Here is a 69646-nt window from a genome sequence, read left to right as displayed (position 1 = left end):
CTCCCGGACCCCCCACCCCACCCTCCTTCCTGGACGCCCCTCTCCTGGCCCGCGTGGACGGGGCGGGCCTCTCTGTCACATCAGAGCTGCCTCCCGCCCCTGCGCAGGGAACCCGCTTCCTAAAAGGCGGATGTGGTGTTTGTTCCACCTGCCCACGCCTTTCCGCAGAGAACGCCTTCGAGGCACCGTCCAGCCCCGGGCACGGAGGGGTCCAATGAGCTCAAATGCCTGCGCACGTCACCGCGCTGGGCTGGGCACGCAGTCCTGATGAGGGGGGTCCACCCAGCCCGCCCCCCGCTCGCTCTGCCCTCCCAGGGCCATTCTTGATCATTTCTCCGCCTCCCAGGATGCATTAAATCGCCTTTCTCCCCGGAGTTCTGACACCGGAGGGCACAGGGCGGGCGCGAGGGTTGGCCCTTCCTTGCGGCAGGTGGGCAACGGATCCGACTCGCTGCCCTTCTCTGCTGGGCTCACCCCAGTGGCGTGGCTCTCGCCGCCTCCTGCCTCCCCGTCTCTGTGTCTTCCCGTCTAACGTGGAGAGTGCCCCGAGGTGTTTTCCCTGCCCTTGTCAGCCCCACATGCGTGTGCGGGGTGCGTATGTTAGAGACAAAAGCGTCGCTGCAGATTACATGTAACGCACATGTGAACATGAACATGTAACGCACGTGTGAACATGCTCCTGCGCGGCAGCTTCTCAGGAGGCCCCTTGCTTCCTCCCTGTTTATTTTCACGGCATCTGGCTCTCCCTGGCGGGGCGTCTTCTTGGGGGCGTCTGCTCCCGCCCGTGGCTGTCTGCGTCGGGGCCTTTCATCCCTGGGTGCTGGCCCCGGCCCTTGAGCGCCCGCACCTGCTGCCCCCCGTTCTCATCTGCAGAGGGGCCCAGACCTTCCCGGGCCTGGACACGGGGGCCACATGGACGGGACGGGGCGGGCGGGCACCGTCCCCAAGCTCTCCAGGCGCCTTTCTCCGATTCCAGCCTGTTTCGTGCAGCAGGATCGGCAGCAGGAAGGGAATCTGGGGGGGCTGGCGGAGTGGGCCCACAGATCTCTCTGGTTTGGGAGGAAACTTCCACGGACCCCCTCCTGGAGATGGCGCTGGCCTCCCGCGCCGAGGGCGCTGGGACCGCGGCCTACCCAGTGGCCCTCCCCGTGGCTGCAGGAGTCCGGCCTGTGCAGCCGCAGGGGGCCGGTGGCCCCGCCCAGCAGCGCCCTCTCCAGGGTGTGCCTTGAGCACGCGTGAGCCACTGCGCGGGGGGTGAGATCAAAGTCGTGCTTTGAGAGAAGGAAGAAAAGAAGGCTCGCAGGGCCACTACGTTAGGCCCCAGTCCTCGCACCGTCCCCTGAGACCCGGCGTCCTGGAGGCGTCGAGGTTTCTCATCAGTCACTTTAGGGCTGAGCTTGCAGATCTTCCCTGGCCAAGCCCTTTGGGGAAACGCAGAAGTGCCCTCGCCTCTGAACTGCACGACCCCCTGGACCTGTTCCTTCTGGGCAGTTTCTTTCTGGACCCCGGGGGCAGTGAGCCTCCCCGCCCCACAGGGAGCGCGGGCCCCGCCCAGAGCCTTGCCAGGTGTTGGCCGGCACTGGCAGTGGCTGAGCACCACGTTGCGTGAGGAGGCTGACGGCCGAGCAGGACCGGCGCACCCGCTGCACCGAGGCTTGCTCTGCAGACGGGGTGGCCTCTACCCGCGTCCTCGCGCAGGGAGGAGGGTGCACTCGCGGGGGAGGACGCGTCCGTGTTAAATGGCGTCGAGTACTTGGGTCAAGCGCCACGTTAGCTGGCTGCGCGCATCCCAATGCGGCCAGCACGGTGGCCCAGCCCCTCCCTGCCCAGTGGCCCTGGACGCATTTCGTGCGTGAGAGGAAGCAGGAAGGGCTGTGCAGGCCGCATCCGTGGTGATGCTGAACTGGAGACTCAGCCACCTGCCGAACAGGCGCCGTCGGGGGAGGGCAGACGGGGAGACGGGACCTCCTAAAGCAGGCCTGGCTCTGTGCAGACCACGGCTGGCCGCATGGGGCGTGTTTCCCGACGACCAGGACCGCACCCGTCGGGCTCACGTGAAGAAACTTCTACCCCTGCTGCTTGAAAAGTCCATCCGCCCACCGGAGAAGCACCTGTCCTCGGCCGCATCTCCTGCAGGGCCTGGAGTAGGTCACGCCGCCTCGTTGTTCATTTTTGCTCGTTCATTTCTCACCAGCAGAATTCTGAGAATGCCAGGGGCAGACGCCCACGTGCCCTTCTGTGCCCATCCCCAGAGTAAGGTCTTTAAAGACCGGGACCCTGGGGATTCCTTTTCTACATTAAAAGCAACAACGTCACCCTGGCCCGAGGAGCCTGCGGGGAGACTTTCGCGTGCCCCGTTTCACACTCACAAGCCAACTTCCTCGAGGTCACCCCAAGGCCTGAAAGGTTGGGGGATGCCTGAGTTTGTCTCCTTCCAGCTTCAGAGGTGTCTGGGAGCGGGTGGCCCCCAGGCCCCGGTGCAGGCCCGACCTGCAGACGGACCCGACCCTCAGGGCATTCAGAGGCAGACTCTCCCCTCTGCTGCCCCCACCCCAAGGGGCCCCTGTCTCTCTCTCTCTCTCTCTCTGGGGGTGAAGAAGCGAAGCCCTTTGCGCGCGGAGAAGACCTCGGCACAGAGAACACAGCAGGTCTGGGAACAGGGCCCCCAGGGCTGCGGGGTGCGCGCGGCTGGGTCCCCCCAGTGCAGTTGAGCCAGGAGCCGGTCTCCTGCCACCCCAGCTCGGGCGCCCGGATCTCTGGGCGCACAGTCCACGGGCAGATGGCGCCGCGGCCGGGCGGAGCGTGGGAAGCGAGCGGGCGGGAAGCCGCCGCGGTGCGCGCAGGGTCACCCCGAATCCGCACCCATCGCGGGGCCTCTCCGGCTCTGTCTGCGTGCGGTTGGGAAATTCGGTCGTCCCAGAGATGGTTCCGTGCGCTGAAAGGGCGGCATGAAAGAAACGCTCTGTGCGCCCCTCGGCGCTGGAGGGGCTCGGCCATCTGCCCTCCCCGGCGACAACCTGCTGTTTATTCAAATGAAGCTCCTGAGCACAAAGGTGGCTTCAGTGGCCGGTGCAGTTGTCTCCCCAGCAGGAGACCCCACTTTCTTTCAGCCTCCAAACCCTCCGTGGGGGCCCGGGAGTGGATGTTCAGCGCACAAAGGGACTCTGTGGCCTAATGTATGCGCCTTTCCTGGGGCACCCTAACGCGGCCGAAGGGGAATTTACACAAACCTTATAGGAATTAAAAAGAGACATTTATTTCATTCAGGGACGGCAGTGACTTCCAGTCCCTGGGCCGCTCCGAGGCTGGGCTTTGAAAGGGCCTTTCATTGTGCAGGAAGAAAGCGCGGGTCCGGGCCGGGGGCCCCGGGGGACGGCCCGCGCCTGGCAACGAGTGGCCACGCTGCCTCCTGCCGCGCGGTGCCCCGGCCGCCCTGGGCGAGGGGCTCGGCACACCGCACCCTCCGGCCGGCGGCTGCCCCGTAATGAGGCTTTGTGGGCACCCTCTGCTCTGTGTTCCCCTCGGCGCCTGGTCCAGCTCGGTTCAAAGTGGGAGCAAGTGACGGGGCACCGCCACCTCGTTACAGCCGCGCCAGGCCACCTGCACCGCCCCGGGGGGGCTGCCTCCGGGCTGGCCCCCGCGGTCCTGGCCTGCCCCTGCCGAAGGGCCTCGTGTCCAGGGAACAGCCCTTTTCCCCTGGAAGGGGCATTTCCAAGGGGACAGGAGGGGGGATTTTTAAAACAATGAAAATAAAAGCCGCCCCATCAGTCCCCAAGATCGGCTTCTAAAGAGCGGTGGAGAGATGCAGACAAAGGGGTGACCGAGAAGGGACGCGGGCAGCTCTCTGCTCTAAGGATGGCCCCGTGCCAGGCCTGCTGCAGGCCCAGCCTCCTGCTGGCCCCAGCCCAGGCGGACGTCCCCACCCCACATGCTCCTCTGGGGGGCTACGGGGCCCGGTGTCTTCAATGATGCTTGTCAGATGCAAGGAAACGAGGACACCAGCCGGACTTTCCCCTCGGTTCCTTGGGGCCATGCCGTCCTGTGCGCTCGTTACTGTCCCCACAGGGACGGGTGACCACGCCCCGGCTCCCACAGCCCTGCAGCTTCTGTGGAGCAGTGCACACTGGTTGGCCCCCAGGGGTGCAGGCTTCTACCTTCCCCAAGTTGTTGGCTTTAGGCGAACCGGGGCGTGGGGGCAGGGTGGGGGGCAGAGGACAGGAGGGTTCCTGTGAAGCTGGGCGGCCTCAGGCGGGCTTCTGGGGGCACACAGGACAGGGCCGACCTGGCCCCCACCCTGCACAGAAGGGCCACCGGCTGCCCAGGGCGAGCAAGGCGGACAGCAGCCGCCACCCATCTCCTGCCCCAGCCCGCCTGTGCGCAGGGCTGGGCGGGCCGGTGACCGCCTTCCTGGCCCCCAGGGCCTCCTCACACAGTGCCATCCGGCCTGCCCACTGGGCCCCTCTCCTCTCGCGGGGTGCATGGCCTCCATAAGCAGAGGCATTGTGCTTTCCCAGCAGCCTGCTGGACAGGGGGGACACGCCTTCGGCAGGACAGGGTTTCCAGCTGTCTGGCCCCACCTGCTAGCAAGCCCTGCAGACCCCACCCTGGGGTCATGGCACCCCCTGCCTTTCTCCAGATCCCAAGTCCCTCCTGGGCGATATGAGAGCGGAATCGTGGCCCCATCCCTGGTGGTGACCGGCAGGGTCATCGGAGGCCTTGGCTGGGTGGAGAGTAAGGCCCTCCCTTGGCATGCTTGCTGGAGAGGACACCCAGGAGAGAAGCGGGGGGCGAGTGATCGATGGCACCGGTAAGCGCCCCTCGCAGTCAGCGCCTGCCCCTGGGTACGAGCCGGCATGTGCGTGTCTGTGTGTGCATGTGCGCACATGTGTGCATGTGTGCGTACACTACGTGTATGTGCACCAACTGTGCATATGTATGTGTGTGCCTGTGTGCACAGAGTGTGTGTGCATGTGTGCACTGTGGGCATGCATGTGTGCGCACAGTGTGCATGTGCGCACTGAGTGTGTGGTGTGTGCGCATGTATGTGCGTGTGTGCGCCGAGTGTGTGCGCAAGTGTGTGTGTGTGTGTGCGGTGAGTGTGTGCGTGTGTGCGCAAGTGCGTGCGTGTGTGCACTGATGAGCCTACAGCACTGTGGGCGGCTCACTTCATCCTCCCCGAGCCCCGAGCGGGAGCCTCTCCCTGCTGGAGGGACTAGAGACTTCAGGGTTTTTTTCAGTTCCCTAATTTTGTGAAATAAATCTTTGGAGGGAAAATAGTCAAAGGGAAAAATAACACTGGAAATGGAAGTTTTGATCACCTTTCCGAAGGACGCCCCAGAGGCCCCCGCGCCGCCGCGGGACGATGGACGCGTGACCCTTCGTTAACGCGAGGAGCCCAGCGCAACGACTCAGTGTCTGCCGTTCATCTCCTGAACATCCACTCCCAAGGCGGTGTCCAAAACGTTGACTGTGTCACGAACACCCCCCACGACTGGGGCGCCCCAGCACCTTGCGCAGCACCCCGCCTTCCTGCGGGGGCGGGGGCGCCCCTCTCTCCTGGTCTGGAGCCGGCCCTGCACCAGGCCCCCGGGGGCGGGCGGCACGCAGCCAGCCCCTCCCTGTGCTCCCGCCAGCTCAGTTCCCAGGACAGGGTGGACCTGGTTTGCTCTCGGCGCGGGAGCGAGCACCTGCCGGCGCCCGTCACTCGGCGAGGCCACGCCGCGCTCCTGTGTCTCGGCAGCCCCGAGGCCTGTGCCCGGCACCTCCCTCCCCCTGCGCCCCGCGGGGTCACCTGGCCCAGGAGCAGGCCGAGGGCCTGGCCACTGCACGGGAATTTGGAGCCTCACCTCCATCCCGAGCGCCAGAACCCCGCGGGCCCCTCTTTAAATGTCATCGCGAGGATCATCTTCGAAGTCAGCCCTTGAGGATTTGCAAAGGGAAGCAGAGCCCTTCATTTCAATTCACGCTTTAAGTCAGACCTTATGTTCTGCTCAATTATATCTTAAGGACTTATTTGCCGAAAGTATTTCGAGCCCAAGGGCTTTCTCCTCTTGGATAGAGAGGATTTGATGTCTGTAGTCCTTAATAAAGTGGGTAGCAATTATTAATATAGTAATACTTTATTAGTTTAACTGAAACCAGAGATATAAATGTTTCAAGATTTAGACTTATAACATTAAAGCCAAATTAAAATAAGTCCAAGAAAAAGTCTGTGAACTTAATTTAGTTGAATTCTACAACGTAAAGGCGGCCTCGTGGTTATTGTTACTCCCGGTGGTTACAAATAAAAGAGCAGCGCTAAAATTTGGATTTCTGGAATTATTACTCTTTCATTAGGCTTTCAAAATGCCAAAGCCAGCAAAAATGGTTTTGAGGACAAAATAGAGCCTTGTGCCAGGATTATGTGCTCCTCCGGCGCGGCCGCCAAGCCGCGCTCCCCAGTGGATGACCAGGAACCATAATTGAAGGATTTCAAATTACAGTGAAAGGAAATTGCAGCCCCCGCCTCCGGCCGGCAATTAGCAGGCCCTATAAATTCTACTTGGAAGCGAAGGGCCGAGTCTTTGGGAAGCGCGAGGGCTCTCGGCCACGTGGTCACGGAGTCCAGCAGCCGTGAGCCCCGCGGCTCCGCTGCCCGGCGACTGTCCCGCGGGAGAGCTGTGTCCACCCGCGGACGGCCCGCTCCCCGGCGGGCCCACATGGACGGCAGACCGCGGGAATCCCTGCAAAAGGAACACAGGCGGGAATCAGCCCCGAAGGAAATGTGCCCTCCAGCCCCTCCAGGAGGGGAGCTGCGGCCACTGCAGGCTGGTCACTCACTGCGGGCGTCTGGAGGTGAAGAAAGTGCCTGGATCTCCCTCCGGGTGGCCACTGGTGCTGCTCCGGGTGGCTCGGGAGGTCTGCAGAGCCCACTGGGGGCACCTTCACGTGGGCCTTTCTGGGCCTCAGGTGAGAGGGAGGGCACTGCCGGGCGGGTCCCGACTACAGCGCAGCGTCCCCCCGGGCTCACCCGCGGCCCACGCGTGAACGCCCGTGGGTGTCAGGCCAGGCACCGAGGGCGGCGGTGTGGCTACAGCCTGCAGGAGTCTTAGTGCAGACCGAGCTCGCTTGCCAGGCGTGTGGCTTGTGGGTGGATTTGACTTGTCAGCGTGGCTGCTTACGTTAAAAGGTATCCTCAGTGTGGGTGTGCGTGTGCGAGTGCACTGTGTGTGTTGAGTGCATGTGTGTGCAGTGTGTGTGTTGTGTGCGTGTGCGCGCACTGTCTGTGAGTGCACACGTGTGAGAGTGTGCACTGCATGTGAGTGTGTGCATGTTGCATGTGGGTGCAATGTGAGTGCTTGTGTGTGGTTGTGCACGGAGTGTGTGTGTGTGCTTGCACGGGGTGTGTGCGTCAGTGCGTGCCCAGGGACCCCACGCTCTGGCTTAGCACAGTGAGGAGTGTTCACGTGTCGGCGGGGCCTCGGTGTCCCTGGCCTGACAAGGGGGTTGGGTGGGAGGGGACTCAGGGCCTGTAGCCACCTCATCCGCCCGTCCCCCCTTGAGGGGACCTCTCCTCCCGGGCACCCACACAGCACCTGGTGCCACCACCCTGCCCAGGGGGGCCCGGGCGTGCTCCGGGGTGTTGAGGGCGGCCGGTGGGGTGGGCACAGACCCTCAGATGCTGGTTGGTCCAGGATGTTCCCAAACCAGCTGCAGGATGGCGGAGTGGACAGCAGGGCTGGCGTTTGGACCCCTTGCTCATGCGTGGGTGTCTCCGTCGTGGGGCGAATCGCCCCTTCTCTCCCGGCTGCTGTCTGTGGGGACCTTCGAGAAAGCTTCTCCCTGCGCCGGTGCGCACCGGGGGCACTTGGCCCTGTCTTTCCAGCAAACACGCTGCCTGGAAGTTAGGGCGAAGCCGTCTCAAAACAGACAGACTCGCCCCCTGAGAACTCTGGACGCCCTGGGCGCCCTCGCCAGAGCCCACCCTGTGCGGCGGCCGCTGGCTCCGCTGACAGTGGCCACTTCTGCCTCAGGACCGAGAGCCTTGGCCCAGAAAGGTTTACGGTGGACTTCCCAGCGGGTGGACGGGCGCCCTGGCACCCCCTCTTCCAGACACACCCGCAAAGCGGAGGTGCCTTCAGAACAAGCGTTGGTGGAAAACCACCCGCCGGGAGCACCGCGTGCTGCTCGGGGAAGACGAAGAGGCGAAGAGCTGTGGCGGCCTCGTGTCCGGCTGAATGAAAGGGACAGCGGGGCAGCCTGCAACACGGGGCCCCGGAGGAGAGAGCAGCCGGGCAGCGGGCAGCGGGCAGGCTGAGCTGGCTGCAGCCCATGGTCCTGCCTCGCCAGCGGCCTGGAAACAGCGGCCTGGGCGCCGCAGAGCCAACCCCGCGCTCCCGCCCGCCGACCGCACGGGCAACATTTTGCGCCTTGTCAGGACGGCAGACGCGGCCGTTAGCCTCACGGTGCGGCCGGCGAGGGACACGCTGGCCGTCAGGGTTCAGGCAGACGAGGCCGTCAGGGAAGTGCTGCGGTCGTTGTCCCGAATTTTGAAGTAGTTTCGTTTCCCTTAAGTTAAGGGGAGGAATTTCACCCCGGAATCGGTGGCCCTGAGGGGGGCTGCGCGTGTCAGGTAACTGGACACTCGCTGACGCCACAATGGGGGCCTCTGCTCTGCCCTCTCTCAGGTGCCCACGCGGGGCGAGGGCTGGGGAGCGGGAGCCCGCTGTGGGAGCGGGGGGGGGGCGGAGTGCCCCCAACATTTCTTTTGTTAGAGCTGCCCCTGCTGGGGAGGTCCCTGCTGGATCTTCAACAGCCCCGTCAGCACCCCTGGTCCCCAGAGCTCCTCACGCCCCGCCCCCCGCCGCTCCCCGCATGGAAGCGGTCAGCCCAGGGTCAGCCCAAGGTCAGCCCAAGCCCTTGGGGTCTCCTCTCTGCAGCCCAGGCTGGAGGGTGGCGCAGGGAGGAGGCCGGGGCTCCCTGCCGGGGCTGTGCATGCGGCAGGACAGCCGCCTGGGGGACTCTGCACCCACCGGCCTGGCGGTAGGGCCGCAACGTGGACTCGGCGTCTCCACACCCCGGGGAGAGGAGACTGGCCGCCCCGAGTGTGGACAGTGGGGTTCACTTCTAATGGATGCAATGCCCAGAGGTGGTGGGGCATCTCTGCTGGGCTTGAGAGGTCAAAGACCCTGCCCCCCTCTCCTCCCGCACCCTCCCCTGGGGAGGCCCCGCTGTCATGGTGTAACAGGTGACTGTCTCCTAACACTACACCCCGAGATCTGCGCCACCATAGACATGGTGGAATAAAAATTAAAAGGGGGGATTGTAACAGGGGGGTCCCCAGGAAAGGGGGAGGTTCCAGGTTCCCTGCCCCCCCCAAGGGAGGGTGGAGCTGAGCAGGGGGAGAAGAAGCTGCAGAGGAGACTGAGGAAGGAAGAAGCAGGGTGGAGCCAGAAGGAGCCCTGGAGGAGGCACGTGGAGCTGAGAGACACGTGAAGAAGCTGCGCTTGCCTTGTGGGCGTGGACGGGTGACACAGATGCGGGTGAGAGACCCGTGGGGAGGGGACCATGGCGGCTTTTGTCTTGATTTTGATTTTGCTCTTTCCCCCCCAGACTCGTCTGGTGGTTTCTGACCCTTTTCTGTGGGTCCCCACTGGAAGGTGCTTTGGACTGTGGCAGCTCTGGGGCCTTGCTCTGGGCCGATCCCATTTGGATGGACTTTTACCCACGAGGGGACGGGGAACTTTGGGTGCTGGATTTAGAAACTATATCCTTTGCCTTTCCTGTGTTGTTTCCTAGTTGTATTAAAGTTTCTTCCCATTAAAGTCTCGTATGTTTTGTGTGGATGCGGCGGATGGCAGAACCCATTTAGAATAGGCAGGTTTGCGGGGCTTGGGCTGCCCCTCTCCCTGCCCTGTAACAATAGCAGCATCCAGGGGTTCGAGTGCCCCTGAGCCAGTGGACCTGAGGCCTGGGCCGGGTCCCGGGGACCTGCAGAAAGGCCCCCCCTTGGCAGGCGTCCGAGAGCATCATGGAAACCTGGGCAGGACCTCGGTCGGTTCACGTAGCTGAGTGTCCCCCAGTTGCTGGGGAGTCGCCCTTGCTCGGACGCAGGTTTCGGGGGGTTGTTCTGCAGCACAGCTGGCCGAAAGGACAACATGGACAAGCCGTGTCCTGTCCACACTGCGCTCTGCGGACAGCCCCACCCAGTGTTCCGGGCCGTGATCCTGCTGAGACCCGGAGCTCCCAGCCTCGCCCATCAACACGGTGGGGTCACAACTCCTGACCTGAAAAGGACACCGTGTCGCCTCCTCCCCTGAGCAGACGCCCGTCCTCCCGGACTCGGAGTCCGAGCCCAGCCTCGCCGTGTGGGACAGGAGCCCCCGCCCCAGGCCTGGCCAGCCCCGCGCCTGTGGCACCCCAGGAAGCACCGCACAGACTGCTCTCGCTCTCGTGGACACAGACGAAGGGCAGCTGGGAAGGGCCACATCAAAGCCTGTGCCCAGGGGTCAGCAGACCGCCCTGCACCCCCAGGCCAGTCAGGAGGAGCCTGGACGCTCGCTGCAGGCCTGTGACTGCGCCCCTCACGCAGCGCCCAGAGGCCTGTTTGTCTCAGCTGGTTCAAAGGCCGCGCAAGACGCTCCCTCTCCAGCTCCTCTTTCCTCCCAGGGAAGAAAAAGGCCTGGGAGTTAAATGGATTAATCACCTCAGCACGCGGAGCAGGAGAGGAGGCAGCCAGTCTTTGCCTCCTGAGCTGCTGAGAGGAAGCTTTTCAGATGCACATTTCGCTTTAATGACTTAATCACCTAATTAGCGGCTTGCTCAGGCGCCTGCAGAAGGAGCTGGGCTGGGCGCCCCTACCTTGAAGTGATTAAGGGGGGATTCCAGGGAGAGGAGCCCCTGGACCTTCAGATTCTGGAGATAAAACGCTGGAAAGAAAACCCAAAATAAACCCATTCAGCAGGAATGTGAGGTGACTTTTATTTTAAATCCTCTCTTTGAAACCTGAGGCTGAGGGGCAGGGGCGGGAGCAGCCCAGGCCCCAGGCCCCTCCAGGGCTGGCCTGGCGCTTCCCAGGGCTGGCTTTATTTTCAGGGCCGCAGAATGGCTCGCCCTCTGCCCCTGCTGCCCTGCAGCCTCTCCCCTGGGAGGGCCGTGGGAGGGACATTGTGGAGACAAGCCTGCTGGAGACGGTTACGACTGGAGACCTAAGAGTCAGGGCCGCCGACCACCCCGCGCCAGCTGTCCAGCCCTGACCTGCAGAGGGCGGCCCCGGGAGCTGGGCGCAGAGCCCGGAGGTGGCCGAGGGCCGCCTGGGGGCCGGGAACGGGGAGGGGGCGGGCGTGGCTGCGCCCGTGGAAGTGGACGTGAGCGAGGCTGGGTGTGGACTGACGACCGGACATCTGTCCCTGCCCACGTCACCACCCACGCAGCTCGTGTCCACCACGGAAGCCACCGTCTCGTTTAATATTGTAAACCAATGTTGCTTCAATAGAAAAAATTGTAACAAAACGTAATCACCTTTACCACAAATGATGAGCTCCCCGTAAACACGGCAGGAGGAGGTCACAGCAGGTGGGTGCAGGGCACCTGAGAGCCCACCCCAGAAGGGCAGGCACGTGCCTCCACGCCCTGTCCGGCCGTGCTCCCTGGGCCTGTCCGAGCAGGGCAGGTGGCTTCTGAGTCCCGCCCTCCCGGGCGCCTGGGGAGCCGGGCCTGAGAGGGAGTGGGGCGCCCACGGGGACTAGGGCACTCTGTGCGACAGCCTTTCCCCTCGGGGCTGCGTGGACGGGGGTCCAGCAAAGAGCCAGCAGGGCAGGCAGACACACTGGCATCTCACGGGGCCTGCTGCAGGGGGGAGGCCATCACCTCCAAGTCCCAGCTCATCCGAGAGGCCCGGAGCAGCACGGAGGGGTCCCTGGGGCCGGTGCCCCCGCCCATACCCCTCCGCAGCCCTGAGGAGTGGGCCCCTGCGTGTCCCAGCTCAGAACCACCCTGCGCTGCAGACATCAGAGAGGCACTGGACAGGCCTCCATCTGGGAGAGGCTGGCGGGTCCCCGGAGAAGGACATTAGCAGAGGAGACACACCCGCCAGGGCCCGAGGCCACTGCCTCTGCACTGTGGGGGCGCTCGATGCGGAACGGACAGTCCTCGCGCCGGCCCGGGCTGGTCCACCTGCCGGGCATGCGTCCCCCGGGCCCCAGGGACTGCTGATCCACACTGCTCCCGCCACTTGCAGAAGTCACCAAAGGAAAAAGGCAGAAACCATCAAGTCCCCCAATTTTTCCGATCAGACCAGTCTCACCAGCAAAAGACGACAAGAGCACAAGATCTTTCCCGTTTCCACGAGACCAGTTCTCGCCGCTGCTGCCGCCATGGGGCCGCGGTGAGTGGCCCTGAGGACAGGGGCCTAGGGCAGGCCTGACCTGACTGCCCTCCAGACTGCCCAGTGCCCTGTCCGCCCAGTGCCCTGTCCACGCCTCTCCCTGGCAGGGTCCAGCAGACCACCAGGCATGATCCACGTGTTATAGAACAACCCCAGTGTCTTTGGCTTTGACCTGGGGTGGGGGTGGAGTCCACAAAGCCTATATGGAATTTGCTTTGGGACATCCTTTTCCCCCTAACACACGCACCCCAGTTCTGCCACCAGACGACCTCCCGCTCACGTGGGGGGGTCCCCTTCAAAGTGGAGACCTACTGTGCGCGCTCCCCGAAGCCTCTCCTGCCTCCAGACCCCGCCCGCCCTCCCAGGACCAGCTCTGTGCACACCCGCCCTCCCCACAAGCACAGTGTGCATCTTTGAAGCAAGAAGTGTTTTGAAACACGCGGTTCCTCTGCACACCACGCAGGGCCTGCGAGAGGCCTGGTCTATCCAGAGGCCCCTTCGGTCAGCACTGATGGCCTGGTCCGGGGCCGCCATCCCTTATCTAGAGCCGGAGAAATGGCCTCCCCGGGAGCCACGGAGACCCGGGAAGGTCTCCCTGGGGTCCGGGAAGAACCCGGGAGCGGACTCAACAGCGAGTGGACAGCCGGATGAGCTTCGAGATGAAGCTGCCTCCGAGGGGATTAGGGTGACATCTGGCAGTTCTTTTTTGGGGGGTGTCTCCGCTTTAAACAAAATCTGTGTTTGCAGCTAAGAGGCGACACCGTGACCCGCCCCACCCCCGCCGTGGCGGGAGCGGCCCAGATGAAGTTTTCCTTCTGCGCGGCCGAGTGACGCGGCGGCCTCTGGCTCTTGTCCCGCTGAGGCCGGAGCGGGACTGACGCGTGTCCGTGTGAAACACGGGCCTATTGTGCCGGCGCCCAGCCTGCCGGAGCCACACGGTGCGCGCCGTGATTCCATTTTCCCGGCCCGCAGGACGGAAGTCAGGTAATGAAATGTGAGAAGTCGGAGGCGGCAGGAGCCCTTTCCGCTCGGCCAGGCTTCCCAGGGCAGCCGCCCAGCTGTGGCCGCCAGGCACCCGGGGCGCGGGGGCACAAAGACCCCAGGCCCGTTGTCAGGGGCCAGCAAGCCAGCCATGTCCTGCCCAGTGGCCCGCTTCCCAGCGGCTTGAAAGGCCGGGGCGGGTGGGGCTTCATGCTTCAGGGCTCCATTGTCCGGGGGTAGAGGTGGTGGCCCCGGGGCGTGGCCGGCCCAGAGTGGATGAGGAAGAGGCAGGAGCAAGTGGGAGGCCGGAGGGAGCAGAACCAGGAGCCTTTTCAGGCCCGGAGCGGACTTTCCGCTTCCCGGGGTAGGCGGGGAGCCCCGAGGCCTGGCGTTTCTGGCCAGTGTCCTGAAGGTGGACCCGTGGAAACTTCGCTGAGAGGGCTGAGAACAGCAGCCCCGGGGCCACACTCCATTACCGCTGCAGAAAAATAAATCACACTCGGACTTCAAAACGGGGGCCTGGACCAGCCCAGAGAGGCCGCATGACATTGACGAGGACCGGAATTTTCCAGAAGAGCCCAGAGGCTCCTGGTCTCAACAGATGGTTCCTGAAGGGCCATCACCTGTGTGGTGGGGCTTTAATATAAATAACTATGTTTGACATTTCAATTTAGCTCGTAGTGCTTTTAATACATTCTCTGCTGTTCTCTTCTGCAGATAATTTACTTCCCAGGGTTCTGTTATAACACAGAGTAGAAAGGCAAAAAATGTTCTCATTTATGTGTAAATTCTGCTAACAGTGTCATTTGCATAATCATGCTCTCCAGGGCTGTTGTTTTTAAGTCGGTATTTTCAGATTTTAAAGGACCAACTGCCTTTCTCCAAGTAACCCGAGCAGGTGAGCGGCTGCGCTGGGCGGGGCCATCAGCGGAAGGCAGAGCGGCTGAGCCCACATGGGCCCTTCTGCGCCCAAAACTCTAGGGCGCGGCTCTGCCTGGCCAAGTGCACCCCAGGGACTGGCGGCCGAGGCGCCCACCCACGCGCCCCGCCAGGAAGGCCTGCCCCTGTGGAGGGGGCTTGGCCCAGGGCACCCCATGGTCCTGGGTGTGGGCCGCAGGGCCGGCCGCACGCCCGGCTGCAGAGCTGCGTCTCCTCCCGCCTCCGCCCTGGGTGTGCGCGGACACCTCACCTGTAAGTCCTGCCTGGGCCACCCGGCCAGGCGAGTCCCCGCCACCATCTGGGCCTCCCAGCGGCGCCCTCATCCCTGGACGCACCGGCCCTGCTCCCCTTCCACACCCAGCTGGTGCCCCAGCACCCGGCTCCTCGGGCCTGGGTCTGGGCCAGAGGAGTGCCTGCTTCTCAACTCCCACCTGAGGGGTGGGCCCCCCTCAACCTGCACACAGCCAGGAGGCCACAGAGTGGAGAGCAGGTGGCTTGGCCGCGTGGGAAAGCAGACACCTCCTGCTTACTGGGGTGTTGGGGGGCATAGGGGCCGTGGCAGCCCGGTGAGGGGAGGTCACCCCGCGTGGTGACGTGGATCCACTCTGCCTTCTCTGGCCTGGCCGTCTTTTGGGGGCGGAAGTCCAGGTCGGTGAGGCCCCGGAGTCCAGCGGGCCCACGGTCCTGCCCCTCCTCCCCCAGGGCCAGAGCCCTGGGCCCCGGCGCGGGTGCCCTGCGGTGCCGTCCTGCAGGCCCAGGGGGAGCGTGGCCCCATGCTGCCGTCTGACCGGGGCTGCCGGTTTGGAGCCGACCCCGTGGAGAGAACCAAATCCGCGGCGCTGCTGGTGAGAGAGGGGCGGCCGTGTGCGGCGTGGGCCTGAGACGCGCCGGCCTTGTGGAAGCTGTTGGGCCTCGGGCCGAGCCCACCGGCAGCGGGCAGAGAGCGGTGTCCCCGTGGGCGCTGGACAGTGGCGGCTCCCGCCTGGCCCCGTGGGCAGGACAGCCCGTGGTCCTACGCTCGCCCCACCCGCGCGGCTGGGCTACAGGCCGTTGCCACAGAAACGGGGCTTCTGAGGACCCGAGAGCTGCTCCGGTTCCTGCGAGGAGCCGGCCCGTGAGGGCGGCCGGTGAGCCGGGAGTGGCCGCGGCGACCCAGGACGCTGCTTCTCCTTGGCGAGGCGGGGCGAGTTCAGTCGTTCTCGATAAGAGACAATACGGTCGCTGCCGCGCTGGCCGGCCAGGGGCTCCCGCCCGGGGCTGCTCGAGCTGCGTCCGTTAGACGGGTTTCCTGTCCACTCGCTTTCCCGGAGGAGACCGAGGAGGAGAACCTGATGAAACCCGCTGCTGCGCCGGGAGCGGCGGGGCCGGCTGGGCACAGATCGGCCCAGAGACGCCCGCCCGGGGGAGGGGGGCAGGGGGTGCCGGCCGGCAGGGGGTTCCTGCCCAGGGGTACCCAGCGCACCCAGGGTGCTGGCCGGCAGGGGCTGGGCCCCTTGGCCTCCACAGGGCCCTGGCCCAGCTCCCGCGGCTGAGGCGAGCGCCCATAGCTGGGCTTGCTGTCGAGAGGCGCTGCCCCCTGCAGACGCCCCTGGCCGTGGCGTGCCCGCCCCCTCTCCTTGGCCGCAGGGGCAGTGCCCACCCACGCTCGGCCTGCCATGGCAGCTGCTGCCCGGTGGATAGCCTCACGTGGTGTCGGGGCAGGGGGCGAGCACCCCAGGGCAGGCAGACGCTGGCCCGGGGAGGTTTGGGGCGCCCCTCCCCTGGGGGCCCTCGGCAGGTGGGGGTGACTGCCACTCCTCTGGGGTCAGCACCCACGGCTGCCCTCACTGCCTGGCTCCAACCAGGGCGTCCCATTCCTGGGTGAGGGAAGTTAGCTCCCGGGAGCCCCTGGCTGGTGCCTGTGCCCCCATCTCTGTCACTGAGTATCCACACGTGGGGAGTCCCCTCCCCTCACGATCTCAGGGGGCCGTCCCAGTGCTCGCCCCTCGATGACGGCGGCGTTCAGGAGGGGCCGCCACAGCCCTGGGCACCCGCCTGAGGCACGGGGACCCTGGGGTCAGCGTGGGCTTGGCTAGAGGTTGGGCACAGCCAAGTGACCACAGGCCGTATTGAGCCGGGTTCTCGCCTGGACTCTGCGGGAGGACCAGGGTGCTGGGGCCAGGACCCCAGGGAGGAGCCAGGCCCGGCGCTGGGGGGTCCTCACGTGGCGGCCACGGGAGGAGGCGGAGCAGTGGGGTGTCTCCTCGTGGCTGCCCACGCTGGGGCCCACGCAGGGGCGGCCGACAGGCTGGGGGGGCGGCTCACACACATCTACGCGGTCGCCGGGCCGCCTTCACCTGCCGCTCCTCCGCGCGCCCGCGGACAGGTGCCCGGGCAGCCTCGCGCTGCCGAGCCCCTCCACGCCGGCGCGGCCTTCAGCGTCCCTCCCTCCGGAAAGGTCCAGGCGGCACCGATACGCTGGGGCCCTTTGATCCGCTGCGACATGCCGACGATTCTACTTTGAAATTATGCACGAACGGCTCTAGAATTGCGGCGCCAGGGGCCGGGGCAGCGAGAGGCCCAGGCTCGGGGCGGGTTGCTGTGCTCGTCTCTCGTGCAGGTGTGACCTCGAGGAGCGGGGCCGCCCGCCAGCCCCAGAGGCACGTTGGCAAGTTGAGCCTAAGGAGGAGTCCGGGAACACCCCCTGCCGGAGTGCGGGGAGCGGCTGGGGGTGGCCGCACTGCCCACCACCCGGCGGGGGCGGCCGAGGCCAGTCCCTCTGCTTTCTCTCCCGTTTCGCGGCGGCGGCTCCTCTTCCTCTCCTGTCTTCTGACCCTCTGAACTCGTCACGGAAATCCCTGGGAAAAACATCTTAAAACGTTCATTCGAGATCATGTTCACTGGCTGCAAGACTGAGGAATAAAACTACACTGAGGCTCTCCTTGAGGTGGGCCTGCTGTTCCTGGAACGAACGTCACTCTTGAGCAGTGGCCAAGGCCCTGTCCCTGGGGCCCACGGGCAGCCTGAGTCTGCCACGGACAGGGCCGTTTGTCTGAAGACAGAGGCCAAAGCCTGGGCGATTTTATCCACAGACGCACACTCATGAGAAACGCCGCGTCCGGGCCCTTGTGCGGCGACCTTTCAAAGAGAGTAAGAAATGCCCCCAGGCTCAGAATGTGACTGTCCAGGAGGGACAGTGATCCCAACAAGGGCCACGTTGATTTTCAAACCAGATTAGCTGACGGGTCGAGATGTGACCTGGGGCGGAGACTTGGTCTCAAGGGTGCCGGCCTGGTGGGAGCAGGACACGCTGGGCCTCCAGGGCAGGGTGCCTGCCAAGGGCCAGCTGCGTGTCCACGGAGCACCTGTGCCCTCAGCAGCGTCCCTGTAGTGGCCATCGGCTGGTCCTGGTCCCTGGAGGCGCAGGGGGAAGCGGGACACCCTTTGGCTCGCCTGACCTGCCGCACCCACTGCGGAGCAAGGTGGCCAGGCCACACCGGAAGCCGGGTGCCCGCCCATCCTCACAGTCTCGTCCCCACCTCCGCCAGAGCCTGCATATCACCCTGGGAGGCCCAGAACAGGCCTCAGCGAGCTCGGAATGACCGCCTGTGCCTGCGACGGGGCAGTGACCTCCATTGAAGAGGCCAGGAGGAAGCGGGATGTGGGAAACCTTAGCTCCAAGGACCAGACCGAAGCTGACAGTCCAGGAACTTCCCTGGACACCCGCCGGACGCTCCCCCAGATCAGCCGCAAAGACATCAGCCTCGGGGGTGAGATGGGCCGTGGGCCAGCCGGAGGCGCCCAAGAAGGCGGGAGAAGCACACGGGAAGCGGCATCTGGGCCGGCCTGCTCCCCAGTGTCCACTGAGCTGAGCTCTCATCCGCTGACATGGTCACCCCGGTCCCTGGGGCTGCAGGTCCGAGAGAGGGGCACAGGGTCTCCACGCCACCTGTCCTCAGGCCTCGGGTCTGCGAGTCCTGTGTGACCTCAGAGGCAGGAGAGCAGATCCATGGCGCCCCCCAGGGTCCCCCAAACCTGCCTGCTCCCCTGTCCACGGCATCACCGCCGCAGAGCCCCGAGACCAGACCAGAGCTGCATGATTCCTGGAACCCCTGAGAATCACCGCAACGTTGCAGACAGACGTGGCCGGAGGCCCTTCTCCAAGGGCCCCCGCGGAGGGCTCTGGGTGGGTGCTGCGCGGGGCCCCTGGTATCGTCTCCCTGAGGAGAAAGCCAGGACCAGCTCCTCCGTCAGCTCAGGCACCGCCCCCGTGTGCCCACCTCTCGGCTGCAGCCAGGGACAGAGCCCAAAAGGCAAGGACGTGCCCCCCGCTAGTCACGGAGGGTCCCTGCGGCGGGGGCGCCAGTGCGGGCGCAGAGGAGGGCCTTCCTGAATGTCAGGGCCGAGGACGCGGTTCCACTGCACACGGACACTGTCGCCCCTCCAGGACGTGCCCGCTGGGCCACCTGACGGGAGCCCCCCGCGACCGGGCTGTGCGCTCCGCTTGCCCGCGAGGCCGGCCTGTCCCCGCCCGGCTCTCCTCGACGAGTCCCGTCGGCCGCCAGGCGCTACTCTCTATCACTCAGGGCCTGGAATTTTATTCATAAGGAACTTTGAGGATTATTGGGGGTGCTTAGAGAGACTAATAAAATGCTTGGCAGGTGGCTGAATGCCGTGGTGAGCTAATGTCTAAAAAGTCTTTCAAGGGGGTGTAAATAATTCCCGAGAATATTCGTAGTGTTTAAAATGAGCATCAGCAATAATTGGGTCTATAGAAATTTTATCTGGCCCTCTGATTATATAATTCAATTACAAATTCAAACATCTCAATTATAAAAAGCACTTGACATTATTAAAAGTGGATTTTCCCCCTAAATATCTACAATTTCCTTCTTTTTTTTCAGTTCTTGGCAATAAAATTTAGGTAATGAAAATGCTCTTGTAAAAACAGGCAGGCTGGAGCATTGGATAGTAAAACTTTATTCAGACTCATTACAAAGTTTCAGAATAAGTGGCATTCTGCTTTCACGTTTATGGAGTGGGCTTTTTTGGGTCTCTTCAAGCAAACAAACAAAAAACAAACTTCCCCTTTATAAAGTGTCTCAAACCATCCAGAGGACGCGGGGTGAGGGCTCCGCCATGTCCAGCAGCTTCCTACGCCCTCCCCAGAGGGAGCCGCGGCCGGCCAGCCTGGGCGATGGCCGCCCCGTGCTCGAGGAGCCGCCGGGCTGGGGGGCTGGGCCGGGACCGGCGACGGGGGATGGGACGGGGCGGGCGGCAGCGGCTGGACGCTCAGTCCTGAGATTTCCCTGCATCCCAGAGTGGGAGGCGCACCTACCGGCCCCTCTGCCCATCGTCTGCCCCCGGACCTGTCTGTCTTGGCCCTGCGGTCAGGTCAGCTCCGGGGAGAGGCTCCCCACGGGCCCCTGACCTGTCACCACCCAGAAGTCCCTGCTGGCCGGTGCCTGAGGGGAAGGGGCCTTGTCCGCCTCCCTGCTTCCCCGCACCCGGCTCTCCGCTGAGGCCGCGCCAGCCTGCTCGGGAGCCTGGGCCTTGGCCGTGGCGGGCGCCCTGGCGATGGCGCCTTTGGCCTCAGCCTTCTGAATGGCGAGCTTATCAGCACCGCGAGCACGTCGGGACGCCCCAGCATGGCACCTGGGGGTTGCCAAGGAGACGGCCCGTTAAGCTGCAGATCTTGGCTCTCGCCGGACGTCCTCACCCCCGGCTTCCGGGGCTGAAGGCCCCTCGTCCTGTGTGCTCGGCCTCCTGTGGGCGCTGGGCCGCAGTGGGCAGATGGGCCGCCTGGAGCCGCCCTCGGCTGCGGCCCTATTGCGGGTGGGGCTGGGCGTGGGCGCGGAGCAGAGGCCAGAGCTGGACCGGGGACTGCAGGCGAGGGCCCCTGACCGGGCAGCGCCTCCTTCCAGCGCCTCCGCCGCGGGCTTGTTTGGCTTGTTGGGTTTTTCATTTTGTGCGAATGTTTTTCTGAGTCGTCAGCATGAAATGTGACAGCCATGAAATTCCTCGAGCTTCAGTCCTGGGAGTTTCCTTGTTTTGTTCTGTTGCTTTTGCTTCCTCGAGCGCAGCCCCAGGGAGATGGCAGAGCTGGCGACTTCAGGCGGCAGCCCCCACGGCTGTGCGAAGCAAGAGCCACGGGGAGTGGGGGTGGGGAGTAGCCAGGTCTTCAGTTTCCGTGCAAAGGCTCCCTGAGCACCCCTGGGTGTCACCTGAGCCCCGCCCAGGGCTCCGGCATTGCTCCCTGAGCTGGAACCGGGTGCAGGTGAGGGTGCTGGCGCCAGGTGGGCCGCAGGACGCAGCCGCTCACCTGTGTGCACCTACCTGCCCTCCTCCACCCACGGACCCAGGCCCACGCACGTCCCCACAGCTCGGCCCACTGGCCTGTGGGACTCCTGCCCCCTCTCCTGGCCTGCGGGAAGCCCCCTGGGTGCCCCCAGCCCCGCAGAGGGCTGCTAGGAGCCCCGTGCGCCCCACACGCTGCTTCCCAGTCACTCCTGTTACGCCCCAGAAGACGCCCAAGGCCTGCCAGGCGGAGGCTTGGGCGTCATTCTCCTGCTTCCTGCCTCACAGGCCAGCCCCGCCGGAGTCCTGCCATCTAGTCCCACGTCCTGCGGGCCTCAGGCAGACCTGCCTCTCCCTCCCAAGGCGGCACCTCCAGTCCTGATGCCTCGCCCAAGGCCTTTTCTTTCTAGGTCCCCCGTGTTTCCCGACATGCTGTCCTTCCACGCCCCCATCCAGCCCCAAGCTCGGCAGGTGTCGCTGCTCCCACTCTCCTCCGCCCCTTCTCGTGATGCCCTGCGGCCTGTGTGCCTCTCCCGGGGCCGGCGCAGAGCCGCCAGCTCAGTTTCCTGGAGGGTCGGGGCACGAGTGACGGCCACGGGGCATGCATGTCTCCGATCCGAATCCGCCCCCAAAGCAAGAACTTTGCTTGGTGAGTCCGCGTGCACTGACACCCCGGCTTTCACTGTCTGGGGTGAAAAAGAGGCCCAGTGCTGCAGGCCGATTACTCGTATGAACTGTGTTCGTTGCAGTAACCTAACGCAGACAGAGGCAAGTGGGCGCTGCTCGTAGCCAGAGCTGCTCGTAGCCAGAGCTGCTGGGTCTCCGGGTCATCAAGAACCGATGGAAGAATCAGGAGAGACGGGGGCGACGAAAGGGGCGTGGACACCCTGGGGAGCGACCGGGCAGCCTCCTGGGTGGAGAGAAGCGACGTGGCACACACGCCCGTCCATCATGTGAAATTGCTGGAAGCCTATCACAGTATTTCCGTCACTCCCGCAGCCACGTGATCATTTGTGAGCCCTCAAACCGTGGGGATGCGACCAGCTCGCCGCATCACCAGCAAGGAGGGCGCTCAGCTCCGGGGGTCCTGCGGCGGGTGGTCGCGCGCTCACCCTGAAACACAGACAATGCAGACAGCACAGCGTTTACATCGCCAAACAGAGGCTGAGAGAAACGTGAGCCGAGCAACGCAGTCAGGGCTCCAGGCCGCGGCACCGCAGGATGCAGGTGCTCATGGCCCGGGCCTCTGTCTGCGCCGGGCAGCGCCGCCGTCCCGGCCCAGTGTGTGAGTCCGAGGCTCGTCCGCCGTCAGCTCACCCTCCGGCATGGGCCAGCGCAGGCCTGTGCCGTTGGCGTGGATTGCCCGGAAGACAGCGCTCGGCACGGAGGGAGGACGCAGCCTTCAGGGACAGCGAGAGGGAAGATGCGGTTGCGTCCTGCTGAGCTGCACTTGGCACACTTCGAGAGCTGATGGAGCCCACCTGGAGCCCCTCCCGGCTAGAACTCGGCGCCCAGGGTAGAAAGGTAATAGCGGCTTCCCTGCTGCTGACCCTTGGTGAAGCGGACGTGGGAATCCCAACTAAGGGCCCAGCACGTCAGAACCAGGAGCGGGGCTGGGGCAGGGTGGGCACCTCGCAGCTGACCCCGCGCGGCTCAGTGTCTCCCTGCAGGGGCGAGGCCTCCGACCGTCACAGCCGCCTGTGTGGACATGTGGGGACTGTGCCGCCAGGCCCCTGGGCCCCGGGGGAGAGGGGACATGGCCCCGCGGGCAGCGGGGGAGCTCGCAGACCAGCTGCTGCCGTGACCTTGGCCGTGACCTTGGCAGGGAATTCAGCTGCGCATCTCTGGTCACGCAGGGAGGGCCACGTGTGATGCAGGGGCGTCCCCCACCCAGCAGGCCGCTGGACTCGGGAAAGTTGGCTCCCCTCCTGCGTTCCTGCATGGCTCTCACGGGGGGGGGGGGGGGGGGGGGAGGCAGTCCCGTGCGACCCGAGGCCGGATGTGCCAGGAGCCAGAGACTGAAAGCCGTCGCGGTCACCATGACCCTGGTCACAGCCTCCTTCCCCTGAAGTTGTCGGTGTTTGTTCTTACCATTCCCGTCGGGCAGGCAGTATGATCCCCCAGAAACCGAAAATGACAAAGACGAGAAGCTCCAAGGCGGGCACCCAGCCCTGTCACCCACGTGGACATGCGGGCGTGTGGCCGACGCCTCGGCTCCGTGAGGCCCTTTAAGGACAAGCAGCTCTCTGGGCTCTGTGTCCTTTAGAGCTAGGCAGGCAGGGCGCTGAGTGGATGCTGAGTGGGCGCTGAGGGCCCTGCCGCCTGCCCCTGGGCTCAGCTGGAGCTGCAGCGCTCGCTCAGCTCCTGGTCACTCACTTGAACGCACAGCCCACTCAAGCAGCGCTGCCCACGGCGGCCACCCCCAGAAGGTTGGAGCGACACGGCGGGGGTGGGTCACGACACCTGCTTTACCTGCCCTGCACCTGCTCTCGGCCCCTGCTTCGCGCCCACTGTGAGCGAGGAGGCGCAGCCGCCCCCATTAGGATCCATATCCCGGCCATTACGTCGGCAGGAAGGCAGCAAATCACACTGACGTGGGTGTCAGCTCATTACTGTAAGCAGATGGCAGCTGAGGCGCTGCAGCGCGGCGAGGAGACTGACATTATTTCAAATTAAAATCTATAATGCTAATGCCGGCCGGCGCGGCGCATGCGTCTCCGGCGGCTGCAGCGGCGCTGGCCCCGTGTCCGCACGAGAGGAGCTGAAAAGAGGCTTTTCGCTGAGAACGGTAACGTTTATCCACGTGGACTGATAAAGCGAACAGCAATTTTCTTTACTCGTAGCTCCCTAATAGGAATTAATGGGACATTTTAAAGAGACACCGTGAGCTCAGGAGGCCCCTGCAGAGGCGTTCCCGGGCCTGCCCGCTCCGCGTGCGCCCGGCCTGGGTCTGGAGGCCGCGGTCCTCCCGGCGCGGCGGGCAGCAGGGGCCAGCGGGGAGCAGAGCTCGGCAGAGGCTTTCCCTGGCGCCGCTTCTGCATTGAAAAGACGAGGGGCCTGAGAAGGTGGCCCTGCCGCAGCCCACTGCGCTCCCAGGGACCGCGCCCCAAGGACGCCCCTGCCGGGAGGGAAGGTGTCCTGGGCAGTGTGCCAAGGCAGCCCCCGGGGATGACCCCTGGGGGGGTGGAAAGCCCCTCCCCCTGCAAGTGTGACCCCCTGGGGGACACTGAGAAGTTCCTGAGCTCCCCATTCTGGCCCATCTCACGGCTGGGCTGAGGCGACTCCTTTTCCTCCCATCTCAGCTGTCGGCCTGCACTGGGATCTGAGGTTACCGGGCACAGGGGCTGACCTCGTCCGGGTGGGCCTGGGAGGGCCGCCCCGGTCAGGGGCCCTGCCGAGTCTCCACCCCTGCGCCCTGCCCCTGGCGCTGTGGCCGGTGTCACTTCTCCGCCCGCGGCTGTTGGGCCGGGCAGTCTCTCCAGAGCCCACGCGTGGCTTCTGGTTCCAGCCCAGGCCACCGCCCTCTCTCCTGCGGTCCTTCACCCTGGCTGGCCGCCCCTTCTGGGGAAGGAGCTTCTTCAATATCCTCCGCTCATTTTCCACCTGTTCAGGGTCGCTGGGATTTTGGACTTGGTCGGTGAGTCCTCCGCCAGGTTCCCCCAAGCTGCCGGGCCTCGTGGCCCCCCCCTCTACCACGGGACCCCGCACCTTCTCTTGCCTCCCCCCTCAGGCTTTGGCTCGACGAGCAATTTGCAAGGATCTCAAACCCGTTGGTCTCCCTGGAGCTGGACAGTGTCATCGCCCCCCTCACTCTCGGGCGGGGAGGCCGGGGCCGGGAGGACGCAAGCTCGAGGCAGAGTCTCACGCTGCGGTGCCTCGGGCAGCCGGGCCGCCCTGGGGATGAGAGGGGGCGAGTCCAGCGTGCGTGTCCCTGAGGTGGCAGGGACGTTTGTCGTCACGCCGCTTCCTGCTGGGGCCTGAGTCGGCTGATCCTCAGCGTTTCCTTCCCCTGGAGGCTCTGCCACCCCGAGAGGCCGCTGCCTGCCCCAGTGATGCAGCCCTGCCTGTCACGCTGCTGGCCGGTTCCGCACGGCCCGGTTCTGCACGTGCCACCCAGCATCAGGGCCTCCTCCGGCTCCCGCTCATTCCCTGCCCGGGCACCGCCTCACCAGTGCGGCAAACGCGGGGCTCAGCGGGGCCCACTGGCCGGGCCTCCCCCGCAGGGGCACAGGGGCTGGAGGCAATAGACGCCCTCCCCACCTGTGCCCTCAGGCCGGGTCCCTCCTGAGTCCCTGGAGGTCCTGGCCGGCCCTGGGCCACGCCAGCCCCCGCGGGTCGCCGCTCCCCGACCAGGGCCGCCGGCTTATTAGCGTTCTTATTTTTAGAGCCCGGGCAGACACAATCCATTTAATTCCAACGCTCTGATCATAAACCTCTATGTTAATATCGCCCTTAAATCAAGTGTTTACGAGCCCCGTAAGCACCACCTGGAAATTCTACCTTAAGGTCCTAAAGTCGCGGGGCTACAAATTACTTAATATTCCCTGCACCTACTTCCTGGCCTGGCTTTGATTATGTCCAATTATCATAAACGCGCCGCATTCCAGGCCCGCGCGGCCGCGTCGGGACCCGCGGCCCGGCCGGCTCCGCCCCAGGAGGACCGCGCGTGACCCCCAAGGCCGCTGCCCGCGGGGGCCCCCGGCGGACTCGGCCTCTCCAGCCCCGGTCCCGGAGGGCTTGGCCCGGGGCGCGGTCTCCCCCGAGACGCCGGGCGGACCCCACCGAGCACGCGCGGGGTGGACGGGGCTGGTCGGCCCCGAGCCCGGCGCTCCGCCCCTTCGAACCAAACCAGAGCGCGAGGGAAACGCGGCCCGGCCTGACCCCTGGGGCCCGCGGGCAGGGACGGCCCCAGCCCCAGGCGGGAAGCAGGGGGGGTCTCTGCGGGGGGCACCGCACCCCAGAACTCGGACAGCACCCCGCGGCGAGCCCACAGCCTCGGGAGCGCAGAGGCCGCGGCACGTGCGCCTTGAGCCCTGGGGAGCCCAGCTCGGGCCCAGCGGTGGCGACCCGCCTGGTCCTGCCCCGCGCGGCTGCCCGCTCGCCCGCGCGTCCTGCACCCCCGCCCTCGGCGCCCGGCCACACCGCCCGCCCTCCAGCCTCGCAGGCCAGTCCTAAGGCAGCCGCCCTCCCTCTCGGCCCCTGCACCCCGCCGGCCCCTGCGCCCCCCAGCCCCTGTGTCCCCCAGCCCCTGCGTCCCCCAGCCTCTGCGCCCCCCAGCCTCTGCACCCTGACAGCCCCTGCACCCCCACCAGCCCCTGCACCCCGCCAGCCCCTGCGCCCCGCCAGCCCCTGCATCCCCGCAAGCCCTGCACCCCCACCAGCCCCTGCACCCCCACCAGCCCCTGCATCCCCACCAGCCCCTGCACCCCCACCAGCCCCCGAACCCCTGCCAGCCCCTGCACCCTGCCAGCCCCTGCACCCTTCTGGCCCCTGCACCCTGCCAGCCCTTGCACCCCGCCCGCCCCTGCACCCCCCAGCCTCTGCACCCCTGCCTGCCTCTGCACCCCTGCCTATCCCTGCACCCCGCCAGCCCCTGCACCCTTGCCAGTCCCTGCACCCCCGCCAGCCCCTGCATCCTCTCCAGCCTCTGCAAACTCTTTTCCGGCGAATCCAGCCTCAGCTGCGCCTTGAGTCAGGACAGTTGACACCTGGGCTGTGCAGAGACCAGGTAAGCGAGAACATCTGGGAGCAGCATCAGGTGCGTCTGCCGCAGGCGAGGCGGGGGCGCAGGGGGCCCTGCCTTCCAGCTGGCAGAGGCGGGCACGCAGGGCGTGCAGGCGTGCAGGGCGCCTGGTCCCTGAGTCCTGCCATCTCCTCGCCGGCCTCCGTCCCTCGAGCCCCGTGGCTGCGACGATGCCCTTGCTCGCTTAACCAGTTGTTTATGTTTTAACTCATCACACTTGTGCGGGTGGGCTGGGGCCTGCTGGGGCCTGCTGGGGCCCAGCCCTTTAACGCGGACTCGCTTTATTAAGAGATTTGTCAGTGGTTGTTTTTAGCAGCGTGGACAGTTCTCAGGAAACCGCGCTCCGCAAGCGGGAGACACGGTCATGTGTCGCTCGTGATGGCTTGAGCAGAAGCTGTCTCCAGTAGGACGCAGGATGTCTGCCTTGAAGGTGGGCGCCCCTCTCGCCTACTTTCCTGAGGTTCTTTCCAGGAATGGGCGTTCGATTTCGTCAGTTCCTTTTCTCGATTCATTTGATCTTGTGAATTTTTCCATTACCTGTTGATGAATTTCCTTAATTGACTTTTGAGTGAGGACCCGTTCTTGTGTACCTGGAACAAACCCCTCTTGGTCATGGTATATACTGTTTCTTACATATTATTGGATTTAATTTGCTAACATTTGGGGGGACACGTTCATGTTCACAAGATACATTTTTTTAATCTAGAAAGAGAATATAGAAAATTGGTGTAAAATCTTTAAATGTTTGGCAGAATCACCAGTAAACCATCTGGTCAGGTGTCTGCGTCGGAGGGCTTTCAATGACTGATTCAAGTTATTGAAGAGATAACACGCTTAGACTGACTGTGTCTTCTTGTGTGCCTTTTGGCAAATCGTGTCTTTCAAAGAAGAGTCTCGCGGCCTGGCTAGCGCGCTGTGGAGACAGAGCTGCTTGTGGTGTTCCTTGATTATCCACTGAACGTCCACCAGGCCTTTGGAGAGGACGTGTTTCATTTCTGAGTCATTTGCTAGTCTGGCTAGAGACTTATTTATATTATTATTCTTCTCAAAGAATCCGAGTTTGAATTAGTCGCTTTTCCCTAGAGACTTTGTTCTCTCCGTTTTGTTGACTTACGCGCTAAGTCATATTATCTCTTTCTTTCTGCTTAGTTTGAATCTAATTTGCTCTTATTTTTCCAGTTTCCTAAGGTGGAAACTTAGACGACTGATTTTATATCTCTTTTCATTTGTAATATACACACTCAGTGCTAAGGACTTCCCTCCAGTGATGACGTTCAGTGAATCTGACAAATTTTGATAAATTATTTTCATTTTCATTTATTGCAAAACATTTTTTAATTTCTCTTGCTATCACTTCTTTCATCAATATGTTACTTGGGATTGTGCTGTTTCATCGTCATGTTTTTTGGAAGTTTCCAGTTTTTCTTCTGTTACGGATCTCTAGTTTAATTCCAATGTAGTTTGAAAGTGGACATTGTATGGGTTCTATTCTTTCATCTTTTTCAAGGCGCATGGTCTGGCCCCATATGTTGTCTACACTGGTGAATGTTCTCTACGAGTTTGAGAAGAATGTGTATTCTGCTTTGTTAGAAGAGGTAGAATATAGGTGTCAACTAAATCTAGTTGATGGATGGTGATGTTGAGTTCAACTATGGACTTAACTATTGACAGATATTATATTACAAATTGTGGAAATTTATACATGTCTAATAATCTAACCATTACTCGAAATCGTCACAGCTGTTACTGAAAGGATTAGTGCAGTAAAGAAAAGGAGAGCCAAGTTTCTGGCAGGCAGGAAGTTTATTGTGCTCCCAGGAGAGGTTTGCTGACCCCTGCAGGGGTTGGAGAAGTTGGGTGGGGTCTGGCCTTGGAGGGAGGTGGAAATTGCAGAGTCAAAGTTGCTTCTTCACAGAAGCTGTTTTCTCCTGGCAGAGCCTGGAAAAGTGAAAACTAGGAACTAGGAAACTAGAAAAACAAACCAGGCAGAGCCAGCTCCCAGGATGCAGGTGGCAGCAGTTTCAAGTTTCCCTTTTCTACCCCATGTCTGCCCTGGCCTTGACCTTACAGTTACCATATGATTAGTATCTTCCCTAAAGTGAGCATTTCAACTTCTCTTGATCTCAGTTAACTCCACTAATGCCAGTGAGTTCTAAATTTTATTTAGAATCTAATCTGCTTGGGATATTATTTTAAAGTGTGAACAAACAATGAATTTTAGTGATTGCCAGTTTTGTGGTATTGATAGTAGTTGTACATGTCTCATCCACTTATGAAAAATTAGATAATTTCATCCAGCTTGTGAATAACTTTCCGTCTTTTACCATGTAGCCATTTTGAACCCACCATTCCGGGCTGGTGGCCTGTTCTATAGGAAACATTGGCTGGAATAGTTCAACAAGCAATAAAGAAGCACTAAGACCCTTTTGCATGCAGGATGTGGGCAGAGGTTCACTTCTCCTGATGGAGGGTAGACGTGTGACACCGACACCCATCGAGAAGGAGCCAGAACCCAGCATCCCACACCAATATGGGTACAGAGACCACCTACTATGGCAGGAAAAGCAGAAAACCCCAGTCAAGACATGAGAGTTTAACTTCCATGAGCAAGGAGAAAGGCCCTGTGAGGCGTGGCACGTAAGGGCTGCTCATATCTGAGGCTGGGCTGACAAAGGACTGCCCCTGCCCCAGCGTGGACCAAACCCCAAGTTCAAGTACCAATATCAAGCAACCACTGTCTACCTTTTGGAAGAGACAAAAGCACAGGTAACACTTCCTTCTGTGGCAAAGATACACAGCTCCGTCTAAAGTCTAAAAAACAGCAGCTGCCACCTCAGCTTCCATTGAAAGCCAAGCTGCCTTGAACTACTGTTAGAAGGGTTTGAGATCTAGGAGATGTCAGAGGCTATGGTAGTGACAAGAACACACCCGAGCTCAGCTTACACCTGGACTGGACAGCACCACCACCCCCACGCCTGCACAGAAGAACAAGGCCACCTCAGCTGCACACTGACACTGCAGTCCTGCATTCGATAAAAAATTATAAAACACACACACAAGAAGAGAACAGCCCCTTGTCAAGAGATAAAACAATTGACAGATGAGACCCAAAGATGGGCCAGAGTTAGAATTATTAACGCGGAATTTTAAAACAATCCTACTTGGTTTAACAATTATAGAGGGAAAGTAGACAAGATGTATAAACAGATGGAGACTTTCAGTATATAAATGGAAATCACATAAAGGTGTCAATTGAAGTGCTCGAAATAAAAGAGACACTATCAAGATGAAGAATTCCCTCTGGTTTTATCAATCGGTAAGAAACAGTTCAAGAAAATAAAGATATGTCAGTAGAAATTATGCAAACCGAACCACAAAAAAGAAAATATTTTAAAATAGAGCAAAATATCCTAAAAGTGTGGAAGAATTTTAAACAAAAAAAAGTGTAATGAAAAACCCAAGATGAGAGAATCGGACAAGAGAGAATAGGAACAAGACCTTTGGGAGATTAATGAAAGACATAAAATCACAGATCCCAGAGCTCAGAGACCCCCAAGGAGCATAAATAAACATATAAAAAATTGAAGTACATCATGATCTAACTGTCAAAATCTAGTGATAAAAATCAGCAGTCTTGAAGATGGGCAGAAAGAAAACAAATTACAAAAAAAAAAAAAAAAGAAAGAAACCGTACGCTTTGGCCAAAGTAAATGAGGAGACGTTAGGACGACATCTTGAAAGAAGTAGAAGAAAGAGAAGTGACGACGCAGAATTCTTTGCCTAGATACAAAAGTTCGTTTTTAAATGAAAGTGAAGACATCATTAAAATTGAGAAAAAGCAGCTTTCTACCATCTCCCAAGGGAACTGACCTCAGCAGCCACCCACAGCTCGGGGCTGAGGTGCCGCAGGGGCGCAGTGCTGGGAGGGAAAGTGTGAGTCCCCAGCCCTCCACGTGGAAGAGGGTGGTGTGAACATGGTGCTCCCCGCTGTAGGGTCGCTGCCAGAGAGGCAGACTCTGCGTCACCCCCAGAGTGACCCAGAGGACCTGGGAGCCAGCCTCGGAGCACCCAGCCCGGGAGGCGCCTGCGGTCCTGGGCTTTGTGATGGCAGAAGGGACTGGCGCCCGCGGCCCGGGGTGAACGGGGCTGGCTCCCGGTCCTCTGCACGCGGGTCGGGGGGAGGGGCTGGGGAACTGTCTCCACTCGGGGAAAGCGAGGGGGGCGTGTGTTGGGAGCCAGCGAGGCCATGGCGCTGGCAAATATCACCACATCGTAGGCTCCGCGGGGTCAGAGATCACGGCCCAGGATGCTGGGTGGGGGTCGCCCTCCCTCCTCCTCCTCCCGCCCATGACGGTGCCTCCCCCTCTCCCTGGCAGTTAGACCAGGTGTTGACTGTATTTCTTCTAAAATCTGAAAAACCTCAAATCCCTCTTCCTCGAACCCTGGGCCCCGCTCACGGGGCTCTGTCCCCGCAGAGGCCCTGTAAAGTCGCGGCTAGTTTTTCTAATAGTTCCTTCATTATTGTGGCAGAGCCGACACGTGAGTCTGGCCGTCGCGGGTACCGCTGGCGACTTGGTTCCTCCGTGGGGGTGAGAGCAACCGGCCGTCTAGCGAACCCCGCCAAGGGTCTCCGCTTTTCTTCTCGTGTTTTCCTGCGGTCTCCCCACTGTCGCGCGTGTCAGTCAACACCAGCGACAGGATGGAGCGCGCATGCGGTGCTGTGGTCACTCAGTGCGTCCTCTTCTGCATGGGCTGTTGCTAGAGCCGCGGGCGCCTTGGCTTGCAACGTCCCGCCTGCATGGAGGCTCCGGGTTGGCAGTGTGGGGGCATCTGCTGAGTCTCCACCGAGTCCCCTGGAGTCACACTCCGGCTCTCCTGAGGCTGGACCACCCCCGACAGCCTCCCCGCTGTCCGGGGCTGGTGCTGGCTGCCACAGCACCTTGCTGCTAAGTTGGGGGGCTGCCCTGGCTCCTGAGGCCCCCCCAAGACGCACTGGGTTGCTGTGGACTAAAGCTTTGCGCTGGCACTGCCCCAGCAGAGAGGGTGACTCCGACACTGCTCCCCGCGTAGCCGTGACCCCTGAGCTCATTCCAAGTGCAACAGAGTTTTTTTTTTAATTAAATGTTGATCTCTTCAAATATTTAACATAACACCTTAATAAATAAATGATCACAGTCCTTGGCGCACAAGGGCTGGCCGCGGCTTCCTCGCGGGCGATGCTGCTTTTTCTATCACCCGCCTGCGACAGGTCAGCCGAGCGCGCGGGCAGACAGTGAAATTTCAATTGACAGAAGCCCTACAGCACCCCTAAATCTTAGGGCCAGCACCCTTCTCAGTGAGGGGCAGCGCGGAGCAGCCTTCGACATGGCCGGAGACACGAAGTGCGTGTGGGGTGGCGATGCGGGCGGGACCCTTGAGTCTCTGTGACGCCGGAGCGCAAGAGCCCAGCCTCAGCCCCTGACACAACCGAGGGGCCTGAGGGGTGTCTGCACCCTTTGTTGTCCTCCTGGGCATCAGGGAATGTCCTTTCCTGGCCTGGCACCCAGTCGTCCGCCCGGACGCCCGTCTCCTGAGGCTCCTGCAGGCGCGGCTGTCCTGGTCCTGTCCTGTGATGAGGATGGGCCGTGGGTGGCGGCAGGAGGACCGGAGGAGCCGGGAGCTGTCCCCCCCACGCCGCCCCGTCCTGTGGGCCCCGCGCAGCTCCTCACAGCCAGGCTGACCCCGCCACTGGGAGCCTCAGCCCTTCCTCTCCAGAGCACTCCCTGTGCGTATTTGGGGTGCGGTAGAGAAACACAGGAGTTCAGCCCAGGCATATTTTCGTCCACCGTTAAAGAGGGAGTGATCCCCTAATCCACTTTCCTTTCTCGGGGACCTGCAGCCCCATCTCCAGCTTTGGGCTGATATTTGGGCACTTGTGATTTACAATCAACGTTGACCCCGGACGCTGCGCCACCATCGGCAGCTCACATGGGTGGCAGGAGGATGCATGTGGCCTGGATATTTGCCGAACATTTTTGCTTATTTGCTTTTTCACCCAGTCTGGAGGCTTCCAATCCCTGCTCCTGGAAGACAGCAGGCGGCGGGGAGAGCTGGCTCCAGGCCCCGGCAGTGGGGTGTCGGGGGTCCTCTGCTCAGGGAACTGGGGGAGCTCCGCCCGCTGGTGACAAGCAGGCTGCTCCTACTCCAGGGAAAGTTCAGGCCAAATTCCACTTGACCGGCGTGGACATGTCTGCACCAAGCGAGGCCTCAGGTTCCTATTGGGAATTCACTGTCACACGCGGAGTAGGTGGTTTCCGTTTGAACACAATCAAATTAGCTAATACCTAATAGCGTGAGATGTGGGGTGCTTCCTGGCCTTGTGTGCTTGGTTTTGAGGGGCCCACCTGGGGGGCTGCGCTGGGTCCGGCCCCTGGCAGGGGGGAACACGGATCGAGGTCCCCCGTGGCTGGTAAGTAGCGCGAGGACAGAGGTTTCCGTGCGCGGCTGAGACGAGCCTCAGACAGAGTGAAAAGTTCAAAGTATGACGGATGGGCCGTCCCCGCTGAAGGTCACACTGTCACAGCCACCTGGGGGACCGGGGAGAATCAGCCACTTAAGATGCATCAGCCTCAGCGGTGCGGGGGCAGTGGGGGGCGTGCTGAGCGGCTCTCACACCCTGATGGAGGCTGAGGGCTGTGCTGGGAGCCGCACCCGGCAGGGCTTTCTACCATCAGCTGGGCAGGTGCGGGTTGTCCGGGAGGTGAGCTTGGGGGGGCCTGCAGAGCCCCAGCTCCCCTATGCCCTGCGTCATTCCGCGGGGGTGCAGGTGTTGCCACATCCAAGGAACCGATTAGTGGACAGACCCCGGCCAGCCTGACCTGATGGCACAGAGGCCAGGGCAGCGTGCGGGCCACCGGGAGGCGCAGCGGGCCTGGGGCGCACAGCCAGGCAGCCTGTTCCTGCAGGCTGCACGGTCTGGAGGCGGCCAGAGCTGGGCTCGCGGGCCTCGCGCTGTGAGCTTGTGGACTGGTCCCTGCGCCCCGCCCAGGCTCCTGCTGGCCCTGCCGGCTCTGGGCTCCTCATCGATCTGAGCAGTCGCCACATCCCCGGCCTTCCAGACCGGCCCCCCACGTGGGGCGTCGCGCCAGACCGGGCCTTGAAGCTGTCACAGCGGTGAGTCCTGCTGGGGCGATTCTTCCTGCCTGTGGGGGCAGGAGATGCTACAGAGACCGAAATCTGCTCAGGACACCCTTCACGTCTTCTCTCTGCCGGGGAAGGGTGTTAGTGCAGGAAAAGCGAACTTTTTCTCAAGTGTCTTGAAATCCTAAGGATGAAAAAACTACCAGGTTGTAGTACAGCGTAAGAGTCTTTATTTTCACACTGGCAAAAACAAAGCAAGTGCAAGAACAAATATTCTGGTGCTTCTGGTTTCCTGCAGTGTAGACTGTTTTCATGAAATTGGACCGAAAGCTCAAACACTTAACAAGTAGAAAGAAATATGCTCTTGATTCACTGGCATGAACAGCAAATATAAACTAAATTTTTAGAGGTACAATTGCTTTACAATGCTTACATAAATTTAAAATTCAAATAAATTCCTTATAGTCCATTGCACACAATGTGAAGCATTTTATTCCACACATTTGTAGCCATCCCCTGGGGGGGATTATGCGTCCCGCCTCAACATAATAAAGCCGCAGATCATAAACCCACAGCCCACATAATACTTCATGGTGGAAAACTGGAAGTTGTCCCTTCAACATCAGGAACAAGACCGGGATGCCCGCAGCCACCGCTTTCATGTGATTTAGTATTACACGTTTTAGCTAGACAGGAAGCAACATGGATCTCGGTTGGAAAAGAAATGAAACACTCACTAGTCACAGATATTATGATACTACATATAGAAAATCCTAAAGACGACACCAAAATCTGCTGTTAGAACCAAGAAATGATTACAGCAAAGTGAAAGGTTTTCTACTAAGTTTTTATATACAAGCAGTAAACAGGGAGAAAAAGAAATTAAGATAATAATTCCATTTACAATTGCTTCAAAAATCATTAAATACCTAGGAATTAGCTTAATCAAGGAGGTAACAGATTTCATCAGAGAAAACTACAAGACATTATTCAAGGATTCAGATCATGACATAAGGAGAGGGAAGGACATTCCATGCCCGTAGCTGGGAGACCCAATATAGTCAAAATGACCAACAAAAGTGATACGTAGATTGAATGCAATCCCAGCAAAATACCAACAATCTTCTTCAAGGAATTGAACAAAAAATAATAAATTTTTTATGGAACCATGGAAGACCTCAACTAGCAAAGGCAATCTTGAGGAAAAGGAGCAAAACAGAAGCATCATGTGATCTGACCTTAAACTATATTTTAAAGCAACAGTAATTAAAACAATATGGTATTGAGATTAAAAATAGATGCATGGATCAATGGAAGAGTCCAGAAATCAGTCCAGTTATCTAGCAATACTCAGTTCATTACAAAAGAGCCATAAAGGGTGAAAGGAAATAAATGGTGCTGGGAAAACTGGACGGTCATAGGAGCCGGGATCTGGGAGCCTCGTGCAGCACCCCGCGTGCACCACTGTCATCCAGGGCGGGGATGAGGGCACAGTAAAAGGCATCAGGCTCCTGGTTCCAGGGCTGGTTTGTGGCCCCTGCAGGGTCTCTGAGGACGCCTGCTGTGCTGTGACAGCCGAGGCCCCAGGACGGCAGGAGGGTAGGCAGCATCCCACCGCTCAGCGCCCGTGCTGGACACGCTGGAGACACACGATTTGCGTGGCTCCCACGGCCCTGGGCTGCCGGTACTCTGCCTCTCGCTGTGAATTCCACATATGCACACTTTCACCTCGCTGCAGAGCGAGAGAGAGGGCAGGTAAAGGTCAGGCCTGCTGAAAGATGGGCCTTGGCTCAAAAACGTGTTTCAGATAAACACAACATGTTGGTCAGCACCTTAGCATCTTAGCCTCTGCAGCTCAGAAACAGTCGTAGCCACGCTCACGTGTCTGTCATCTGACAAGAATGGTGTCCCGGGGCCCGATGGCCCCTGAGGCCCATGGCCTGGCAGAGGCCCGTGGTCAGGCCGCAGATGGACAGGCACGGGGACAGAACTGCGACGCTGCTCCTGAGAGGCTGGTCCGCCCGGCTCCCCGGGACCCTCGGGCGGGTCAAGCCACCCCGGGCTCCACTCCTCGCCTCCCAGCTGCCCGGCCCCAGCAGCCTGATCCCTGCCCGCCACGCGAATTCGAAAGGCCCGTTGTTCCTCCCATGGGCTGCGGCGTTCCCACACACGCATCCTGCTGCTGGCGTGGGGGCCGCCGGCAAGATTTACTGTCTTGGGGAACCCCATTCTCTGAGGCGGCGCAGAACCCAAACACTCGCGTCCAGACTAAACACTGGGCCTTGAGAGCTTCCCTGTCTCCACACTGGCCTCTTCCAGTTTCCCTCTTTTGTTTGGAAGGAACAATCGCACATAATTTCCCCCAAAGTGGACGGTCGTGTGAACCAGGATCTGTCAAATTATCATATTAACTGGCTCTTTGACCAAGTTGCTTTTCTAAGTTCAAGCCAGTTTTCCCCAAAAAAAACACATTCATCTTTTCACTTTCCTTTTTTTTTTTTTTCTTTTCACTTTCAACAGACTCTCACCTGCGCTTTCACAAACAGTTCTGCGAGCAGACCCGTCACCCCAGAACCACCCACCGCCCGGGGCGGAGACCAGGCTGTGCGAGCAGGTGAACTGCGGGGGGATTTTAGTGATCGGGTCTGTTTAATCCTTGGAAATACTCCAGGAGGCTCCCTGGGACGGCTGGGATTTCCTGTGTGTTCGGCCCAGTCGCCCAGCAGTGAGGTCACACGTGCTGGCATTTTACACACCTCGGCGTCGGGCGGGGGTCTGTCTGTGGCTAAACGTCCAGGGCGGCCCTGCGGCCGCTGGCGCCCACGGCGGAGGGCTCGGGAACTCTGGGTTTCTGCGGCCCCTGGTCTGGCTCCAAAGCCCAGTCCCGGCTGCACACGCGTGGGAACGGGACGGCTTCCATGGAGAATAAGGGAGGAAGGGAAACAGACGCGCAAGGAGCTCCGGCAAATGCCGCCGCGCCCTATTTATCGGCTCGAAGATGTCCTGGGTCAGTGGGCAGAGAGAAGGACAGAATCCCGAGTGTCACCGCAGGCTCAGCTTCCAGCTCGGTGGCCCCGGCCCCCTGGGCCTCCGTGTCCTCCCAGCGCGGCCGTCCTGCCTCTTGTCTCGGCGTCCCCCGGCCCTGCCCGCCCTCTCCTGGCCATGGGGCCTGAGGAGCAGCCCCATCCACGCCGGGGCCGACGCCCGCGCCCTCTGCTCGCGGCCCCTCCAGGCCCGTAGTGGCTGTTTCTCTATTTGCACATCTGAGCTGGGCCCGCCTTGCTCTGCCGACGCACATATTGAACGTGCCGTGGACTTTATTTCTCCTGAAGTTTGGCGTGAACTAAGGGATCCAGTGAGTGATCTTCCGGAGTCGGCTGAGCGGGGGTGATGCCGGCTTTATTTTTAGCGCTTTGTCAGGGCTGGGTCCTGCTGCCGGAGGGCTCCTGGGGAGGGGCCGAGTCGCCCTCCCTGCCTTCAGGTCTCCCACGGGTGCTGAGGGGGCGGCTTCTGCACACCGCTGGCGAACTGTCGCCACGACGTGGCTGCCTCTCGTGTCTCACCTCACACGGCCATTGCACCAGCCACGGCGCTTGCTCTGAAACCCGCATCTGACAAAAATTCTTCCAGACTTTTGCCGATCAGGCCTTGGTCTCTGGAAGCATCTATCGCTGAGGGAGGAGCCGAGGGGAGGTCCCCAAGGTGCAGCCGGCGCATCGGTCACTGCAGAGGGAGGCGTCGCAGGAACAGGCCTGCACCGAGGCAGCCCCAAGGCAGTCGGGATAAACAAGCCGCGTGGAGACAGACGGGGCGCGGGGGCCGCCGGTGTCCGGTCATCCTCGGTGTCTGCAAAGACAGCACCCTTTCACAAGGACAAGCCCGTCCCCTGTGCAGAATGACCCAACACACAAGTGAGGGAGGATTCACCGCGGAAAGGACAACCCTGAGGAGAGGTTGCTCCTGAGAGGCCCCGAGGCTGCAGCGCCGGCGCGGGCGCAGAGACCCGCACAGGGACCCCCTCCCGAGCCGTCCAGGGAAAGCCAGCAGAGTGTGACCGTGACCTAGAGCGAAAATTCTTGCTTTCTTCATCTTTTCTTTAGTTTTTAGACCTTTTTTTAAATCGAGGGAATGTTGGCTGTTTTAGGGGTGATAGGTTCAAACTTCTAAGTCAGCGGATAACGAAGAAACCGCTTAGGTACTGTGAGCGGATGTGCCTAAGTGAGACTCTTCCAGATGCTTGTTTATGGATATCGCTGATGGTGACACGTAGATGCTTGTTCTTGTCGCTGCATCTGGAAATTAGTGTAGATAAAAAACGCTTGAGGCTGCTCTCCCCGCGAGCTACTCTGGCGACAGCACCCGGGACAGGCGTGTGGGCCAGGGCGGCAGGTTCCAGCGGCGGGAGATGCTCAGGCAGGACCCCGCGCGCAGGGGTGTCTGGGTCTGAAGAACGGACTGTGGGAGAGACGTCCCCGCAGCGCTGACTCCCGAGAGACACGCCCCTCCTCCTGGGGCGCTGCGGCCGGCGGCAGGTTAGGGCTCAGCGCCAGCCCACAGGGGCGTCCTGGCCAGCATCCGGTCACAGCGCTGGCCCATGCCGACGGGCAACGCCAGCTCTCAGGGCGCTGCTGGAGGAGGGGGAGGCCGGCAGTGCGGGGCTGAGCGGGGGCATCTCCTCCGCAAGAGCGTGGGGTGAGGGGCGCCCCAGGGAACACGCCACACGCATGGGGGCCTCCAAGGTGCTCTGCCTCCTGTCACTGGGGACACTCAACGCAATTCACACGCCCCCATGGAGTCAGGTCTCACGGCCCCGCCGCGACCGCCCGCACCCCGCTCCTTCACCAGACACCCTGGCCCGGCCCGGGTCCCTGAAGGCCTCCCACCTTCTCCCCACTGCAGCGCGAGGAGGTGTCTGGCTCTAGTGAAACATCCTTAGGAGAGGAGGCACACGCCTCAGCTTCTCCACCGGGGTCATGAGCGTGTCTGTGCACCTGTGTGTGTGTGTGTGTGTGTGCACGCATGCATGCTCACACCCAGGTGATGCACGCGCGTGAGCCACGGTCTCTGCTGTTGAAGGCGTGCGCGGGGCCTGCTGGCGCCGTCACAAAGCTCCACTTCTCCATTTCGCCCAAAAGGTCACGCGCTCATGGAGCTGGTTCTGAAAACCTGGTTCTGAGAAGACCCAGGACACAAACGTGGGGCGGGACGCACAGGAGGCAGCAGAGCCCCAGCGTGAAGAACAAGTCTTGGGCTGGGTCAGAAGTCAGCCCCTCGGCCCCCAGAGGACGTCCCTGCACCCCACCCACCCCCACAGCGAGTCAGGGCGCTGGGCCCAGCTGGGCAGGACAGCCCCTCGCTCACACCAGAGGCTGCTGACCCGTCGTGACCCCCCCCACCCTGGGCTCCTCTGTGCTGAGCACACTCTGCACTGTCCTGCCCTCTGCCCAGGGCTGGCCAAGTGGCCAGTAGTTGCCCCACACTGAGCGTGCAGCTGCTGACCTGGCCCAGCAGCCCCCGCCCCGGGCTGCAGTGGGAGCTCTGTGTCCTCGCCCTGCGGGCCGAGCCCGCGGTGACCGCCAGCACCAGGCAGCCGGGTGGGCTGTGCTGGGACAAGTGGTGGGCACAGGACCGCCCTTTCCCGTGGCCACTTGGACCACAGTCGCCAGTGGGCAGGGCACGTGGCTTGACCTGCAGCTTCATGGGACTTTGATGAGCCGCGAGGTGATACGTGGCTGCCATTTCATACCATAAAAATTTAACAAAAATAAGGGAAACGGGTGTTGTTGTTTCTGGGAGTGTCTACGGGGAGAGCACTTCACGGCGCTGTCAACGCTAGAGGCTATTTTGCTAGCAATGCTTCGTGGACCCGACACAGTGTCCTTTTCCTTGTTTCCCTGCTGGCGTGCGGCCTGGACGTCCAGCCCCGTGTGCGCCGCGCGCTCCCTCAGCAACTCAGGGGACGCTCCTTGATTCACGTTTAACAGCACGTTCCTTCCGAGGCCCTCCCCCAAGCCGCTGGACAGCGGTCAGTCCCCCTAAATACACGAGATAATACCAGGCTGCATCTTGCCCCAGGACGAGGGCGGCTTTCCTGTCCAGCTGATCCCAGCCTCCGGCTGCAGGTGGCCATGCACTCATCCAGGCAGGACCCGGCTGGATCGGCCACAGCCCCTGGGCCTGGATCCCTGCAGCCCTTCGCGCCACACAGTGGGTCTGCGCTTGCCTTCCCGCAGACACAGACGGAGACTGCATCTCAGGAGGCCCGGCCGGGGAGCCCGTGCGAGCTGGTGCCCCCGCGGACCTGAAGCATCCAGCGGTGAGGCAGGGCCAGCTGGTGGGCGCCGGTGACGGCAGGCCCCGGCCGGGGTGGGGGGTGGTGGAGATGCCTCGGTCCGGCCAGCACCCCGACGATGTGCAGACAATTCCCCCTCCTGCCCCTGGGTCCTGGACGCCGGGGCCTCCACGCCCCCAGGGGTCCCCCGGGGGAGGCTCACAATGAGGCCAGTCTTCCCGAGGGTAAACAATCTGTATTTGTGCTTTTGATTAAAATTTAATAAAAAAATATTTCAGCGAGGCGAGGACTTGTTAAAAGCAGGTGAGGACAGATCAGCATTCACCCCGCGGGCTAATCCCGCTCCGCCAGCTCTCAGGTTCCCTATTCATCCCACAGCCGCCGGCGCGGCCCCTCACGGGGGTCCTGTTCGCTCCGGCCAGCCCCAGGGAAGGAGGACCTGGCCTGCGACCCGCTGAAACCCGAACCCCTGCCAGCGGCTGCGGAGACAGGCCCAGCGGGGCCTGGGCGGCTCCTGGGCAGGAATTGGGGCGTCATGCACGCAGGGCGAGACTGACCAGTGCTCGGAGCAGGCAGCCAGTGCGAAGCCGGGTCCAGGCTGGGCAGCGGGGACACCCAGATGCGCTCACCACAGTGCCCAGGGTGGCGGCGACCCTGGGCCCCTGGGACACAGTCCGCCCTCAGCACCCCGAGGGACGAGGGTGCTGGGAACAGAGCTGGCCTGGGTGTGTGCAGGGCGAGCTGTGGCCTCCGAGGAGAGTCCACCCTCCGGGTCAGCTCCAGAAAAGCAGGGCGGGGGCGAGCATGTGTGTCTGGAGGGGTGGCGCTGGGGCCGGGGGAGCCAGGCTGCCGGTGTCCCCCCGGGCGTGTCGTGCCTCGTACAACTAGGGGCCGCGGTCTGGTTCTGCAAACCGTGAAAAACTCCCGGGGACTTACATGGACGGCGGAGACAGGCAGCACCTGGGGGCGACCATAGCTCTGTACTGAGACCCCGAAGCTTAGCCGCGCTGGGCCAAGCTGGACAGAGCTTGCTTAGACACCTCGCGGGCGGGGCTCCCACCTGCCGGTCACCCACTCTGGCCCTGGAGCTCGGGGCAGCCCACGTCACTCCCTCGAGTGAAGCTTCTGTCCCTTCTCATCCCCCGGCTACGGAGACCCAGCGCGGGCGGCGTCCCGGCAGCCCCTCCCAGCCCGGGGTCAGCCGTCCCCATGAACCGCGGCTGGCGCTCTGGTGACCTTCCAGAACTCCCGCCAACCCACGGGCCGCCGCGTGTGCGGAGCAGGACGCCGCTGGGCCTGGGGGCGCGGGGCTCGCCTGGGGACGGCTGCACGGGCTGCTGTGACCGGGACAGGCCTGGGCTTGCAGGGGGACCGGCTGGATCCTTTCAGCCCCGCCAGCGGGGAGGCACGGCCGGGCCACGCCCCCCGTTTCTGTCCGGCCTTGTGCGCAGCACACGCATCTCGGCAGCCTCTGCACTTCCATTGTGGATGTTTCACTTTTTGGATATTTCCTAAGAAAAGCCATGATTTTATAAATCTGCTCTTTCCTGTGGTTTAAATGTACTTTTTAATTGACTTCCTGTTTAGCTAATGGTGCCTTTGAAACTGACAGATCGATGCTATCGAGGCATTTAAACAGCACAAGCTCAGCCGACGCACGGGGGTTCCAAATTCTCAGTAAGTGCTCAGATTGAGGTGATTTCTCAGATAAGATGCTAATCACTTTGTAATTAGCGATTTAATGAAAGCACAGGACCAGTTTAAAAAAAATGGGTGAATTCTCATACACCTGGAAAAGGGACAAATAATGTATGTGATGACACTTAACCTTTTTTTTAAAAAGGTTTATTCATGCACACAAGAGCTGGGGTACAGGCCAGAGGCGTGGGGGGTGAGAGGACCCACCCGAGACAGAGCGGGGAGCAGAACAGGCAGCTGGACCGAAAGCACTGCTGAGGGGAGCAGCGGGTGACACGGGAGAGTCTGCCGCGCCATGTGGGACCCTCCCTGGCCGGCCGGGATCCAACCCGCGCCGCGAAGGCTGCGGACAGCGTCACAGGGTGGTGCTCACCCCACTGCGCCACCGGGGAGGCCCGGCGGTTAACCTCTTGCACAATCATTTTTGTAAAGAAAAACAAGTAGGATAAAAAGAGAAACAAAAAACTGGAGAAACACTTGCAAGCGTGACAAAAAGCCGCTTTATCGACAGGGGAGATCCCCCGGCGAGGGGCCCCGCGGAAGGGGCCGCGTGGGGCGCGGGCCATGCCACACGCAGGTGGTGCTGCCGTCAGAGCTGGAGAAGCAGAAACCAAACCGCTGAGCACTCCTCTCACGGTCAGACTGGCAACGTCCTCAGGCCGGCGCCGGCTCTGCCGAGCAGCTCTGCCGGGACCCACCTGGCGGTGCCAGCGGCAGGGACTGGGCCTCTCCCGGAAGGCCTGGCCACCACCGGCGCCCGTCGGCCCCGGGGCCCCACACACGGCCCTTCCGGAGACGCCTGCAGCGTCAGGACTGGACACTCCGCGTCCACAGGGCTGCGGCCGAGCAGGGGCGGCCGGGGGCTGGGATGTGCGGGCAGAGCGTGGCGATGGGCCCAGAGGTGGCCTGGGCTCCCCGAGTGTGTGGGCCGGGACCCCGGCGGCTGCTTGGGGCCTGCCGTACTGCCAGGCGCGTCTCCGGGAGGGCCCACCTGCACGGCCCGGCGGAGGAGCAACGCCGGCCGGACCGACCTGTGCTGGCGGCGACATCGATGGGCAGACTCACCTCCGGGAGGACTCGCGGGTGAAAGGGTGTGGCCGAGGCACCCGGCAGGCTCAGGCTGCCTGGACGCATCTTCTTTCCCCAGCACCTGAAGACAAGGGTAGGGACTACACTAGCCCTGACCACGGTCCTGGGGGCCAGCGTGGGGCGGGGGTAGCTCAGGGCTGGCGTGGCCGGCTCTGCTGCGCTTCACCCGATGGCGCTGGGCGGGGCTGGCATCCTGGGCGCCCGTGGGGTCTTCCCCAGGCCCCTGGGCGCCCTCTGGGGTGTGGGGGTCAGGGCTGGTCAGCTGGAGGTGGGGCGCAAACACCCGACCCCCGACCTCGGGGGTTCCGAACAGACACTGGCGCACACTGGGCCGCAGGTATTTCGCTTTTAAAACATTGTGACAGGCGACTTTTTACTTTATTTTTCAATGATGGAGTCTTGCGGAAAGCTTTGGCATTTTGAAGCGCTCTGCACCGACGTGGTATTTTCATAATATTTTCAATCAGTTTTCAATCTCGGCCTCGTGTTATCACAGCCACCTCCATGGGACGTGCGTGAGGAAGAGGACTCAGAGCTGTGCCTGCACATTTTCATTTTTGCTGGCTCAGGGGATCATAGAAAAGATCATAAAAAAGCAGATGCTGAGGGTCAGACGCGGGAGGCGCCGCCCATGGGTGCGGCCTGAGTTGGGCCGCGCGGCCTGAGACTCGCTGGGACTGGGCAGCAGCCTGCGACTGCGCCGCTCACAGGCACGCGGACCTTCCAAGAGAAGCGGCTCCCTCCTGCTCCCCATGCAACCTCCGCAGGGCTGGCTCCCTGAGTGGCCTCCACTCCCCGAGCCGGCCTGCCCCAGGGCCTCTCCCGCTGGGCTGAGCCCTCCAGCCCTGCTTCCACACACACCCGGTCCCTTCTCCACCACCCGCTCGTCTCTGGAGCCTCCAGGATGACCACGGCCTGCTCGCCTGGGACTCCCCGCGCCCCTCCCAGGGCTGGCTTGTGAGGGCCCAGCATCCCGGAGGAGCTCGTGTTACGACGTCGACCTCACGTGTGGACACAGCCTCCCCAAGAGACCCAAACGGGTTGACAACAAGGGACAGTGCAGAAAATCTGACGGGCGGAGAGTACGGCTGGAGCTTCTTAGTGTCCGGGGGACCGGTCAGTCTGTCCAGCCGCCACGGAGTAACATCGAGCTGGGGGCGGCGAGTGCAGGATCCGCTCCCCGCAAGGGACCAACAGTGCCCTGGTGATGGAAACTTGCCTTGTTTCTAGAAAAATGCTAACATTCAAAAAATATTGTGTTTGCAGAGAAAGCCACCACGCTGCCGGCCTCTGGTCCCCGCCCCAGGCTGGCTGGGCCGGAGCGGCTGGGCCTGGGCACAAGGGCGTCCGGCCGGGCCTGAGCGAGCAGAGCCCCCCGCCCCACGCGTCTGGGGTGGGAGTGGAAGCCCAGGGAACGGGCTCTGGGGGCCCACTCCGGGCCCCGCTGCGTGGGCTCGGGGGACGCGGCCAGGGTGGCATCGGCCATCAAGGCGTCTCCCGAGCTCACACGTCAGCAAGGGACGGGTGCTGTCATCTTTCAGAAAATTGAATTCGGCTTCATGAAACATATGTTTAAAAGCTGTACACTTTCAATAATTATGCTATAACATCCCTGTTTTTATGCAAAGCTAACTAGATATTGTCATATTAAAATAGCAAATCCAATTCATTTCTTATGAAACACATGTCTAAAAAAAATAAAAGGAACACTTTAATTATTTCAGGAGTGTGCAGGCCGCTCGCCACCGACTGGAGATTGCATTTGTTTAAAACTCAATCATGCAAAATGAAGACTCGATTTGAAAAATTTTAATAAAGATAACCAGCCTATCATGATATCATTTGAATGCTAATCACACCCCGTTCAGTGCGGCAGAGCTGTGTCAACTTCGCTGGAGGCTCTTTATTCCGCAATAAAAACATTTACATTCTAATGATTTTATTAAAGCGCTGAGCTGTCAGCGGCCCCGATGACTCTGGCGCACTGGATCAGTTATCAACTCGCAGAGCCTTTATCAAAACCACCCAGTGGTGCGCCTGGCACCGCCGTGAGTGCCCGCGCCGGCAGCGCCCGTGTTTAATCATCTCTTCCCGGCATTGTTCTGCTCGCCGGGCGTAAGGAAGGCCCAGCGCGCGCTCGTGCAGTGAGCAGAGTCGAGTCGCGCCCCGTTTCTCTCCCCGCATTCTTCAGCAGCCCCTTCTCCCCTTTTATTCTGTGGTTGCCGGCGCTTCATGATGACTTTCCTTAATTCTCTCCCCGTCGTCGGCACTCGGCAGCTCTGAACTTCTTGGCCCTGAGCAGGGCCCCGGCCCGGGAGCCGCACCTTGGGGAGGGCGGGCTGTGCCCGTCCCGCAGCGAGGGAGGGCGGGGCCCGGGCCCGGGGGGGTCCCTGCGCCAAGGGGGCCCTGCTCTCCCCTCCCCCGACGCGGGGACCCTGGTCCTGGCACGCCCGACGCTGCGGCGACTGGAGTTGACGTTTTCAGAGTCAGGAAAGAACCCCAACCCCGGGAGAGACGAGGCTGGAACTCTCCCTGAGGGTCTCTCAGAAACCCCCATTGGCTCCGCTGCAGGGAGCCTCTGCTCGGCGGGTGGCCCCTGCTGGGCACTGCTGGCCGCTGTCCTCCTGCAGCCTCCACAGGAATCTGCCTGCCCTGCCCAGTGCAGGGGGCACCCAGGGGGGCCAGGAGGGCGCAGGGGTCTGAGCCCCTCGCCAAGCAGCCCTTCCCCTAACGAGCTGCTTCCTGCTTGTGAGCAGGTGACACCCCTCAGCACACCCGTCGGGACAGTAAAATGGAGCCGAGCGGCTGCAGGCTCTGCCCGGCCCTGAGCGGTGAAGGCGGCTCCACCTGGGCGCCGGGCCACCCTCCCCAGGCCCTGAGCACGGCCCTCGCGGTGCACCTGGGCTCTCGCTCGCTCACTCACCAGCCACCGGGTTCCACGGCAGGTGGGCGCTGTCCCAGGGGACCACGGTCGCCCTGAACGGAGGGGAGTGGCCAGGCAGGCTGCGCTCTGGGGCCGCCCAGGCTGGGCAGGCAGATTCCTCCTTCCCTCGTGTCTCAGCCGCCCGCAGGGCAACGGGCGCGGCTCCTCAAGGCACATTTCTCTCCAGGTAAGCCCCAAGGACAGCTCTGCAGGGACATGGGGGCCTGAGGTCTCTGGGGGCACAGGCTCCTGCGGTACCCGAGGGTTTGGGCAGCTCCGGCCGCTCCAATCTCGAGCCTCAGGAGGGCACTGAGGGGGGGCGGGGGGCGCTCACGGAGGGCGCTGCTGGCAGAATCATCGAAAATACCTGGTTGCTTTGTGCTGGCTCTTCACCCAGACACGCAACACGAACCGGCCTCAGGCTGTCGCTAGGACATGGATGGGGGGTGGGGGGGCGATGGGGGGCCGGGTGGGTGTCAGAGGTGGGGGGGGAGGACGGCCCTCCCGGAAGGCCTTCTGGTGCCTCCCTCTGCCCGTCCGTCCAGCTTCTGAAATCCGCTCGTGGGCATTTCACAGCCAAAGTGGTCGGGGCGGGGGGCCGGGTCTTTGGTGAATCGTCTTCGTGTGGACGGGAGCAGCTATTTTTGCCAGAACCATCCCTGCTGACCTCGGGGTGTCCCTCTGCTCCATGCTCCTGCACGTGCCTCCCCCCGCTCCGCCTGGCCCCCAGCCCCTTCTCCACCCCCAGGCTCACCGAGTGCACGTCCAGCGAGTCTCTCCCCAGGACCCAGCGCACCAGGGCTGGACTCGAGCCCCTGCAGCTGCCAGCAGCCTCCTCGGAGGGGCAGGGGCAGGGGCAGCGTCGGCCCCACGGACACAGAGCGGCCCGAGCTGCTAAGGGTTACGCTCATGGGGTGCTGTGGGGCTCGGGGTCATGCCTGCGGGGTGCGCGGGCTCATGGGGCTCAGATCTCAGGAGGAGGGTGCTCCTCTCCCAGGGCGGAGTCTCGGGTGGCGGCTGGGACGTGTGTCCAGCGACGCAGGAACCGCGAGGCGGGAGCCCCAGACGCAGGTGCCCCGTGGAGGCCCAGTGTTTGGGAGACACCGTCTGTTTTCCACGACCACCCGCCACTTTGGCACCTTTTCTCAAATGCACATCTGTATAGTCAGCTTTCGGTCTGGCCTTTTATTACTTTAAAGAACGTTGCTTTGCAGAGGTCAAGACAGGAGATAAAAGTCTGCGCCTCGTCAATTCGCTGTGTGTATGTTCCCTTCAAGAAGTCAAATGCCAGATGGCGCTGGAAACAGGTGCTTGTGCTGCAACGCGCCTGGAGACTGACTGTGCGCTCGCGAGGCGCTGCTCAAAGGCTTTAAAGGCCACCGTCTGAGGCTGACCTCTGTGCCCGCCTGGCCCCGAGAGGTGGACGGCGGGTCTGGTGCCCACGTCCTCGTGTGAGGGGCGCGAGTTCGTGTGTCCCGCGAGTGTGCACCGCAGCGCAATTTGCTCCTCCACGGAGACCTGAGAGTCCCCAAAACAGTGAAGATGGTTCTGGAGGCGAACCAGAGTGGAGACGCGGACTCAGCGCTGAGGCTGCGCGGGCCGGCGTCCTCGGTGACGGAGTCTGTCCATCCATCACCCCCCACCCCGGCGCCGCCGTAATCTTCACCAGCAACTGTCATCTGCCACCACTGTCCATCTGCCCGCCCACCCGTGTGTCCATCTCTCCACCGTGTCCACCTGCTTACATGTGTGTCCTCCCTCCTCCCTCCGTCCCTCGCCCAACTCTCGGGAGCACCACCTGGCTGAAAAGGCAGGGCGAAGGGCTACTTTAAGCGCCACGACTAAGGAACCCCTTTTGCCTGCGCCAGAGTCGGGAAGCAGGTCCCGGCCAGGCCGTGCCCACCTCTAGGCCACACTGACTCCTGCCTGCAGCCGGCGCTCCGGGGCCGGCGCCCTCCGCGGCCCATGGCCCAGGGCACGCCCTCCCCCGCCCTCGCAGAGCGCAGAGCTGCCAGCTGGGGCTGCTGTGTTCTCCCAGCAAGTGGAGAAGGAGGCGCCACAGACCCAGGACGTCAGAGGTCAGCGGGACGGGACAGGCGACCACAGACACGCCTGCCTCCTCGCCTCCCCCTTCAGGGCGGGGGGGCCGGTAGTGGACACGGGCACCCCGGCCCTCACACTGCGCCATGGCCAGCGGGTGCCGTCCCAGCTCGTCCACCTGTGCGCAGTGGCCTCGTGGGGCCCGCGCGCTGGTAAAGCGGGGAATAAGCAGAAACGAATAGAAAAATGTGACGTGAACGTGCCGGCAGGTGCGAGGCTGGGACGGCGGCAAGCGAAGCCCCGTCCCTGCGTGGACGTCCCTGAAGGGTGTCCCCGCACAGAGGCGCCTGCATGGCCCCCGTGCCTGCCCTTGCCGGCGACCGCGGGGCCCACGGGGCTCCTCCTCTCCGCCCGTGTTTCAGGCTGGCACGTCCAGGCTCACGGCGACGTGGTGCACCAGGGCGGACGTGACGTCGCGCCAGCAAATGCACGTGGACGGGGCGCAGCTGACTGTGGGCGCCAAGCCAAGTGCTCACCGCAGGCAGGGGTGGAGCAGATGGCGCGTACGGCTTGGGGGACCCCTCCTGCAGGAAGGAGACACTCCCCTGGGGGAGACGCTGCCTTGCAGGCTCCACCCCCGTCCAGGAGCCGGGACTAGTGGCCACACGCGGCCCTGGGTCTTCCTGGCACCCGTGGCCTGGCGCCGGCAGCCTCGCGGGAGAGGCCGGTGTCCGGGCGGCTCTGGGCTCTGCGGGTCTGGGGCCCGGACCGCCTCCCCTGTCCGTGCGGGCTCCCACCCCCCGGGGCTGACCCCGCCCCACCTGCCCTTCGGGGAGGACTCGGCCGAGGAGCAGTTTTATCTCAGGAAGAAAATGTCAGAACGAAGAAAACAGCCTTTGCACGTGAAAAATAGAGGGGAAGCTTCAAAAGTCGCATAAGTCGTGGTTTTGGCAGGTAATTTTTTACATCTTGGTGTGGTCTCTTTCAATGGATGAATTTATCAGTATAAAATATAGACTATTTTATGAAATGAAGACACATGAATTTAAAACAAGGAGCAATTACGGGCCCGGCACACCACAGGAATTCGGGGTGAGCTTGCGGTGCGGGTCCCCGGCTTACGGGGGCTTGTTGCTTCTGCAAAAGAGGAAGAGAGCGGGGGAAGAGGAAAATCACTCTGGGCTCCCACAGTCTGAACACCCCACACCCATTAGCGGGGCGCTAATTCCCGGACAGACAGGACAGAGAAGGCTGCGCGGCCGCCGGGCCGGGACAGGGCGGGGCAGGGTTTGACGTGAGCCAGGGCCGGAGCCGCGTCCGCCCGGCTCGGAGGAGGCAGGACCAGAAACGCGCCCCTGCCCGTCTGGACCCGCCGGCCCGCTCGCTGCAGTGTCCGCCGGGCTCGGGGTGTCCGCCCGGCGCTGCGACGGCCGAGGGCACCTCCGTGAGGACGCGTCTCCTTCCCCTTCCCGCAGGTGCGTGTTGCCGACAACCCACAGTGACGGGTCAGTCACCCCAAGCGAACAGGCGTTTTGAAGGGAAGGGCCGGTGAGGACACTGATAACCGGCGCCCAAAGCCGCAGGCCGGGCCCTGGGGTCCCCACGGTGGCTACGCCCGCATGAGTGGCCGCCCCGTCCTCAGATCAGCTCTGGAGCCGCGGCCAGGCCGCGGGCAAGCCCCCGAGTGTGCCAGCCGGTGTGGCCCTGGGAGCTGTGGCAGCAAGGTGGCCGCACGGGAGGCGCAGCCGGGCGCGCTGGGGGAGTCCGGCCGACGCTGCGGGGGGCGCACCTGGGAGCACAGGTGCACCCGCACGAGAGCGGAGAAGCCCTGCGGGCAGAGCCTCATCTCCGCACCCCGGGGTGGGCACCGAGCTCCGGGAGGGAAGCGCTCGGCTTATTTCTGCGCCTCCAGATTATCACGCTGAAGACACGCGGTCGGTCCTGATGTTTGGGGAAAGGCGGCTGTTGGCACAACGGTCGTGCGTCTGCCCCGAGCTACGTCACGGCTCTGTGCTGCCCGCCGAGCTGGGCCCGCCATCCATAGAAGCGTCCTAAATTTTTTGAATTTCCCGTGGGCGGGACACGTCAAGGAACTTCGCAGGGCGGCAGTCAGGGCGCGTGTGCAGTCGGGGGAGGGTGACCTCCTGGCGCGACTGGGCTCTGCTCTCCTCGGGGCCTGGGCCGGGGAACGCCGCAGCTCCCTGCGCCAGCCTGGGGCTCTCCTCCGGTGGTGCGGGCGCCCCACTCCCGGGCACCCTTGGCTCCCCGCGGCACCCTTGCTGTTCTAGAAGAGCAGACCCGCCCCAGGGAGCCTCTGCAGCCCCGGGCAGGCCCCTGGGTCAGGACCGCGTGCTGAGGGCCAGGGGCCGGGGCCGGACCCCCGCGGCCCTCACTGCCTCCCCAGGGACACACGGGTCTGGGCGAGGACCACGCAGTCTCCAGCGGTGACCTCAGACGGCCCCAAGCCCTCCAGCCGCCCCCGGGACACCATCCCAGAGGTGGGCCTGTCTTTGGGGGGACAAGGAGCACGATCGGGAAACAAAGGCTGCAAGGCGCCCACGGGGCGGGGCGGGGGAGGCTCTGCACACGCAGGACACTGGCGGCCACGCTCACGTGGCCTCTTATCAGATCCCGCCGCCCCCGCCCCGCGCGCCAAGGCGCTGATAAAATGGAAGCAAATTTCTGCCGGTGACTGACAGCAATTTGAGCGAAATGAAGTTGTAGCATGATATTGTTATATATACAAGGAGCAAATAACCTAGTTTGAATAATCACAGCCTGTGTCCTTTTAAATGATTTTGCTCCCCATTTAAAGGGGAGTCTTTGATGTGATCATATTAATTCCCTCCCCGCTGGAAGGAAGAGGACGCAGCTCAGAGAAGCGGAAATTAAATGAGAAAGTGATGTCAGTCCCGCTTGAAGCCCAGGCCTTATTAACTGCTAATCATTGTGTCATTTTGTCGCTCAAAGTAATAGATTTGATAGGAAGGGACGGGTGTCTCCTGTTTACTTTTATTAGCTTGAACCAGAAACAGCGCGGAGCTTGCGGTACCGAGCCGCGTGCCACCGAGGTGGGCTCGGACGCCGAGCCCCGCTTTCCTCCTGGCGGCTCCCACGGCCGTGATGGTGAATGATCTGCCGTTTGAGAGGAAACTTAAAAACGGTCTCTGTGGACCTCCCGCGAGTGCTCCCTGGAGGGGGTCGGGACCCAGCGGCTTCGGGTGAGGCGCGCCGTGGGCGGCTGGGGGTGCTCGGCCCCGGGCAGGCCGCGCTGGCTCCTTGAGGCCGTCGGCCTGAAGCCCGCTGGTGCTGGAAGGCGGCGGGTGTGCCGGTTCTCAGGACAGCAGCTCCGTGGGGGAGGCCGGAGAGCCTCACCTCCTGGACATCACCTAAGAGGGCGTCCGCTGCCAGCCCCGACCAGGGAGAGACCGCGCGGCTGACCGCAGCCCTCGAGACCACGTGCCGCCGAGGCCCCGCCGGCCCAGGCTCCTCCCGGACGAGCCGTCGGAGATAAATTACCATCCAATTAGCCCACTCCAAGTGACAGTTTGTATTTAATAACAAAAATCCTAAGAAAAAGAATCATCTAATGTCAACACGAATTATATACACACCTTAATTATCCGAGTTACAAAATGCATAAGGGATACAGATATTTATTTTTGCAGTGACAGCCATTATTCATTCTTGAATTGTTTACAAAACAGTAATAGCAATTTGCATTTAAATGATATGTTTCTTATAAAGAGCGGCGGGAAGGCGTGGGCTTGTGCGTTCGCGCGCATAAATTGTCTGTCCGTGGTGCTAATATCAGAGCAGAGACGTTTTATTCATGGGACGTGCAGGTAGAGATTACCACCTTTATTCACGCTGTAAAGGATGGGCTTCTCCGGCGGGGGGACGGAAGGCTTTGCCCAAATCCACACTCCCGTCCGCACGGAGCTGGACGCGCCCTCACGGCCAGGGCTGTGCGTGCTGGAAACTCCCCGGTTGGCGGTGCAGCTGGCTGAGTCTCACGCCGTTGAACCCGCCCCCCCATGGTTGAGGATTTGGGGGAGATCCCAGGTGTGCCCCTGAACCTCCCAAGAGTGGAGGGCACCCCATGAGCGGCAGCCTCCGCCCGCCCCGACACCTGGAGGTGCAGGGACTTCTCTTGCTACGGCTCGAGGACCTGCTCTCCCTCATTTCGCTCCTTGGAGACGCTTGCAGGAAGCAGACGCGAGGGGTGACAGGAAGCGCCTGCCGGGAACCCTCCGCCCCGCCCAGGAAGGCGCTCGGTCTGACTCCGGGCCGGGCTCAGGGCGAGTAGCCAGTGGGCCCGGTGGGGGGTCGTCCCGTGGGGGGGCTCCTGGGCTAATGAGGACGGCCCAGCTCTGAGGCGGTGCGGGCTGGGTGAGGACGCCCGCGGGGTGAGTGGACGCTCAGTCCTCTGCGCCGCTGGCCTCTGTGGCCGTCACCTGTGGCCTTGAACACCGAGGCGCCGGGGGCCGGGCGGGGCTCGGGCCTGACGGTGGACACCTGGCGTGGTGTGGGCGGCGTGGGTGGGCGCGCCTGGCCTGGGGCTGAGGCTACACGGGCAGCCTCACTCGGGCGGCACAACAGAGGACGCCAGAGAAAGCGCGTGGAGATCCGCAGAGGCCCCGGCTGCCGCCTCGCCGGCCTGTCTCCCCTGGTGCTGGTGAGGAGCCCGTGGGGTGAGGCCGAGGGCTCCAGGGGCTGTTTTAAGCTTTTAGAACCCACGGTGACCCGCTGGCTGCGTCGGCTGCGGGACAAGACCCCGCAGCGCTGCCCAGGGAGCGCTGGGGCCGCCGACCTTGGCGCTCAGGGACTCGGGGCGGGAAGGGGCACCGCACCGTCGTTGGTTACACTCCGGCCTCACTTCTCAGCCAGCCAGGTCGGGTTTGTTCCCGGAGGACTCTGCTCCCCGAGGACTCAGATGTCATTTTGGGGTTTCCGTCAGCATTGGAGCGGAGGGCACCGGCCCAAGGTGAGGGCTGGGACAGGCTGCTGCCCCGCCCCTGAGGCCCACGCTGGGCAGGGCACTGCTGCCAGGGGGTGCTGCTGAGATTCACCGTGGGCAGACACGGATAGAATGTGGGCTCTCAAGGGGAGGCCCTGGTGAGTCAGAGACTTCTGTCTACACCCGGGTGAGGGGTGTGCGTGTAAATGGGCGCGGCTCCTGCCCGGGCAACACGGCAGTCTGGCTACTCCAGGGTTCGCTGGGCACCCGCAGCCCCGGCCTGCCCTCCACCCCGTGTTTGCAAAGCCCCGAGCTAATTCCGAAGGCAACAAGGTGGGGTGGGGGTGGAGCCCGCAGGGGCTGTCAGCGGCGGAACAGGCCTTTGCTTGTCTTAGAACTTAGAGAAAGAGCCGAAGCAGCTGTGCTCTGTGCCTTTCTCTCTGCCCGGATCCACTCCCGATTTCTCGGGTGGAGGAGGAACCTCCCCCCTGTGTGTGAGGGGTCAGGGATGGACGGTCTCATCTCTCCGTAAAGGCCAGTGGGCACTGGCAATGGCGGGAGATGCGGGAGCCGGGCACACGCGTGGCATCAGCCCGCAGCAGCAAATGCCACCTCAATTCCAATCAAGGCGCGAGGATGGACGTCCAGAGCCGTGTCTTCATGGACATCGCCAGGGTGACCGTGACTCCGCCAAGGTGACTGCAGACTCTCGCCCTGGTCGGGGGGTGCCTGCCAGACCCCGGAGGTCCCCGGCTGGGGGAGCGTCTGCTGGGACAGGCGGGATGGACAGAATTGGGGACGGGGGGTGGGGGTGGCCTCGTGACCCTGGGACCGGCGTCCCCTGGCTGGGGGAGGAGGCCCCGTGTGCGCGCTGGGGGTGGGTACGCAGGGCACATGCCAGGCCCGGCCGCAGATGAGGGGGACGGCGGGGTACAGGCAGGCTATGCCCCGAGATTGAAGGACCAGGGAAACCTGCCGAGCTTGCCGACCTCACAGATGGGCACTGCGGAGACCCTGGGCTCGGCCCGCAGGCTCAGGGTGTCCTGGAGCAGAGACCCCACCCGTGCACCCCCAGTGGCTCGTCCCCACCCCACCCCGCTCCCTCGGCACCCTCGCGCCCCATCCTGGCAAAGGCCACCCCCTCCCCAATGGGCGGCCGCACAGGCGGGATGGAGGGCAGGTCCGGTGCTCCCCGCCCTCGTGGCCAGGTGGGAAACCGCCAGCCAGGGAGGCGGGATGGTCTTTTTGAGTTGTTTGTCGATTTCACTCATTATCCGCCCCGGCAGGGCCGAGCCCGGGAACCGCCGCGGCTTCCAGAGATCGAGAGGAAAGCGCAGCCTGGGCGGCGAGGACGCACCGAGGGCCGGGGCAGATCCCGGGGCCCAAGGCCGGGGCACCCCAAACCCCATCCTGCGTCCATCGCTGGCAGAGACCAGCCCCAGCAGCAGCGGCATCTGTGGCCATCCCCGCCCGCCCCGAGCCCCGCTGGGCAGGCGTCCCGCAGAGAGGCCGGCGGGCTGTTTAGGGCGCAGGGAACGCTTGGACACGGCCGGCGCCATGTCGGGGCCATGTTGGGGCTCATTAACTGAGGGGCGCAGGTTGGCAAAGGCGTTGGGTCCCTGGAACCCCTCAGGCTGGTGTCAAGTGGCTCCCAGTGACCCGCCGCAGCCTGGCTGCCCCGTGGGGCCCTCAGGACACCGCCCGCCCGGGGCAGGGCCTGGTGCTCATGTCCCCGACTGTCCGGGATTTCAGATGTGACAGATCTTTGCCTTCCTTCTAAATCCAAGAAAATTCAATTAAATTCCAGTGATGAGTGTAAAATTAAATTATACCAGCTAGATATGCATAAAAACATCTGACTTTGGATGAGAAAACACTTTCTAAGGAGGGGAACCAGCCGGCATGTCTCCAGGGTGCGAGGAGCCCCCGACAGCTGGCCGCAGCGACGCACAACCAAGGCCTCCCTGCCCCAGCGCCACGCGGGGTCCCTGCACTTGTCCTCGCCCCGGACACGGCGGAGGTGAGAGGACACCCCATCTGCGGCCGTCCTGGGCTGCTGGGCTCACTGCTGGTCCCAGTGATTTCAAGGAGAATTTTGGGGCCCTCAGGGGTCTGAGGGTGCGCGGGGAGACAGGCTGCAGGGAGATGGCCGCCGGCCCCTGGGGTCCCTCCACGCTCAGGTGCCCATCATCGGGCCCGCTGCCCGCAGCCCTGCGCCCCCGGTGTGACCAGATCAGGGCTGCAGGTGATGACCACAGAGGCCAGTGGCATAAAGTCTCATCGACCCATTTACCGGCTTCTCAAAGAGGAGGAGGTGGGGCCTCCCCGGTGGCACGGGGGTCAGGCCTCAGAGCCATCAGGCTATTGGCAGCCGCCACGGCCTGAGTCTGATCCCCGGCCAGGGAGCTACCCACAGGATGCCGCAGACCTCGCCTGCCTCCCCGCGGCTCCCCTCAGCAGTGGGTTTCAGTCAATTCGCCTGTTCTGCTCCCCACTCTGTCTCTGGGGAGTCCTCTCACCTCTGGCTTGCACCCCAGTTCTTGTGTGCATAAATAAGTAAAATAATTTTTTTTTAAAAAAGAGGAAGTGAAAAATTCACTATCCACTAACTCACTACTCACTATTATAGTCACTAATGCTAGGAATAGATCAGTCTTTTTAATGATAAAGCCAAAATAAAACACATTTTTACAATTCAAATTAATAATTCAATACGTCATACAATGCTCAGCACTGGCAGGGTTTGGAGGTACAGTCTTGCGCGATTGTTAGTCTGAATAGAAATTGGAACAAATTTCATAAAATCAATTTAGCAAAGTGTCTGTTGCTCTTGGGTGTTTTTTACGTGTTTTACATCAACAAAGCACAGTGGAAATGGTGGTCTTCTAAATTTTCCAAGAAATTTTAATTTTTAATGGTAAAGTATAATAAGTGAGCCTGTGGCTTAGCAACAACAGATGGGAAGGGCTGGACTTTGAAAAATATTTCTCGCAATAAAAACTTTTTAAAAGCAGAAACTTTCAAAATCTCCAAAGGAGACATTTGAACCCCGTCCACTATCAGAGCAGGACTGTTGGGGGTTCAAAAATTTAAGTCAAGAAAAGATAAAATGAAATACATATTTTGGATAACATTTTCGAAACTAAATGTAGGGTAAATAAAAAGCATCAGGTTCTCTGCCCTCCCGCCGTGAGGACGATGATGGACCCTGCGGTCCTGAGTCACGCCTGATGGCGGCCCCTGGAGGGGGCCTGGGCCTGTGTAGATGGGGTTCACCGGGCTAAGGCTGGGCCTATAAGGGCGGCGTCACAGGGACTCCAGCAGAAGCATGAGAAGAGGGGAGAGCCGCGAGAGGAGCAGAGAGAAGGCCGGGGAGCCCACACAGAGTGAAGACTTGCTGGGGGCTGCCAGCCCCCCGACCCCCCGGCCCCCCGCCTGCCGTGTGCCTGGTCAATCCCCATAAAAGCCTGAAACGCCACCACGGGCTCCAGGCCTCTCTCCTCCTTCCCCGTCTGCTCGGGTCGTAGAGCGCCTGCTCCGTGTCCTCCCGCCGCTGCACTAACAGATTTTGGAAATGACGGTACAATCCTCGTAGATTTAGTCAAACACAGTTACGGCAGCGCAACAACGATGAAGTCAAAGATTCCAGCTACACATTGTATTTATTCAAACTGAGGAGCCCAGAGAGAGACGGTTCCGTCCCAGACACAACGAGCACCTCCCGTGTCTGCCGGGTCTGAGGAAAAGCACCAGGCAGGCGGACCGAGGCCGCGGCCCAGGCCGAGCCCTCTGGGGCAGGCCCTGCAGCACCTGCCTACCCTCGGCCGTACCCCCAGGACCCCCACAGCAGGCATCACCACTCACAGGCCCTGAGACGCGGCCCCGGGCACTTCTGGACCCCTCGGGTCCCCAAGGACCCTATAGGGTAAGTGAAAATTATCAGGCTTTCCCCCCTCCCGCCAATAGCATGAATGATGGACCCTGCGGTCCTGCGTGCAGCCTGATGGCGCAGCTGGAGCCGGGTGGGCGTGCATGAGCGGGCGCACCTGGGCTGAGCCCGGCTTATAAGGGCGGCGTCACGGGGCCGCCAGCAGAACGAGTAGGAGAAGCAGAAGAACAAGAAGCAGCAGCAGAGAAGCAGGGAACAGAGCTCCCCGAGAGATGCCAGGGAGCCCAGAAAAAGTGAGGACTCGCTGTGGGCTGGGAAGCCTGCCAGCCTCCCGGCCCCCTGCCTGCCGTGGACCTGGGTGCCGCACGGCACATGGTGTGAAAAGCTCAATAAAAGCCTGAAAAGCCACCGAGGGCTCCGGGACTCTCCTCTACCCGTCTGCCCGGATCACAGGGACCCTGTGCCATGCCTTGCTGGCCCTATAGACCCCAAGGACTCAAGCCCAAGTCTGCAGGACTCGAGGCCCACGGCCTTGACCGCAGGGAACTGTCCATGCCGGGCCTCTCACCTCCTCGCACTGGCTGCAGAGAAGCTGACCCCTCGCCAGGAGAAGAAGGCGACTCTGCAGTCCCCATGGAATCAGTAAATATGAGCCAAATTGAATGAAAAATGGGATGCAAAAAGAATATTCTGGGTGCATGTCAGGCCTTTTGAAAACTATTATAAAGCAGTAACATTAAATGGCACAAAAGACATCCTTTTATTTAGAAAATATTAGCAGTAGATGAAAGCAATCATTCTACTTTGTGACATTAATTCAATATCCAGCTTCAATGAAACAAGACCTGTTTAGCATTTTAGCGTTTTATAGACAGAATGATCGGCCCGTCCTGGCGAGACTGGGCTCCACTGCCCCTGGGCCTGCTGGACTCAGCACCGAGAGCTCGTGCTGGGCGGTGAGTGGGGGCTCGCTTGGGCAGAGGGTGGGGTGCGCTTGCAGCGGGCGGTTGGTGCTCCTGGGGTGCGTCTGTGTGAGTGCTGAGCCCTCGGGTGCCGGATGATGTGGTCTTTGCTGCTAGCCTGGAAGGGAATGTGATGATGAGATGGGGAGGGAGCTTGCAGCGAAGGGGAGCAAGAAGAAGGAGCCTGCATGTGGGCCGGAAACACAGGGCGCTTGGCTGCTGGACCCAGTGGGGTGCGTGGGGAGGGGTATCCCGGGGAGGGTGCATTGGGGGTGCGCCAGAGAGGGGGACATCAGCGAGGGTGCCTCGGGGACAGTGCATCGGGGAGGGGTGCGTGGCCAGGCCTGGTGCCCGTGGCTTGGCTGAGGTGAGGACACACGTGCTGAGAGGCAGTTTCAGAGGCCTTTGCAGACCCCAGGAGACAGCAGGGAGGGGGCTCTTGCTAGTGGGTGTCCCCAAGCCAGACGGGCTGCGGGGAGAGCAGCAAGACCTCGCAGGAGGACGGCCCGCTGGGCCCAGCCGGGGCTCGCCGGGGCTGTGGTCACCCGGGCGTCTGGCAGGTACACGTGGGGGAAGGATTCTGATCGCCTTGCTCTCCGCAGCTGAACAATATTCCTTTTTGAGATAAAAGCTTACATTAAATGGTGGCGAATCAAATTCTTGAGGTTCTTAGAGGCCCAGGAGCTCTGGCCAGTGACCACTTCGGCAGGTTAGCCCTCCACGGACGAGGAGCGCAGGCCGCGCTGTCCTGCAGCCACGCGGGCCTCGTCTTGTAAAGAAACACGTTCCGCCAACGGCGTTTGAACCCTGGCGGCCCTCCTACGGCGGAGAACGGGTTTTGACGAGTCCAGCCCTAAAGGGGTCCCAGCTGAGCAACCAGAGCTGGGCGAGGGAGCCTGCGACGGTGCCGCCGCTGGGCACGGGCATGTGGCACACCTGCGGGAGGACACGCGCGGGGTGAGGCTGACACGCCTGTCTGCACGCGGCGTAGCAGCCAATGGCTCGTTTGCACTCCCATGTCTCGGATTCAGACCAGAAGACAGTTTCGCTGCCCCGCCGCATCCGTCTGTGCAGGAACCGCTTGGCAGCTGACGGAGCCGCCGTCCCCAGAGGGGAGCCCGGGTGCTGTTCTGCCGGCTCCCCCGCGTGTCCACTGCCACGAGCAAGCGCCGCCCGCCGGGCGCCGAGCGGACACCCCGGCCCGGGGAGACGGTGCAGGGGCCCCTCTTCCTCGCGCGGCCCCCGGCCCGTCTCCAGCCCCTCCTCGGCGGCCGAGCCCGTGCTTGGCTGGCCCGGCCTGACGCCTCCCGGCTGCGGGCGCGGCCAGCACAGTTATGAATTTTTAATGAAATTACTGCAAAGCAAATTTCAATTATCACACCCAGCTCTAATGATCGCTTAGCAGACTCGGGTTTTATTGGCTCACCCCCGCCCCTCGAGCTTCTTAATCCTGCTAATGTGGCACATGTGAAAGGTTCATCTGTCTTTATTAATGGGATACACTCGGGGACGCGCTGCACCCGCGGGCGAGGACGTCGGCGCGTCAGGCCCCCTGCGAGGCCACGGGCGCTCCCCTCCTGAGCCTGCCAGGCGTGGGGCGCCGAAACAGCGCGGGCCTCACAGCGGCTGCACCCTCGGGGTCCAGGGGAGCCATCCGCTGGGCGTAACCAACTGGAGCAGCCAGGGAAAGGGAAACGAAGCGTCGTGTCCCAACATGAGGCGGCTGCAGCTCTGAGCGGGAGGAGCCCGGGCCGGGGGGTCCCCCACCCTGGTCCCCCACACGGGTCTTTCAGCACCGTCGGCGTGGGGGTTGGGCTCTGCTAGTGTTTGCTTCTCCAGCAAGTGGTGTGCGCTGCCAGGCCACACCTGCTCCTAGCTGGGCCCCTTCACACGGCAGAGACCAGGAGGGGGTGCAGGGGCTGGGGAGCGGGAGCCCTTGGCGGGGAGCTGTGGTGAGGCAGCAGGTGTGCGGTGGTGTTTGCTGTTTGCTGTGGATGCACCAAGGCACCAGCCCACCAGGCTGCGCCCCTCCTTGCCCCTCCTTCTCGCCCCCCTGCCCCCGCACCCTTCCTGGCTTGGCGTTTCCACAGCCGCCCGAAGCACCTGCGGCTGCATCCTCATTACCTCGGAGCTGCATCTGTGTGGTGCTAGAGCCCCGAGAACAGCAGCATTCCTGTGCTCCTGGCTGCGTCCAGGGGGAGTGGGCTGCGTCTTTGCAAGCGGTGCGTCCTCCTGGAGCCAGCCCCACCCCGGCCGGCCACGTGCGCCCGTCTGGCTCCCTGAATCCCAGAGCCCCCACAATGACAGATTCTCCCAGGTGGTGTAGGGAGGCCACGCGGCAGCCGTGGGGTGACGCCCGCCTTCCCTGTAGGACAGCGGCTCTGGGGTGGCCTCCTGGGCACAGACCCTCGTTATGGAGAAGGCGTTGGGGACACTGACCAGCGCGTTGAGCTCTCGCCCATGAGCGCCTCCTGAATTTCCTGGGGTGAGGGTGTGAACGTGCCCACCACACTCGCTGCCTCACCCCAGGAGTCTTTGGCCCTAACCCTCGCCCCCCTCGCTCCCTGGCATTTCCTCAGAGTTGCCACTCGGTAATTCCACCTGTGGGTGCCTCTGCGGCTGGCAGCTCCCTCGCCGCTCGGGGGCACCGCAGGGGGTGCTCCTGTCAGCCTCAAATCTCACTTCTCAAGCCGTCTAAGAGGATTGTTGGATTTTCAGTTTTTCCAACTCTTTGTTCTTGTCATATGGGGTGATCAGCTCCATTTTCTTTACTGAGGAGCTGAAACGGGAATTTATGTCTTTAAATTCAGATAATCCCCTTCAGTTCTAGTTTATACTGTTTTCAGTTTGTGTTTCCTACTGAGATTTCCTTTCTGGTTAATTACTGTGGTTATGTTGTTGTTTAAGTCTTTGAATGTGTCTGTTTGCTTTCTTTGTCAGTCTCCCAATCCCAACACCCTAATCACTGTCCAGTCATTGTTTTAGATCCTGTTCCTAGTTGTAGATCCTGCTGTTCTGCCTTACCACGTACCTGATATTTTCTACTTTGTTTAATGACAGAAATTATGAATAACGTGTCGGAGGGAGGAAGCACAGGGCACTTTCTCTAAGAAGCGTGGGTTTGCTCTGGCAGGCGAGCACGCTACTGGGGAGCAGAGTGCTGCAGCCAGGCTCTGAGGGGGGCAGGGAAGGGCGAGGCTGTAGGAGCTCAGGGAGGGGCCCGGCAGCAGCACCCCCAGTGTCCTCCTGCTCCAGCCAGCCCTGCTGGGCAGCGCTGTGCTTCTGTGAGCCGGCCGTTGGCAAAGCAGGGAAAATATTATCCAAGATCTCGCTGTATTATTTCTTAAAATTGTATGTAAGTCTAGGGTTCTCTTGAAATAGCAGGTCTAACTAAAATATCCAAACAAAACTGTTTTTGCTAATTAAGTTACAACATTTAAAAATATATGGCGATAGCTGATTTTTCATGACTGTGGCGTCATAACCACTCTGATTAGGTCATATTGGCGTAAATTAGAACATCCTGCAGACCACTTGGGGGATATGCATCGTGAACGCTTGATTCGGATATACTGTTTTTTTAAAAATAGTCTTCGAAAATAATCGGAGCGCTGGATTGTGTTGGAGGATCTTCGGATTACGCTATCCACGGAGAGCAGTGGAGAGTCACTAAAGCAGGGTCGCTGAAACAGAATAAATGAAATAGGTTTATAAGTAAAATAGGTTAAATGTCTAAAATAGCCAGCAATGCGTGCGGCCGTGGCGTGGAAACGCGAGGTGCACGCCGGATTACATGTCCCGCTGAGAACTCGCGCTGGAGGGTAGAAACAGCCCCCCCCCGCCCCCGCCCCTGGCGTGTGTTAGATGCGACCATGAGAGCAAAGAATTGAACACAAACCACCGGAGGGGAGACGGCGCTGATCTGCCGGGCACGAGCAGAGGACACGGGGTCCGGCCCTTGGGCCTAAGACCAGACCTGGCCCCGGGGACCAGCATTCCCTGCACACTGGCGCCGGGCTCTGCCGGGCTCACCCCGCAGACGCGGAACTGGAGAGGAGACCCTCCGGGCGGGGCCGTGAGAAGAGCCCAGCAGGTGAAGACCCTGGGCCCCGCAGCCTGCACCGTCCAGGCCAGAGGGGCGGCTCAGCCCCGTGCAGGGGCCCCCCAAAAGGAGCACCCCAGTCCCCCTTCCCGTGGTGAGTGGTCAGTGTTTCAGTCAGTGTCCACTGGCCGGAATATCACAGGGCAGAAGCAGTGGCCTCGTTGTCCAGGACCTGCGAGGGCGGCAGCCGCATGGGGAGTGCCAGGGACAGACCCCCAGGCCCGCCTGGGCTTGTGTGAATACGTCACACTTTTTGCTTGTGCTGCCCGGCGCCTTCCTGGAGCAGAGGCAGGCTGAGGCGAGGCCCAGAACAGCATTTACTCTGCTGAAGAGAGACCTTCTCCATGCATGTGCAGTCTGCGTGCGGCCGCTCGGACCCCATGGACACAGTGACCATTAGAAGCACACGGTGGCGTGCCCACATCTGCGGTGACAGCGGCAGCTTGGCCGCGTCCCACAGCAGCCCCGGCCGAGTGGACAATGCCCAGGCGGCAGCCCAACCCGACCCCTGCTCAGACAAAGTGGGTCCAGAGGTGCCATCAAGATGACAGACACCACAAAGCCCTGGTGGGGCTCGGGGCTGCAGGCCCTGGACACAGAGTGTCCTGCCGGCCACCACCCAGAGCACCTCTACGCGTCCCCAGGCCTGACCACAGCACGGAGCTCTGTGGCCAGGGGCAGGAAGAGAGGCCAGCGTCCCCAAGGCACCGGGAGCTGACTCTCCCAGCCAGCTGACTCCTCAACACGTCCGGTCCCCTGGCCTCGTAGACAGGTGGCCGCCCCTCCCCCTCCCGTCGAAGAGGTGGGGAAGGAAAAGCAGGTACAAGAGGATCTCCAGGTAAGGTCCAGTGATGCCAGCAGCCGGAAGGCAAATCCAGCTTCCTGCCGGTAACCAGCGTCCTACAGGTAACCAGAGCCCTCCAGGTAAACCTGGAGTCCTGCAGGTAAACCAGCATCCTACAGGTAGAGCCAGTCCCGCAGGCAGGCAGAGGCCTGCAGTGCGAGGGCTCTTGGTGAGCAGCTGCTCAGGCCGCTCTGGCGGAGCCGCGGGGACTGGTGCCCAGAGAACAGTCTGCAGTCAGGAGGTGCGGAGGCCACAGACGTGGAGCCCGAGGGGCGGCCATGCCTGCGGCGGGACAGGCGTCCAGGGGCCCCGCCTTGCCTTCTCGTCCGCCCTGACCTGGCTGTCCCTAGACAGTCCCAGCGCGGGCTTGGCGGCGTCCACGAGACCGTCAGCTGCGACGGGAACGGCGCCTTTGATGCCAGGAGAGGCCAGCGGCCCAGTTGGCCGCCGGTCCCCAGCGCGGTGGCACCAGGACGGGGCGCACCGTTAACAGCTATTATGTAAACAAGGAGGAATGTGCCCGTGCGCTGACTGATGGAAAAACCCACTCATTAGCCACCGGGGGCCGCCCGGTGCCGCCCGGCTCTCCAGCTGCGATCCAAGTATGTTTCCATAAAACCTCGGCGCTCTTAACAAGCAGTTTGATGGAGTGTTAACAATCCTCAGCTTCGGGCCGAGCTGCGAACCGACACCGTCGTCATTAGCTGCTGGTAACCGCTGCGCTCCTCGGGATGGCTGCTTAATTACGGGCTCGAGCCCGGCTCTGCCTCCCAACCCGGGAAAATATTTTTCCATCGCCGTCTCGGGACACAGGCTCCTTTCTCCGCTGGACAGGACGCCTGGTGCCAGGCGGGCAGCGCCTCGGGCCTGCGGTTGGCACTGCCCCCAGGCGCCCCGGGGCTCCAGGGGCGGCTTCCCGGAGATGCACTCCGAGTGCCAGCCACCGGGGCCTGGGGCAATGGGTTAAGTATGAGCAAAACCTGGGTCGTGCCGGGGTGACTGCACCCCAACGGAATGACCTCAGATTCAGGAAATGACCCCCACGGTGCACGCAGCCTGCACACACCTTCCTGGGTCTGGTCGGGGCTGGGACGCCGTGGGGGTTCTCGGCTCTCAAGCTGGCTTGTGCATGTCGCTGAGGGCAAGCGGCCCTTCGGCTCGGTCCCGAAACCCGAGAGATGCGGCCCCACGTGGTGGGTATATGGGCCGATGAGGCTTTGACGCCATCAGCCTCTGTGGCCATCACTGCGGCTTTGACCTGGCTAACGCAGAGGGCGGTGGGTGCGGGCAGCGTGGGTGTGCGCGTGTGCCAGGGTGAGGGGAGGGTGAGTCACCCGGGGAAGGGCCCAAGTGGCTGCCTCCCTGCCAGCCTGTTCCCCTGCCCCCCGTGAGACCCAGGAGAATGACGCCCAGGGCCCGGGGTGGCTGGGAACACGTGCAGACGGTCAGATCCAGGCGGCTCCCGGGCCAGGGATGCGCGGCCCCAGCGAGTGGATCAGAAGGGCCCAGGGGCCGAGCCCTGCTGCCGCCTCCGCCCGGCCCTCCGCCCAGGCCAGCCCCGCCTGCCCCTCCGGGCCGAGCCAGTTCCGCGACGGCCCTGACGCTGAGAGGTTTGTTCAACATTTGCAGCAGTTGCGCAGCTGCAGGCCATGGGGGGCTCCGTGCACATCTGTCGAGATCATCTAATTCCAGGCAATTCCCTGCTCTTGTTAAGCTCCCACTTGACAACACGCCCCCGGCCTCACGCTGGGCGCTGGGGACGCCGCTGCTGAGGGGCCTGAGTGCCCCGGCCTTCGGGCTCTGGCCCGGCCCCGCCTCCTCGGGCTTGTGCTGGGGGAACGCGCTGGCACGAGGGGGGGGCGCCGCGGAAAGCCCCTCCCCCGGGGGTGCTGCCCCCAAGGTGGGCTCAGCAAGCGGCTCTGAGTAAGCACCGCCCTTGCCATTGCCCCCTGGGGAGAGCCTGTGGGGCCTCCAGGGGCCCCAGCAGGGCAGGGGGGCACACCCATGGGCGCAGAGAGGTTGTAGGCGGAGGGGTAGATGGGCTTCCGGCTGGGGTGCTCCGCTCCCCCTCTTGGGGCCCCAGCCACTGGGGACGCATGAGCTGCAGGGAGGGGACTAGGTCGCCCTCCGTGCTCCGGGGTCTGCGGAGGCTCCTCTGGCAGCACCACCTGCCGGGACCTGGGAGGCGCAGCCGAGGCCCCTGAGTCCCTGCACTGTGAGGGCGGAGGCGGGGCCCCCTAGGGAGGGGCGTCCAGGCTCTGGAAGGAAGCGCCAAGGGCAGAGGCTGCCCCATGAGGCCAGGGCTAAGAGTGGCCGGGGTGCCTCACAGGGGTACCGGGAGCTTGCCAGGCCCAGCCCACCCAGGAGCCCTCGGGCGCAGGGCAGCCCAGGCCGCCCCTCCCCGCTGTCCTGGGGGCACCCCACCTGCTCAGGCCAGCCCTGGCCAACGCAGCAGCAGGTGGGCGCTGGTGGAGCAGCTGCGCTCCAGAGCCCCGGGTGGCGTCAGGCAACAGAGACGCCGGCTCCAGGGAGATGGGGCTTCCCCGAGGCCTCGCAGCACGACGGCCACTCAAAACTCCTGGACACGGGCGGTGATGTGGACACCGCGCCCGCAGCTCCCCCACTCACGGCACCCACAAGTGCCCCCACACGCCCGCGTGCCCGGGAGCCTTGGGCTCGCGGCGGGTCCTGCTCCTCACGAGGGCCGGGCGGGGAGAGGGCGGCCCAGGGTCGGCTTCTTCACAGTCAGCTCAGGCCGCCGCCGCCGGAGCCTCGGGCCCGGAGAATGTGGGGTGTCTTTGCCGTGAGCGGCTCGCACGTTGTCCCCGCCTGTGCGCTCGCCCCTCAGGATATGAAAGGCATAACTGACATTTTTTCTGTCTCCACCCCTTGTTGTAAGAAGCTACGAACAGGGATTTAGGGAAACTATTCTGCAGACACATTTCTTGTGCCAGAGCGGAATGAAAGCAGTACTCACGCGGCCTTTGAACGTGTGCCACGGCTTTGAAGGAGTATTTATATCCACGCTCGGGAGACTCTCGTCCCCGCTGTGGGCTGTGTCCACTTGGGTAGGGGGAGCAGCGGTGCCCAGAGCTCGGGCCCGGCAGGGCCAGCCACACCGTTCCGCGTCCTGGGCTCCAGCACCCTAAGGCCCCCCGAGCACCCCGAAGCCCTGCCAGCGCCCAGCTGCCCAGCCTCGCAGAAGACCCAGTGGAATCACGTTCGACCCTGAGTTCGCACACGCGGCGCCGTCCCCTCCCCGTGACACTGCGCTGTGGTCACGGAGCGGCCGCCCAGCGTGGCCTGACTCCGGCAGCCGTGGCATCCCCACGCCAGGCCCAGGAGCTCCGCCTTCTAGAAGGACGCGGCTTTAGGCGAAGCTTCTTGAGCAAATGACCTTGCTGAGGCCCCGGACGCGGGCAGAGCGTGGACACGGCGTGGGCAGCTCAGCACACGCCACGCAGGTGTATAATTAGCCGTCTGGACTTTTGACAATTCCATGAGTTCAGCTTTATTTTACAAATGTTTACTTTATAAATGCTAATAAGACTCGGGGAGAAAAATGGACATAATGTTAAAAGGGATGTTGACAGCTGCCCCTCAGCTTTGCTCCATCCCACTCTGCTGCGGCTTCTGACACGGCTCCGAGACATGCCCCTGAGACCGGGGCCGCGGTCGGCATGTCCGTCACGCCCAGGGCTGGACCGTGGCTGGACCGTGGCTAGGCGGCCACGCTGGGTGCCGGGAGGGGCGGGGGACACGCCGGGAGCCCTCCGTCCACGCCAGCGCTCGGGCGCCGGGACGCGACAGCGAGAGGAAAATGGCAGTTGAGAGGCGACGCCTCCTCCGTGCCTGCCCCCCAGAAAGCACCTTGCTCCTGTCTGAAAGGCCCCGTCGGTTCCCTGCTCGTGTCTCTGAATGGCCTTGTGGGTCTCCGGCTGGCTCCGGCCCCTCCCAGGCTGCTGCTCGTGGGTGTGAAGGCCCCCCTACTTGCCACTCTGGCTTCCCGCCGCTCCCCGCACGGCTCCCCGCTGCTCCCTCCTCTGCCCTCCTGCCTTGGCTGCCTGCCCGGGTTTGGCCCCTCGAGGGCCCCCCAGTGCTCCCGCCCAGACGCCCCCCGGGGAGCCTCGGGTGCAGTGAAACAGGGGGGCAGGCCCCGGCAGGGGCGTCTCCTCTCTCTCACGTCGACTTCTGCTTCTCGGCTTCCGTGATGATCTGAGACCCCGCACTGCCAGCCTTGCTGGACGTGTGTAGCTGCTGCCTCAGTGTTCAATTCCCTCGTGGCCAGCAGGCAGGGGTCCCCGGGACCCCAAACCTGCCTGCTCTGAATGGGTTCTGCCGGCCACCGCCCCAACACGAGCATCCTCTAGCACACAAGACTGTCGACGGAGGGCTCTTGAAACAAAGATTAGAGTTAAAACAGTTTCTAACTGAGGCACCCAAAGCCGCCTGGCCGGGCAGGGCCGGCCCAAGGCAGGACCACGAGGCCGGAAGCTGCCAGTCTAAGGCCCTCCTGGTGGGGGCCACAGGGCAGGGCGGCCAGGCCAGCCTGGCAGGAGAGAACAGAATGGAAATAGGAGCCAGGGTAAAGGCTGCCACGGCGCCCTCGCCACGGGCTTCTGGTCCCGACTCTGTCTCTGTCAAGTGTCTCCTTCCAGGCCCCGCTTTCATCTCACGCAGGCCGCGTTCCCTGGCCGCCGCGACAGCGTGTCCGGCTCACAGACTCGTCACGGGCGGGCTATTGCTTGATAACCAAACAGTCGGCGATTTCCAGACACGTCCTTCAGCTGCTCCGCTTGAGTCTGCGTGGACTGAGGCCTCCCGCGTGGTCTGAGGCCTCCCACGTGGTCTGAGGCCTCCCGCGTGGTCTGAGGCCTCCCGCGTGGTCTGAGGCCTCCCTCATGTGACTTCAGTCCCGCTGGGCAGACGTGGGCTGCGCTGGCCGCACTGCTCCCCAAGACACCGGGCAAGGGGCCGCGTGAGCCCTAGAACACTTCTCCGCCTTCCCAAGCCGGCTCGGACCGGCGCCCCCTGCGCCCCGCGGCCGCCTCTTGGAGGAGACGGCAGAGCCCGGCCCGCGCCGTGTCCCGTCTCCTCGCGGTGCCGCCCCGACGCCTGAGCGCCGACACCCGCCTCCGGGGAACGGCCCTCTGGCATCGCGCAGCAGGCCCGAGACGGCCGGGTTCCCGCCGGTGAAGCATTCGTGTCTGACGCCCGCGGCGCTCCCGGGCCCCTCGGAGCTTACCCCAGCGGGCCTCGCTCCGGCCCTTCACTTTCAACTTTTTTTGTGTCTATATTTAAAGATGGATTTTTTTTAGACAAAAATATGCTCTTTAAACCTGCTTTGAAGCGCGCTGCCCCTGCCTGCAATCCATCTATTTAGGCCGTTCACGTTTAAAGTGGTAATTAGCATAGTTGGGCAATTTCTACCAAATGTGAGCCCGTCACAGCTGCCGCTTTGTTCCCGCCCCTCCCCCACGCGCCTTCCTCAGGCCATCTGTGGGGCTGTGGGGAGTCGGGCCCTGCGTGGGCGGAGCCCCCACGAGTGTGGGGGGACGCAGAGGCCCTGCGGGTCTGAGGGGGCGGGCACATGGGTGCCTGCTGTGTGGCCAGCTAAGGGGCGTCTTTGGCTGGCTCTGGTGGGCCCTGGGTTAAAACAGAGGCAAGAGCAAGAAAAAGGGGGGCGCTGAGCCGAGCGCTGTCCCCGGGTCCTTGGTACAATCTGGGGGACTGGACAGAGCTCTGTGCTGGCTGCGGGGGTCAGTGCCCCTTGTCCCTGCAGGAGGCCACTGGGGAGGGAGCACAGAGCTGCGGGGCAGGGACGGGGGCGGGACAGTCCCGGGTAGGGCCTCGCTCAGGCCAGCCTGCAAGGCCAGGGGAAAGTCCCTCCCCTCCCACCAGGCCAGAGCCTGGGACACACCCCTGGCTCACCCTGCAGGGTCTCCTTTGGGGGTGCACAACCAGGGCTGCTCTCAGGAGGCGGGGCTCCCTGTGCCGAGCCACGCCATCCTCCTCGGCAGCCTTCTCAAGGGGAGACTGGCACCCGGCACTGGCGTGTCCCAGGGGCTGGCTGGACACAGGGAGGGTCCTGGAACCCGGCCTGGCCCTGAGCCTGCGCCCTCTTGGCTCTCTGAGGGGAGGTCACCAGCCCAGGCTCCCTGGCAGCGGAGCTTGACGTCAAGGCCAAGGATCAAACCAGCTTGAGGTTCTGGAAGCCTGAGAAGCCCCCGGGGCCGGGACACGCCCACCAGCACCCGGGGAACCACCGTTCCTGGACACGTGACGCCAACTTTAAACTGAGCAGAAAATGTCCTCTGCCTTATCCCCGTCTCGTGCGGAAGGTTTTGAACAACATCTTTTTCAGAACAAAGCACCCACCGCCAGGAGCTGACGTGTCTCGTGTGGCAATACCGTGGCTGTATAACGGAGACTGTAATTACGGGTTCGGGGAGATGACGCAATGCTTTCCAAGAAGATATTTTGTACTGTGGGACTCGACTTCAACTGAAATTCAAATTACCTGAGTGATTATTATAATTTATTAATTATAATTAGCGCGACAAATCCATTACGAACAGCGTGTCGGGAAGACCACACCGAATGTGCGCATGGGGCGGCCAGGCGCCGTCACGTCCTCCAGGACAGGGCCGAGGCCCGCGCAGGGCTGCCGCGCGGAGCTGTCGTGTCCGGCTGCTGCCCACCCCGAGCCCGTGTGTGGCTGAGGTCACGACGCGCCAAACTCCAGCTCCCCGACCTTCCCGCGTGACTGTGATTCTCATCAAGCGCTGCAGTAGCACAGCGGGAAGCCGGCGGGCGGACATCGCGCCACTCCTGGGCGGGCGCGGCGGGGCGGGGCGGGAGCCAGATGAAGCCCTTCGTCGAGAAAGAAAATAATGGAAACGAGGGAAAGAGGCTGGTTTTCCTCACGCGCCGAGGGAAAGTCCCTCCAAGAAGAACGCGTGCGCGCCCTTCCCCGAGACGGCGCTGCCTGTGGCCCTTTCAGCTTGACGGGGTGGCTGAGCCCAGGGCGCCTGACGCTGGGAAGAGAGTCGGGCAGACGCAGGCAGCGCGGACACCCAGGCCCGCGGAGGAGAAGCGGCGGCTTTCGTGGGCGCTGGGGCCTCCCCGGAGCCATTTCGGGGGCCTGTGTAGCTTCAAAATGCGATGCTTCCCCCGGACGCGCCTGAGCGGACTGCTAAGCATGGTTCGTGAATTCCTCGGGAGGTGACAAAGTCGGGGTCACATGCCCGGGCGGGGAGGCGGCTGCAGCCGCTGTGGAGACTCACCTGGACTTACCTTGAAAAGCTGGAGATGGAAGCCCCGCGGGGCGGGCCCCTCCGGGCGGCCAGCGGAGAAGCAGCCTCATGAGCTCGGGACCCGAGTGCCCGGGGCCCCGCGGTGCCGCCGGCAGCAGCAGCGCCGCTC

This window comes from Talpa europaea, assembly GCF_964194135.1.
Source record: "Talpa europaea genome assembly, chromosome: 5".
Taxonomy (NCBI): domain Eukaryota; kingdom Metazoa; phylum Chordata; class Mammalia; order Eulipotyphla; family Talpidae; genus Talpa; species Talpa europaea.
This window is presented reverse-complemented; position numbering follows the sequence as displayed.